This window comes from Haemaphysalis longicornis, unplaced genomic scaffold (assembly GCF_048455015.1).
Source record: "Haemaphysalis longicornis isolate Haplotype H1 unplaced genomic scaffold, Haemaphysalis longicornis Haplotype H1 scaffold_6, whole genome shotgun sequence".
Classification (NCBI taxonomy): domain Eukaryota; kingdom Metazoa; phylum Arthropoda; class Arachnida; order Ixodida; family Ixodidae; genus Haemaphysalis; species Haemaphysalis longicornis.
The window spans coordinates 88142808-88203755 of record NW_027526407.1 but is presented as its reverse complement, the minus strand read 5'-3'; the positions used below and the strand labels follow the sequence as shown (position 1 = coordinate 88203755).

At 48.0% G+C, this 60948-nt stretch overlaps 1 protein-coding gene across 1 annotated transcript; it reads right to left on the bottom strand.

Annotated features, from left to right (window-relative positions):
* Positions 1-3078: 3078 nt before the first annotated feature.
* Positions 3079-21052, bottom strand: LOC144143128 (endothelin-converting enzyme 1-like). The gene is made up of 4 exons (XM_077674934.1): positions 20891-21052; positions 14975-15310; positions 9092-10266; positions 3079-3670 (listed from the first exon to the last, which is right to left on the bottom strand). The coding sequence occupies exons 1-4, from the start codon at positions 21050-21052 to the stop codon at positions 3079-3081; spliced, it is 2265 nt and encodes a 754-aa protein (XP_077531060.1).
* Positions 21053-60948: the final 39896 nt, after the last annotated feature.

The window sequence follows — 60948 nt, the reverse complement described above, 5'->3', positions numbered from 1 at the left end:
CTAGCTTCTGCTTGTATACCATCAAAGACATCGACACCGCCGAAAGAGCAGCCATTGGCCCTGCAGCTACCACCGCAAAGAACATGTCACTTTCATTGCATACATCCAAATCGAACCCTTTTCACCCACAGCTGAAAAAAGTCTGTCGAGTCAAACTGATTTACCCGAGATTTTCCTGATATGGACACCTGATCATTCATCCCTGGAAGGGAATGGGGCAGCTCATGCCGCAGCCCGAGCTCACTCACATAGGGCGTCTCCTTCTGGGATATCCACCCGTCATTCCATAAGCCCAACACGAGAAATTTTACGGAAGGTACACCGATATCCTGGCACATTTCCGGTTGGGACAAGGAAGCGTTCCGCGTCCACATATCACCATGCCTTTTGAAGACACTGCCATCTGTACACAGCTCCATGCGACCACATTTAGACATGATACATTGCTACGCCCGATACGTCCGGCACTATATACAGAAACATGTAAATTCTGCATAGCGCAATGCACTCTCTACCACATGGTGTGGAAGTGCTGCCAAACACCATCCCTTGCCCCAAATCCAAAACCCTCATTTGAGCTGTGGGAGGGTCGGTTGACCAGCTCCAACCCTGATCATCGACAAAATCTCGTAGACCGGGCGAAACAGCCTGCCAAGACCCATTCCTTCCTTGACTAACGAGGTCCATCACCTGGCGGTCAACCCAACAACATTCACTGCTCGATTAAATGTTTACTCCTCATCCTGTTCCACGTGTACACCAGTCATAAAAGAAAAGCAAGTGAGTACTGTTCTTCTGAAAAAAAGTTTCACATGCTTTCTTTTCTTTATCAGCAGCATCTAACACTCTGCTTATAAAAATAGAAAAAAATGGTTTTAGAATTTAACAAGGTGCTTACGACTGCAACGGCGTCGATCACTCGGTAGTCTCGTTTTAAACGACAAAACGAACATTATGAAGAGTCTCACCCATCATCTTGACCAATCCGCCAGTGTGGGTAAGCGCCATTGATGTTCCGGCTACGACCGACTGACCGACCAACCAACCAGCGACCACCCTCTCGTAGTTTGATTGGGTAAACGTTTACATCGTTGTGTTCGGTGGTGATAAAAGATATCTAGTGGAAAGCTATCACCAATTACGCTGGCCAGGCCATTGACATGTGTGTCGTGCACAAGGCTGCACAACGTAACATTGAGCGGTATACTATGAAGATGCCTTATACAGGCAGGGTTGCTAAAGTAAGCTGGCGTTAATGAAACGCCTAGTAAGCTCGCGTACTCTGATTCAATACCCGAAACGACTTCGAATTGTCAAAATTACGTAATATGTCTGATCAAGTCGTGAATTTGATGAGGCAGGTCACTAACCATCATCGAGGAGTGAGAGAAAAGGAAATAATCAGACTAGTTCAAGCTTTTGCCATATCTCGCCTCACCTATGTCGCCCCACACATGGCCCTAACCGAATCTGACATTTAAACATTTAACAGGATCATTCCTGAAGCATTTTAACAAGCCCTGGGGCTCCCCATTAGTACATCGACCACCACGCTTCCTCAAATGGATCTTCACAATACCATAGAAGAACTCATTGAAATTAATCTCGGAAGCCAGAGCCCCCGTCTGACACACACTCAAGGAGGTCGCTTTGTTCTGCAAGGCATCAAGTGGCTCGGCGCAGAACAAGCCCATCTGGTCCCTTTGTCAGATGAGTGGCCTAAACATATTTCGGTATGCCCTTACCGAGGAATATGAAGCCGGACCTCCATCATGAATTTCAGGACCCACCGTAGCAATGCCTAGGACGCCTACATGGCAATTGTTCTGACGTGTTCTACACTGATGCCGTGAGCGACACTGGCAACAAATCATGGTTGCAGTGACAACATCCAAAAACTATTTATTGCATGCGCATAGATCCGGACGACCTCCCCTCGAGACGCCGAATAACTCCCCATTGCCTTAGCTCTCATCCAATGCTCCAGCAGAGTCATCATCACTGACTTGCAAGCAGCCTGCTGCAGTTTCCTTTCAGTGAGGGTGGCACCAACAACCCTACGGGCACTTCAGCACTACCGTCCCTCTCACCAAGTGGCGATCATTTGGGAACCTGTCCTTGCCTTTGCAACGGGCAGCAACTTCGCCCATCAGCAGGCTCGCGAACTGGTTCACTGAGCCTCGGAGGGGAACGCAGCTCCGAGGCCACTTCTCACCTATCACGAAATTACTCAATTTTACCGGACCACCAGGCAAAAATTCACCGCCGCTAGCGCCATCTCGTGGTTCGCTTTGGGCAAACATCTATTTCATTGTGACACCTCCAGACGGGTTGCTGGTTTCGGCCTTAGTGGCCAAGGGGAAGAGATGTGGGTTAGGGGAACGTCCAGGATTCCAGAGCCACTGGCTCTAATTTTATTTGTAACACCGGCACTTTCTTTCACTTCAACGTGTTCTCTAAGGCCAAGTACACAAATTTTTGTGGGAAATAAAAATAGTTATGTATTTCTTCGGTCTAGACTACTCGCACGTGTATTAGTTCTTCGATTTTTATGCCAATTTTATTTCTCCCCGAAGTCAAGTTTTCAGCAAAGTTTCGTGTTTCCGTTTCGGGAGTAAACCCTACAGTTTCCCTACCCAACGCACCGTTAGCTATCTCGCCCGTTCATTAGATCACGTTTAACTGGATTAGTAATAATATACAATGCTTGCATAGTCAAACTAATTCCTTCACCAAATTCTCTTTACCGCAACGAAAGAACATTAGCATAACGAGCAACAGGCTATGCTACACGATTAAAACTCCCAATAAACAAAAGAACGGATTCCAGTCTATTAATTCTTGGACATTTTATTATTAGTTGAATGGCAAACGTCACACTATTGTCAGAAACTTCATATCCGAAGTGCCATTAAAGCTACCTTTGGAAAAGCAGCTTGTGTTGTGTATCTATCTGTCACACCGCTACACTGCATAGTGTTGAGAACCATTTAAAATTTTTCAGGGATGTGTTTAAACACGAAAACTTTGTCGGGTCGGCGTACACAATAATTTAAATGCGTAAAAAGTTTTGCGCTCTCAGTCGAAATAAGAGCACGGCTTCGTTGGCTTCATAGGCGCACCGTCAGGGCAGCCAAAAGCTTCCGCAAAAGGCGCGTAGTTCCTGGCCGCCTTGTTACAATCGCCGCCAAAGAAGCTTCCAGATGGGTTTGGAATCGCGCATAGAGTGAAGCAAGCCGTAATGAAGAAGACCTGTTCCTCGGTGTACTCTATAGTCACACGGTGCGAGAGCTTCGAATCCTTTTCGATTGCACGTCTAAACGCAGAGTGGGCGATTTCGATGGCTGGGATCTCCCGGAAGGGCGTGTTGAAGTCGGGCTTGAGGCAATCGAGCTTCGCCAGTGAGCCCCGCTTCCATGATGCCGATGCCCACGAGTCGGCAGTGATGCTGCCGTTGGCGTCGACTGCCATACCGCCGTCGTCAAATGCCCTGACCAGTTGGGAAGCGTAGGAGAAACCCAAGCCACCGTACGTCATTGAGGCCGTGCCGTTGGCGTCGTATAGCGGTCGGGTCAGCGCAGCCGCAGACACGAGTACGGAGTTGGAGACGTAGTCATAGCGGAAGTACGGGAGCACAAAGTTCAGAGGCATCCTCAATGCAGCAGCATACCTGCGAAGCGATTGAGAATGCAATATTATGATCAGGCAGTTACTGATACTGGATCTCGCGCAGGCAAGAGTGCCGAGGCTCTAAAAGGTCCAGGTTTACTTTGGCTAGCATTGAAGCGATGAGAAAATTATGTGTTCCTTCGTTTCCATCTTTGAGCAGTACAGAAACAAACGGTAATGGAGCGCGTTTTACTAGATGCTGTGTACAGCTGGTGTAAAAGGAAAGCGTGTATAGTAGGAAAGGCGTTTTAAACGAACCGAAGGAGGAAGCTGCAGGATGACATTGGTAGGCTGGATAGAATGGTTGTGGTATAGCTGATACCGGGCTCGTATCGCGGTTAAAAAATTTGGAAAGTTGCGTGCTTATAATCTCGATACAGCAAAGCACGGGGTTACGCATGTGATTTGGAAATACAGGGCAGCTACCTGCGTGCCACAACAGATAGATTTCAAGAACGGTACCCCACCACCATCATTGTCATTCATATGCCAGTGGCGTTCGCTGCAGGATGATTTTCCCACCACACAGATCGCCAAGCCCTTGTGTCACGGTCTTTAGAGTCCGTTTTATGCACCGAAATATTCCTATTTCTTCCCTGCAACGGGCGATCGGTGTTTCTGGAATGCATTTACCGTGTCTCCGCGTACACTCTGTTGAACATATGGTCCAGTGAAGTTCTGTAATTTGCATCACATGACCTAGACAATACATTATTTTATCATTATTTTGAACTAAATGGTCTTCGAATCATAAAGCTGTTTTATTTTGCAGAGGATTCATGCCCAGCATTGTTGTTTTGAGTTGGGCGCCCGAGTTTTCTTCCAGGAATAAATTTTTAAGGACTGCCAGGATTCTGTTACTTACGTGATAGCGGAAAGCACACATTGATTCTATACAAATGTTTTATGGAAAGGGCTGGCCTACTGCTCATGACTTCTATGTAACTCCCATATATGGCGAAACCCACAGAAAATGTGCACATAATTTTCTTGTATTTTCTCAAATAAGCAATGACACCTGGCCTGAGATAATATTCCTTTACTTATGAAAAAATCTGCTTCTGCTATTTCTTTCTATTGGCTTGGTTAGCAGTCATATCTTGCTTGAGATAATGATATTTCTTAACTTCTCAGGAATTTCGCTGCTCTCTTAGAGGTGTCATTTTGATTGGTTAATTAAAGTGATTATATTGCTGTAAATGGTGTATTCTTGCAGGGAAATTTGAAATTATTTTTATTTCCGTATGTTTATTTTTAATACTGTGGCAGAGCTTTATAAGTAAAGTTTATTGAGCATTTACCGTGGTCACTACCTCGACCAATTCAAACAGAAAATGTCGACTGAAAGGGATTAAAGTATTTTCCGTTAATTTATACGCCTGCTTTTTCCCATTGCGTTTCAAAACACAACTTTCAGAGAGCTTGTGAGTAGGTTTAAACAAAGTGTGTACCTGTCTGTTACCTCGTTCAATACGATACTCGCTACATCTCTTATGAAGAATGATCGTGGCCATGCAGTTCCTGTTGACGTCATCAAACAGCACTCTCTATGGCTTAGAGTTTCTCAATATCCCTAGAGTGTAAATTGTCGCTGCGACCGCATGCTGCCATAGGAATTGTGGGTACTCGGATAATCGGATTGGTAGCAAGTAGCTAGTGCAAAGTGCTATGGATAAGACTCGTCGGCTCTGAAGTGTTTGTTAGTTCCATTTCTGGCATGTCACATTGTGGCATTCATTGGCTATCACAGATATGTTTAAATGACAGCGGGGTTAGCACTTAACGCAGGCGCTCGCGTTAGCGGAGAGTTTTTTCAGAGGATGGGGTGACCACATGCAGCGACGGCGACAAGCGACGCTGAAAATTTAACTACAAAGGCCCAACGAACAGTGTGTTGGACGGCAGCGGCAAGCGAAACAAAAATAAACAGTGCGGCATGTGTCCTCCGTCGTCGTCGCTTGTCGCGACAGTTCACTGTGCCGTCGCTAACGCTTGCTTGTTGGCTGCTTCTGGCCTACACAAATGAGCAGGGGCCCTCCAAGCCAGTGTAGAAATTGTGCAGCCTGCGTACAGTGCCGCTTTCTCCCGCACTACCCACTAAGTTACGACAGCCACATTATCCGTTTTCAGTATCCATTCAGTCACGATATTGTCGTCGCTCGTCACCGTCGCTGCGTGTACTTACGCCTTCGAGCATGCACTGCCTTAGGCCTGCGCAATGAGGGGAATACATAGGCACTTGACACGGCGGTATTCATTTGCCATTGAAAGCTTGCAATTGCTAATGGTTTGTGCGCGTTCTTGAAGACTTAGTTGCGGTAATAGGCTTTGCCTCTAGGATCATTCATACAAAAAAAAATGCAATGCGTCATTCTAGCATCTCTAGCTGTGCATCTGCTTCACCTGCCAAAGCCTGTAGCAGACGACAATAATACTTTATTGAGAGGACGCAAGAACACAGTTTAAGACAAGCTAACTTATTTATTGTGAGCTAAGCATTACAAAAAAGCTAAGAAAATACCATCCAGTTTTGACTATGAAATAATTTAAAATATATCCCGGATGGCTCGCAGTATCAGTGGCGGAAGCCAAATGCAGGACTCCTGCTATTTTTCTAACCCCCAAATTAATTTTTCAATCTAAGCACTCTGACAACGTAAAAATAGTTAACAGCGGCACTTTTTGTAGCATTTTTTCTACCAAAAAATCAATTTGCGTAGCCACAAAGTCGTTGCCGGCCATGCCACACTAGCTTCCGGCCGAACTACCGGATACGGCCAAAGAGAGTGATACATATGTAAACTAGAGCGAAATCCATCGCTGCAGGCGCGGGCTGCGGTGGGAGGCGCCATTGCCACTAGGGGTGTTTCTCACCTACTTGGCTTAGCTAGCCATTAGGCATATTTATTCTCTCGAATCCCAAATCAACCAAAAAGGGTAACATTTTTTGTCCTAATCATCGTACATGCAGCTTTCAAATAATTACTGAGCGCGATGAATCCTTCCGGAGATTTAAATTTTTGATCTCATGAACCTTCTACAGTAATATTGTTGCTTTTTTGCAGCCAGAGCCAACTTTTGAGCCTGTTCCTGAGCCATACCAAGGTCAAGTGAAACGCGCCTCCCCGCTACATGAGAGAACGATCGCTGAAGCGCGGCTCCACTAGAAAGTGGCGCCAGATGTTTCTCTACTATATATTAGTATGAAACTCTATGGGTGTGGCGGCCACCATAACGACACGAAATTCTTTCGCAGAATCACGTAGATACTTGCGCAAGATCGCATTCTAGGTAAGCTAGTGGGAAATACTATGCTCGGAGGATTTGATAAATCTCCATTTTGTGATATTTCAGGTATTTACGTTCAGCGACCGTTGCAAATGAGGCAAGAGGTTTTCGCTATTTATAAATGCCAAATACTGAAATGGGGTGATCCCATAGATTTCGATTGATTGATAGATTGGTTGATTCTTTAAGACGTTTAACGCGTCGACACTTCACAGCCGTTGTGGCGCGCCGTAGTGAAGTCCTCAGAAATAATTCCTCCTAGGGTTCTTTAGCGTGGGCCGAAATCTCGAACGCACGCGCGTTTGTGCTTCTCGCCTCGATAGGAAAAGCGGCCGCCGCAGCCGGGAATCAAATCCGCGTCCTGAAGATTTCCTATTACCTTTCCGAGCGTACGAATAGGCCTCCTTGTTTAAAAGCGCCTCCGAAGCGCACCCTGTTCTCCTTGCGGTTGGAAGTAGAATGTTACAGCAAATGCCTGGGTATTACTGCAGTGAATAGCTTATCTACAACAGATAGCAGCCTAATGGCCCTGGAAACATTCTCCTCATTGATACAACCATATTTGCCTATTGGAATTGCGCTCGCTCTTTTGTATTCCAGGGGCGCCTTTGAAGTATTTAGACATTGCGAGAATACTTTGGCGAGCTATCTTGCAACGAATGAGTATGATACCATGAATTAGCTGTTATTCCATCACCCCGTACTAGAGGTGTGCTCGGGCTCGCGCTTACCCAGCAGGCCAGGCCCGGCACGGCCTGCGGGACGGGCTCGCCGCGGGCCACCCAACTATCTTTTCACCTGGGCCCGGGCCGGACTCGGGCCGAAATGTAAATGCTTAGGACGGACCGGGCCGTCCTGAAGGCCCGAGCTGGCCCGGCACAGTGAAGCAATACTAAGGTTTTCTATGGTATCACAGAAACTACATGTTGCGGACGCGGTAAAAGCACGGATCAGGACTCGTTATGTTTATTGGGTTGTTTTACCCCTTTAATGTTGTTTTTGCCTGTTATCATTTCCCTTACGATGCATTTTACCGCCTTGAGGTAGTTTTCGCTTCCAAACGTGCCCCAATTAGCCGCGGGCCCCTACGGTATTTGGATTGGAAACACGCAGCCGGGCCACCGGGCCAAGACGGGGCCATAAGGTTAAGGTCTCGGGCCGGTCCGGGCCGGCCCGTCGGCCTTCTTCGTCGGGTCGGGCCGGACCTGCTGCGATAAGCACCGGGCCTGGGCTGGGCTCGGGCCCTAATTTGTGGCCCGTGCACAGCTTTATCCCGCACCACTTTAACTTTTTTTTGACCGCTCTGCTCCTCGGCAACGTCGCCTATCGTTATTCTGGAAACCTGTTCTACAAGGCAGTCTGTTAAAAACGGTTTTGCCGAAATTTCAGACGTGAACACGTTGGCATGGAATTATACCGAGTCTATGCATTTATCGTCTGTAATGCCTCTGGCTTCACAGCCAATGGCGAATCTCTTTTCGGTTGATGTAAATTTTATACGTGTTTTGGTGCTTCAGAAACCAGCGGCATGCTGTACACTCCGATTTCAGCAGGCGTGGTCTCGTAACTTTAGAATAACTCTTTAAATTCCACTCGTTCCTTTGCCGTATTGGGTGCCATATGTCTGCATCTCGCAATTAGGGCCTTTGCTTTCTGGGATAATTTACGTATTTCTGCTACACGTTTTCCCTACTCCACAGCCAGCGCTGACTGAGTTATGATCGTCGTTATTTGGTCTTTCGATATATCAGTGCTATCTGCAAGCACAACTTACATCTGGCTATCTTTCTTCTTGCAGATTATGGCTATTTGTTTTGGTTAGTTTCCCCATTTTGTTTTACAGATCCGGCGCTATTGCTTCCCTCAGCATTCAGTGATGGCTGCTGCTCAATATTTATTCACCACGGCAACATTGAATATAGGCCATCGAATGGCACTAAGAAAGAACCCAGTGTTTTCTTGCAGAGCTGCATTTCAACTTTCGTTCTAAGGCGACCGTGTGTGCGAGACTTTATAACCCGTAGCCAACCACCCGGACGTCTCATGACCAGTTACAGCTACGGCACAAGAAGTATTTAGAACTTGTGCTAATCTAGCGAATGCAAAAGATACATATGCTCAAAGAAAAGCCCACCTGGGATCAGCAAGCAGACGCCGCTCGGCGTACTTGATGTTAAACCAGTGGTCGACGAAAGAGGTCACGTTTTTAGGAAAGTCGCGGTACATGGCCAACAGATCGGTTTCGTTCAGGAGGTCAGCAGGCGGCCACAGGAACATTCTTAAATTGCTGACCTCGGACGCTACCAGCTCTCTCGAACTGTTGTCCGCCCACGTCGGATGACCAGAGGCAATTTTTTCCAGCAACGCTTCCTTTACGGATTCCAGTTGGAAAGCAATCATGTCTCGAGTCTTGATCGAGAAGCGTGGCATGGTGTAGAGTGACACGACCAGAAACCGGTACGCTGTCTCGACTTCCGTCGCGCAGAATTCTCTCTTGTGGGCGTCGGCAACAGCATTGTTGCCGTACTTGCTCACCAAGAACCTGCGGTCTGCGAGCGCAGCAAATGCTTGGACGAAGAACGAGGCAATATGCTCGACGATCTGTTCTTTGGTGTACTTGGCGTAAATAGTGTTGATCACGCCAATCAGGGCTACGTCACTCACAGTAATACTGTTGGGCAAGTCCTGCCATGCTGACATACCTTCGTCTGTAACAATGTTCTTCTCGATTTCGTGATTCCAGACTCTGGCCGATATGTTTGGAGTGTAACGCTCAATGTCGCGGATCGCGAATTGAGCTGGCTTTTTTGTGGTCGATCGGGTGACTTTAAAGAGCGCCGATAATATTTCAGTCTCCCTCGTGGCTATTTCGTCGACGTTCGTCTGTCCGGTTTGGGCAGTAGGGGAGCCATCAGCGAAGGCATCTCGCAGAGAGTTCCAGTATGTGGTGTATGCACCCCCACGGACAACGTCCTGGTTCTGGACGGCCCAAGTTCCGACAAACACACCAGGTTCGATCAGCAGAGACCAAGGGTGTCTGCCCTCTGTATCTGCGGCTGATGCGAGAGGTGAAGCATCGAACCAGAGGCCGATACGCCAGTTGTATGCGAGATTCAACAGGACACCCAGAGGCTCGAGTCCTGCATGAGGAGGCCCTGGCCAAGGTATCTGTAGGGCCCTCATGAAGACCTTCAATTCCCCGATTTGCATTTTTCCACTGGCTTCGTCGATATCGGACATGCAGTGCTCGAATACTTGCAGGGCGCGTGCACCAGCCGGAATCAGCTTTGTCCCTTCTTTGAGATACCCCTGCGCACAGACCACAGCAACAACACCCATGTAAAGTTAACCCCCGCAAAGTCGCTCCCCAGCTATGCCAGTGATTGTTAATTTCTCCTATCGGGGAGATTCTAACAAGTACTGTGAATGCGGGTTTTGTTTTTTATGATATGATACAATAATATATTCTCTGGTACATAATATGATGGAAAGATATTGATGTGATATTGATGAAAAAATCTCACAAATCATTGAGGCCGGGACGTACGGTAACTGCGATTTGTATTCAAATGCGGTAAGTCATTCTGGGCCTTTCTCCTAATCTATTTTGTAACTATCCCGATGACCCTGTAATTTTCTCATTTGCACCGGCCCATCTCACTATGGCGCCGTCGTAATCTATAGCGTCGGGAGCATAGGCGGCTTTGACTTGGCCGAACCGATTTCCTAGCTGCGAAATTGCCTGCGGCCAAGTAAGCATTAGCAATGTTAATGCGACTCAACACAACCTCGCAGTGCTGCTGCGAGCCATTGCACCAAGACTAGCAATCTTTGACGTAAACAATAGAGGTATTTGGCAAGGAGTGAGTTTAGGGATATAACGGCACGTGTAACTGTAGTGCTTGCACCATAGTATGGCATCAGGTTTAATGCAGAAGCGTAGTTACTCTGTGTGTAACATCAACAATCGTAAAGCGAAAGGCACAGTTCTGAGAGAGGGAAACCAGCCATCGCGTGGCCCAGATCGGCTCGCGACTGAGGCGTTATGGCTCATTAAAACATTCTTTTCTCGGTTCATGACCAGAAGAAACGGGAGGAAAGACCAACCACCACGCATCCTGCAGTCTAACTGCCACTCCCTGTCCCGCTGTAATGCTGATCCCAGGGAGACTTGGGGTAGGATCCTTTCACAGGAGAGGGCAAATTAAGTGCACGTGTGTGGGGACAGTTCCAGGCTTCCGGGGTGCAAGTGCCGCCTCGGTGCGCCTACGTGAAGCCTCACGGGACCTTAGAGCATGCTTTGTAGATACCAGCCACACCCGCAAAAGGCAAAGCCAGCCGTGTACGTGATGACTGCTTCCATACTACGATGGTTGTCTTGAGTCTTGACAGATACGCACTCCGATGCGTACTCCATGCTGATGGGTTCGTGGAGCGCGCATCTGTCAAACGCACATGAGGTCTGCCGACACCAGGGTGGTGAGGTGTACATCCATGGGAAATGTGCGTTGAACGTCACCAAACTGCAATAGCTGTGAAAAAATCTTGGCCTGACGTCGTTTGTTGGGGAACTCCATGCTCAGAATAGACTGGCATAGTCTTCAATACACACGCAAGGGGTGAGTGCTGCTTGTCGGCACCACATCCGGTCTGCTTTTGGACAGCAACGGGAGCCCCATGTATGCCCGTCTTCGTCCTAAAGGCATGGTGTAGTCAAGCAACATGGACTTCAGCATGGTGACGCAGGGATTCCCCTACCCATGGGAAACAACCACCAGCACAAGTAGCCGTTTACTATTCCGCCCTGGTCACGCTCGTAGAACACCAAAGGCAAGTGGACGCCATGGCATAAGAAGTGACAAGCAAGACCAACTTTAGGCGACATGCGTGGGGGTCCGAAAATGCGACCTCCGGCGAAGTGTCGTCTGAAGCGTTTTCAAAGATAAGGTAAAGAGGAGGTGCCGCTGCACTCCACTGCTGCATGTGAAGCTGCTCACGCTGCTGCACGATACAACCAACTGTTTTGCTGAGTTTATGAAGCACACTATTCGAGGAATAGGCAGCACAAAGCCGGGAGATGCTCTTTATGGCCATACAGCCAGGCGGCGGCGAGCTCCAATCTTGGAGTTATTTTAGTCTGGAATACACTTGCGAAAGTGTCCTCCGAAGATATGGCGTGTCTTTAAGGCAGTTCTGTAAAATGCACTGACGAGGAGACGTCTGGTGCTGGCGGTCACCATTTCGCACGGCGGCCCTGACAGGGCACTGCCGAGGTGTTAGTCGAAAACTTAGAGCGGGAAATGTAAGCCCCACCAACGGCCATCTTTCCTTTTCCAGACATGTTGCTTCTTGCCCGTTTTGATGAGCGGGGGACACCCAGTGCACAAGTGACATGACGTTTCGAAAACAGCAGGGCACTCTCAATCGTTCTCCCAAATGGTGCAGTGGCCTGGGTGCGGACGGAGTGAAGTAATGAATGGTGGGCAATTAGCACGTCACTAAACTACCACCGCTTCTGAGGCTCTTTACCTGGTTCTTATGTTCTGAAAATGGGAAGCATATCTGATCTGCCTCATGCAGCTGGACGTGGGATCAATTTTGGACGTGGGATTAATCACGGACCATCAGAGTAGCAAGGGGTTCAGGCGCCACCACAGTCCGGTTATTCCGTCGGTGCCATCGTGTCCATGCTCGACCAATCCCGCCATAAGGAAGATGTCGCCTTCCTTGTATTGCTGATGACATGCTCGGCCTTTGATTCCGTTGGTCACCGTGTCACCCTAGTAACCATTGACGCCAGGGAGGTCACAGAGAATCGGACTCTCGAGGTCAAGGTCGGCCAATTCCCCAGGCCTCCCCCATATGTTCGATTCTGCTGGAGGTTCCGCTCGCTGACTTAATTTGTGCTGGGCTATCTTATGAGGGGGGCTTCTGGTGTATGCCGTAAATGTGGCTCTGTGAGCGAAGATGGGTATGCTGGTATCCATTTTTGAAGAACGCACAGGTGCCTGAATAACCACTCCTACAGCCGCCCCGAGCAGACAAGAAATAAGCCCTTCGCAGCAAACAGAGCACCCCACCTGAATATTTACGACACGGATTAGCTTCCCTGTTTCAGGACGACGTGGATGGCTTCCAGCAGGTCTTTATCCATGGCGCGGGGCTCTTCACTGTTAGAGGCTACAGCTTCCTTCCTATTGACAGCCCTAGGTATCAAATGGGGCTACTGTCTGCCTTTTCACATTTCTATCACTTTTACCGAATTGAAGGACTGTACCTGGCTGCTAACTATATCCGTGAACGGGGCACCGGTATCTTGACGGACTCGAAATCTGCCCTCCTGTGACTGCATGGGATACACCAGCTGTCCGCCCAGCGGTCCCTCGCGGCGAAGATGCACACAGTGGGTTTCAGAAATTAGGGCGTCCGGCTGCACTAGTTGCACGCCCCCTCCGGCACACGGGCAATGCGGCAGTAGATGCTTTTGCGAGTGGCACCAACTAAGGGGCTCATCTATCTCTCAGAACTTGACTGCATTCGATGAAGCACGCACCGCGCTGGTTTGGCAGGTAGGGACCAAGCATATAACCAAAGGGTCGTCAAAGGCCAATCACCCCAGACACTGCCCACCCGATTTAGGTGATAAGCCTGCTCAGTCCTCTCTGGCCGTGGCGAAACTGCTGTGACACAGTAGTTTCGTTGGGCATGATGCAAGAGTAAGGCGCCCGCGACGACTACTATAATTGGAGACGGTTGAAGACCTTCTATGCTCCTTCCCGCACCACGCTTCCTAAGAAGCGCTGTACATATTGCCTAACTGAACATCGGGCTCCCAAACAAAACCATGCATGCATTCCTGTTCCCCATGGACCACGATGTCATCTGCCGACAAGCGATTTGCCACTTTTTCGTTTTGCTAGATAAAGAACATCTATACCGGCGGCTGGGCTGTGGTATACAAGAAATGGTGGAGCGGAAAGCTGCGAAATTTTCAGCAACCCGTCCTACGATTTCGGTAGTGCAGTTTCTGTCCCAGGAGGTCTGTCCTTCGGCGTGTGAGCTATGCTATCCCACCTTGAAGTGATGACTCCCCCTGCTGCAGCCCGACAGTCTTTTTACCTCCCCTGTGCGCTATTTCATTTACCTACTCTATTTCCTCCGTCCTATATTCCCTAACCCCACACTGCGTTGTATGCAGGTGTATCCTGAAACTGGGTACTATAATATCCGTAGTGGATCTTTCCCTTCTCCATTCGGTTTCCACCACAAACAGTGAAAACCACATACGCGCGGGGTAGGAGCTTAACAAAGGCGGTAGAAGGCTTGGTGTGCACTAGAAGTTTGTCCGCACCCCTCATTCACGAATTGAGGCATTGCACCAGTACATTCGCATGTTCACCTCCGTAGCTTTTAGTGCGCAGCACTTTGGCTTCTGTCTCTGGCCTAAGCAGTGTCGTTGTCATAAAAGAGTGAACGATGGCAAGACCGAATAGTGAGAGATAGCAACGGAGGAAAGTTTCGCGAAACTGTGAGGGGAGGGCAGTTCGTCACTGCGGCGCGATCGCTCTGCGAAAGTGTGTAATTGGGGAGATGGGCAGTATGCTGTGCCCGCACGAGACGCTCGTCGGCGCTACGCTGGCGAAAACGTGAGGGGGGCGTGCGCGTGTCGATTGTATTCGTTCCCTGTCTAAGACGCGGGTCGCGGCCCCTCCTGAGATACACTTCGCGTCGCCGACGCAGAGGCTCATCATCGCTGCCGTGGAGACAACCCACGAGTTAGTGTTGCCTCAGCGCACTGCTGCTGCAATCAGATATCGCCCTAGGGAGTATAATAATCGCGAGCCATTTTTTTTCGGACTCTTTGGTGTTGCACAATATTGTTCTATACTAAAATGGTATGCTGAGCTTAAGCAGCACCGACATCGGCAGTGTTACTTGCCATGACCTGTTATTAGCTGAAACAATTTACGAAAGCATGCGTGGTTGTTATGACTAGAACTTCAGAAAAGAACATCACCTTGAAGCCATTAAACCAGGCGGTCATGTGGCGCCGCATAAGCGCCGTGCCATAACTGTTGGCATCTCCTACGGCCGTCCACTTGGAGCAAGCGAAGGCCTTGAAATCATGGCACGGGTCTACGCTTCGGTTGACGTGTCTCTCAATCAGCTCCGCATGGTAGAGGCACGCCTGACTTCTGCAGAGGGGTGCCTCATGGATTCTGTGAGGGCTGAGGATCTGCAGCAGTAGCACCACAGCCAGGCACACACCGAGCACGCTCGCCAGGACCAGCTGAAGCCACGTGATTTCCGGCTTCTGTAGTCGCTGTTTGCTCCGAGACAGAGTATCGCTGCACTGCAGATGAGGACATCAAGGTTAGCGTTCTGTTGGGAACCTCTTCCAAGGACCGTAATTCAGGTTTCGCATCAAGACCAATTTCCCGCAGCATGAAGTAATGCCCTTGTAAACCGTAGCTGTTTACATGTTTTCCGTGTATTTACACATGCCCAGCATGCATTTCGGCGGGAAGAACCGAGCCAGGTGACGGTTTAAGGTAATCGTAAATTGGCGACAGGGTGCACCGAGAAGCCTTTATAGCACGAGGTGTGCCTTGGCCGGAGCTTCCAGTCCTTAGTAAGGAAAGGGGGCCGTCCCCACCAGTACATCGCTGATAAAGGGCGCAGCAGAACGCTCTTTATCTCATCTTAATCTCGCTCTTTATCACGCCCTCTAAAGGTCTTTTTTCCACGCACAATTAGGGATTGGAATAAGCTTCCGGGAAAGTTTTGTTTACGTATAGGGTCTGTTGCATCTTAACAACCGTAGGCCAATCTCGCTCACATCATGCCTCGGGAAGCATATCGAGCGCATGAACCTTAACACATTCAACAAGCACATGGAGTCAAACGGCCTTTAAACAGACACAATGACTGGCTTTAGAGCAAACCTCTCGACTCCGGATAGACTCCTAAAACGAAAACAAGCAATGATAGACGGAGAAGGTACATCTATCTTGGTCACGAGAGCCCTTTTAGTACTCGACATCACCAAAGCATTCGACAGGGTCAGGCACGAGGCGATACTAAATTCCATCGATATACTCGGAGTCGGAGAACAGGCCTTCAACTACGTAGAAAATTTCCTCTAGAACAGTACTACAAAGATAAACATTGGAGAAATCGATTTGAAGGAATTCTACATGAATGATAGAGGAACACCGCGAGGCTCGGTGTTATCACCTTCTCTTTTCAACATGGCGGTGATAGTCCTCCCTGAGAAACTTCATAGAATTGAGAACCTCAACCACACCTTATATGCGGATAACCTCACAGTATGGGTAGTAGGAGGCAGCGATGGGAACATACAGAGCACATTACAAGAAGCCATAAACAAGGTTGTGACTTCTTATCTTCGAGATCCTGGAATGCTCTCCCGAGAAATAAGAACTACTGGTTAAGAAGTACCAAAAATCAACCAAGGAAACGCCAAGAGAACATGAAATGATCACGCTCACCCTACAGAACAAACCCATACCCAAGGTAAACGCTATCAAAATATTAGGCCTCAGAATACAAGGGAACAGTTGAAACATGGGCGCAGTCGACGCCCTGGAGAGAAACGTGCCCCAGACCTTCAGGCAGGTATCAAGGGTAACGAATCGACACCACGGCATCAAAGAATGCAATATAATAAAACTCATCGAAGCATATACAATATCAAGAAATGCGTACATGACTCCTTTCCTCAAACTGAAAGCAGAAGAAAAGAGCAAGGTACACAACCTGATTAAAAGAGCGTTCAAAAGGGCCATAGGAATACCGATCAGCACCTCAAATGAGATGCCGGAGGCCCTTGGACTACACAACACGCTGGATGAGATAATCGAAGCACCACAACTAGCAGAGCGGGAGAGACTCGCAAGGAGAACACAAGGAAGATACACTCTAGACAAACTAAACATCAGAACCAGAACACAGCAGGAGGGACCCAAACAAGAAATGGACACAAGAATCAGAAAAACGTTCATCATAGCCCGCATTCCAAGGAACAGGCACCCAACTTACAACCAAGAAAGAAGACAGGAGAGAGCGAAGCCTATCCACATGAAATACGGTGAACTAGAAGTCACCCGATACACAGATATGACCCTACAACAAACCTAAAAGAAAATCTATGATGTGTGTAGTCGTGGACGATATGGGATCTATTGTGATAGCCTGCCTGGTTGCGTCCAAATACCAACAGATCGGAGAGGAGGCGGCAATAGCCCTCGCCATGGCCACCGGAAAGGCAAACAGAATAATTAGCGATTTGAAAACAGCAATCCGAAACTTCTCACGAGGCTACATCTCGACAATCGCGTACAATATTATTAGGGACGTAAAACGAGACCTCGAAACGAAAACCGCATAAAATGGACTCCAGTGCACTCCGTAATGTCTGAAAATAAAGTCGCACGTGAGGCTGCTCGAGATCTGGTCTACCGAGCCGTCTAACCCCCTGCACACACACTGCCAGCTAAAACAGCGGATGACAGAGACCCACTCATAACGTGTAGAGAAATCTTGTACCACTATAGATGGAGCAGGAAGATGTATCCAGAAGCACGCGACAATTTGAATAGATCCCAGGCCATCGCTTGGCGACAAATACAGACAGGAAATTTCCCTAACCCACTTCTGTATATCTACTACTACCATTGGACAGTCAGCGATATTTGCAAAGCATGCAATGGGTTGCTTAGACTTAGGCCGAATAATTTCGGTAGCTCGCATGTCTCACGTTAGCTGCTGAAGAGCCTCGGTGTTTGTCATACAGGTTTTCGTTACAGCTGTATGAGAAAACATTCTCTCTCTAGCTAATCGTGATCTACGTTAAAGGGACACAGAGCATAACGTTAAAGGGACACTGAAGCGATATGTAAACATTGCGGGATTCACCGTCATCATCGTAATCATCTGCCTGTCTATACCCACGGCAGGGCAAAGCCCTCTTCTATAGATATCCATTTATGTCGCTCCTGTGCTAACTGTGACAAATTTAGCCTCGCAAACTTCTTTGTGTCATTTGCCCACGTAATTTTAGCTGCCCCCGGCCCTGCTTGTCTTCTCTAGGGATCCACTGTCTTTCCTTTATTGACAAACGGTTATCTTGCCTTCGCATTACAAGCACTGCCCACGCCAATGTCATCTTTTTAAGTTCTACTACTATGTCCTCAACGCCCGTTTTTTTCCTGACACACTCCGCTTTATTCTCGTCCCTTAACGTTACACCTATCATCTTCCGTTCCATTGCTCGCAGAGTCATGATAACGATATGTTGAACCCTTTCAGTGAGTTTCCAAGTTTGAGCCCCGTAGGGGAGTATCGGTGTGATGCAGCTGTTATACAGTTTCCTCTAAGGACAATGGTAGGCTGCCAGTCATTACTGCCATTGACTGCTGGATTTCTAAGACAAATTGTGGTCTGGAGGCTCTAGGCCATGTTTCGAACACTCTGGCTGCGTTTACGGGACTTTATGCAGTATAAAAATCAATTCAGAACTGCTGTCCACTCCTTATTTGGCATCCTCCTGTGCGATTTCCTACGATGTTTCGTATGATGCCTGAACGGGATGGTTTGGCGTGGCTGCGCTACTGCATGGCTCGTCGTGACCCTCCCGCAGAATCTGTTGGCCGAGCATTTATTTGGCCAGCGGCCGGCGGGTCGTTGCAGTTTGTTTGCTCAGTTAAACTAAACCACGTTCCGTTTGTGCCTGGAAGAATGCATATTTATATTGTTAGTTTGTAGACCGTATCAAGCTCCGAGTCCAAGTAACTCAATAAGCGGTCATGTGAAACTTCGCTGGCTGGTACGCTAGCACAAGAAATAGACGCCCAATGCAGGCGGGAGAAGTGTTAGCGAAGTTACAACGGGCACGAAGGTAATAATATCACAAGGAAACTAATTTAAACGAGTGGGAAGCACTTACGCTGGGTAAACTAGCACAGATGGGAGCAGCACGACCACACCTTCGCTACCTCTTTTCTGATAACCAATGCAGTTACAAAGGGTGAAATATTCGGGGGGATTTGAGGGACGCTTACTGCCTAAGCGTTATTCAGGAAATGGTTATTAAAGCTGCTTGGAAGACTAGAGCAAAATAAAAATGTAAACAGGCCTTGCGATATATGCTTTATATTTCTACTCCTCACAGCGCCGGCTTATAGCCGAGTGATCTGGAACATTTCGTCTGCTGTCTGGCAATTCTCAATTTCTCTAATCCGCGATAGCCCATGCTTTTGTTTCAAGTTTATCTGTTTTTTTCTTGGGCAATGTCTCCTATGCCTAATTCAAGATTTTTTTTTGCTGCAAAGTTCGCTGCTCCACAAGCCAGTTCACCGAACGCGCGCAGACTGACACGCATGCGCTGGCGATTGCACGTTGGCGTGGGGTTCCATAACCACGAACTGCTTGCGGGCACAGCCCGAATCAGCCGTCCCTTTGCGTGGCGTGAACACGCCTCTTGCAATACATACATGAAACAGGCAAGCTTATCTGACAGATTTTGCAGCCGAGAATGTGCACAAGCGCGGTATGCTGATTACTGAAATATTGAGAATGTCCAGCCAACTATAACGTACGATGCCAAGCGCGTTTCACAGAACATAAACTGAAACAAGATTGAATTGTGATCTTGAACGTCGTCGGATCACAGTAGGGCCTGGCAGGGACGTCACAGCTTTAGTTGTTGCGGCCTCCGCAGACCGCGCTCTGTACTTTTTATTCTTTCTGGCTTTATAAGATAAATATCACTTTATCCACCTGGTAAACCCTGAAAACTGTGTTTATGTGAACCAGCCTCTTAAATTCAGGCCAAAATAAAAGGCTGAATAAGTGGCTTCAGTGTGCCATTAAGGTAATTTCGGAACGAAAAAGAGATTTTTTTGTTCCAAATTAATGAAAAGTTTCACCACCTTAGCTTTGAGGTTTTCTTGGTACATTGTGGAAGTCGGGCGTGCAATAAAAGGACAGATAACCGATTTTTTCGGAGTGCATGTCCTCTAGCTCATAAAAGCCAGCATTGTTTTAGTGTGGTTACCGCAAGAAATTTCAAAAAAAAAGAGGGAAATAACTTTAATTAGGCCCTACCCTTTCTGCTATCTGAAAGGAGGCCTCCTCTAGCGTAGAAACGCTAGACTACCATACGTGTCCAAAAAATTCCGTCACTGGAATGCGATTCAAAAACGGCGACAAGGAACACTAACTAGTGCACATTTTTATTTTTTTAGCCGGGGTGAAGGTATCAATTACCTTTTTTAATCTTGTGTAAAATTGAAAGTATGTTGCCACTGGGCTCAGTGCACGGCTCCCAGCATTCCTTTTTGTAGAACAAGTATGGTCTGCCGATTTATGAATTCAGATTTGTGAAGTTCTAGGGCGCTAGCAGCAAAACCGTTTCGGTTTGATGTGGTTTATGCGGGGACCTTTAATTTGGCGTAAAGAAAATATACTGTACAAAAATTCGCTGCCTGTTTTTTTAAATCTTTAAAGCTGGGCTTCTCTACAGCGGGACGGAGGGTGCAGACAACGTGGTAGAGTTAGAGCCTTCGCGACTTCAGCGTGATTGGCCGTGCGAATATCAAGTAATGTTGGCCGTGAGGAAGTCTATGATGGGGAGCTTGGAAAAGCGTGCATAACGTGACCTCCCTTTATATGAATTGGAGACAATGCGGCTTATTTAAGGCATCATTTCTAGTTTTCTGCATTAGTGTATCGTCTGTACTAGTTTGAAGTACAATCAATTTTATGCATTTTTTAGTAGTGTCGGCTGCAAAACTATCACGACTATTTCTTACTGCATTCAGAGTTCGCAATTCGGCTTGTCACCGTCCCTTGCAGAAGCAAACAAAATTTTGCAGTTCGATGAAGCCGGAAGCCAGAAGCCAGAACTCACCAATTGTCTCAGAAGGGTTTCCATCGGGAGCATCGATGTGTCCTTCAAAGAACTGTCGTGACTGTGCTTCTTGGCGTTGGCAGTGACCGGGGCGTCAGACTTCGATTGCTCTGAGGTCGGGTCGGATGTTTGGATGATCGCGAGCTCTACCGGGGCCAACATGTTTTTCAGGTCTCGAAAACTTGTGCCTGAAGTTGAAGCAGATGGGAAGATTCATAATAAAAAAACGTTGGCTCCACGCATATGTGGAAACGGAGTGAAGGTGAAACATTTAGTGATTTTGACATCGTCCTTAAGGACAGTGTTCAGAACTGCACAAAGAAGGGTTAGATTAGCACCGTTTAAATCGATTGCACAAACTTCGTGGCAAAGACAATGGCAAATACTCTACCGCTCCGCGCTAACAGTGTACCTCCTTGACAGCGAGCGATATGCGCACCATCACACCATCAGGTGGTTCTATCGGAAACCCAGGCCACGCCTTGTCTCCATCGGTGGTGCGGGTGATTATGAGCCGCCGGCAACCCAGCACCGAATTCAGCCCCACCCCCCTAAAACACTGTCGCGAGACAGGCAAATACAACTTTTCGTTATAAGAGGAGGCAGCGGCTCAATATTAATGCAGGTGAGAATAAATCTTAGCGTGCGACATTCCAAATTACACGCAACCATTAACTGGAAACGCTTTTAGCTAGGGAGCGTAAATAGGTACCTTTAGGAGGTCCAAAATGTCCCGGATTAGATAAACTGCCCCGTATTCATGTTGGTAGAGAAAAAAAATCTTGTGCTCACCGATGGACTCCACGTATGAGGATTGGCGGTTTTGGGAGCCGGATGGAAGATTGCTGTTTGCGTCAGATTGATCTGTCGGCAGGACCTCAGGCGGGTAAACTCCGATTCGTGACCACGGTGCAGACTGCACCGCTGGAGAACTTTGCGAAGCAGGGAGTGACGCCTTAGCAGAGACTTTGGTACGATTGGATGTTACTGACGTTACATCTGGGTCGGGTGCGTTGAGGCCTTTGGCCGATCCTGTTCCGTCGTGTGCCAGAAATTCAATGAGCCGTGCAGAAGCCTTGGACGGGTGCGTTTTTTGACATTCCTTGGAACGGTCCTTGGATGCCTTTTGGTCTTGATGCCGTCGAAAAGCTCGTTCTGAAGTCGGTGCGTTAGGCACTTGTCGGGAACCTTCCAGTGTCTTTTGTCCAAAAGGCTTGGCGAGAGTCTTCTTTTCACCGTGGTGCTTCGTTCGAGACGATTTTGCCATACGTGTAGATGGAGAACGTTGCCGTCGGGGCATGCTCGGCGCTCGCTTTTGTTCCGACGGCACTTCTGAGCTTCCGCCGGGCGTTGATTTGTTTGCAGCAGCATTGGCCTGTAATGGCTGCGCGGGTGACGGAGACTGTTGTGCAAGCTGCGTCTTCGAAGACGAGCGCTGATGGCGTTGGGGGGCCATTGGCTTTCCGTTTGGCGATGGGCTGTGCTTTGTGCACCTTTTGCGCTTTTAGATGGCGGGAGCTCGAATCTGCAGGGCGTGCGCTCGGGCGTTCACGAAGCACGAGCGTGCATTTAGTTCGACCATGATGATGGTGGGGGGGCGGAGGATGTGGTCGTGCCGTAGAAGCGATAATCTGTTCTGGGGTGAGTACACGCCAGGCACTTCCCTTGCTTTGCTGAACGTTAGCTAAACGTGCCTATGTGCCACGCTCTACCCCTTAACCAAACTAAGTCATACTAAATCACTTTTATTTACAAAAAATTACAACTTGAGGTAATGAAACATTCATCATAAAAAATTCTGGCTGCTACACAAAAGTTGTGCTAGGGTTTCAATCAATACTATTTTATTTAAAACCCGCGTTTCCATTTCAAGGCTATTCATTTTTTTGTGTTGTATAGATTTGACAATACACAAAATATTACAGGTCAACAGCGTAACCGATCACACAAGAACCTGGTGAAGCTTCCCAGCCGAGGGCTAGCGTTGTTATTAAAATGTCCTCAATGCTTTGAGTTCCTCCATTTTTTGTAGAAACGCGGGAAATATCTACTGAGATTAAGAAGCTTCAACAAAAGCACTCACGCTATCCCTTTAATACTTCGTTGAACAAGTGGCATCAACATCACTATAGAGCCATGAGGCTACTGTTGCCACACAGCGGAGTAGGTGTGGCAGTGAAAAGCGTGTTTCACTCGAACCGGTAGATGGGGCTTTGTTCGTACAGAAAATGCCGGGCTTGTGCTTATCAGGGAACAGAATGTGGCCTGAAAGCATGTGTTGCTTTCCTTAATTAGGGTGCTTACCTCACCAATCCCCCTGAGTTGGTATAATACATTTTTCGGGCACACATGCCAACATTTGAGATGATAACCATATAAGAAATCTTCCTGGCCTATTTTTTTGTTTAGGCGTTGACTGGAGGATCGCTACAATTTCCAAGTTGAAGATACATTTTTCTTTTCGTTCTGGCACCCGCCTATGGTACCAAAGCCCAAGACAGATTTCATGTAGCAGCGAGCTTTTTTGAATGAAAACGTAATGGGCACTATATTTTTTGTGAAAGAACCCTTGTTAACCAATTGAAGGCGCGCCAGTCGTACATAACTGAAATGCAAATATAATGATTATAAATGCGGATAAGCGGCCCTTTGGTCTTCCCTTGAATGCGTCCATGGAGAGGCTGCTTAGGATGGGGCCCCAAAACATGGTGGAAGAGCTGATAGAGGGCAATCTTTTAAACCAGAAGCTCCGATTGAGGAGAACTGCACTGGGTCGCCGCATCCTTCACCAGATTGGCTGGGCAGCACTCCGCTTGATGCACTCCCGGACTTTTGGCGACAAGAACTAAAGATGCTGTCTTTGCCGACAAGCATGGGCTCAAGCGCTCAACAATACCCTCGGTGGTGATCATGCAGCTGTTTACACAGACGCCTCCTAATATCGAGGTCAGGAATACGCAATCATCGTGGCTACATCCAAAACCAACCTCCTTGCTTGTGCCTCACTCAAGCCCGAAGACATGACGGCAGCAGAAGAGGCAGCCATCGCCTCGGCTCTCAATTAGCCAGGGTTTAGGAGGGTTGTCACCGATTTCCAAGAACCCTACCGGAATTGCAGGTAGCGGTGAGTGTCCTGAGCTGCACTGCGTGTGCGGAGTTGCACTCCCCAACCTGTTCCATTCAGCTGATCTGGACGCCTCGTCACGCTTCCATGGTGCGCAAAGAATACGCCCACCGACAGGCCTGCGCTTTTAATCCCTCCATGCTAAGGTGCTGCACGAGGACAGTCACCCGCTTGTGACGTTAAGGGACATCATACAAAAGTATCGCCTTCAGATTAAGACCATACCCTCACCGCACCCTGAGCTTTTCACGGATCAACGACCGTGCGGCCCATACCACCCGACGCGTCTTCACTCAACGCACCCGAATCGCTACGACACTGAATGTAAATTTAGCTCAGAAGTAGAAACACTTCGCCACTTAATCGGGGTGTGCGACTTTAGCCCTGAGCACCCTCCCCTCTTCCCGTCAACTACACAACAAGAGCAATTTGAGATTCTGATGTCCAGCTCTCCCTGCCTTCCCAGCTTCATATGGTTAGGAATGCATATGGGCTCCAGTGAAGAAGGAACCACTCCCCCGGCCCGCCCTCTGGGCCGTTCAGAAATCTGAATAAAACTATTTTCTCCTTTACTTTCTCCTTCTCTCGCCAATTTCGTTTCCTCTGTCGATGGTGGCAGGGACGGAGAAGTGAGATCGTCTAACACCGGGATTTAGCTTCCTTTATTTCATACAAAAGAGTTCCCACTCATGTGCTTCCCCAATAGAACTCAAGCAAACACCATTCTATAATGATGCATTTATTAACCCTTAGCATAGGATATCTCTGAAGTATAAAAGGGTGTGGTTAAGTGAATTTCACTTGTCTCAGGTTTCATTCTTTCTAGAGCCACGTGAGTGAATTTAAGCGACCTCGTATGGGTAATCGTTGAGGGTGCAACTTGCAGCTTTAATTTTCAAGCACATTCACCGGGTGGATTGGCGCGCATTTTTTAATTCTCCCGGAAGTCAAATTTTGCTGAAAGGTTTCGTAGTTCTGCCCCAAGCGCTAGCACTACTATTTCCCTACCAAACGTAATACCATACGCCATGCTGCCCGTCAAAACGTTGCGCCTAACTGGATTGGTAATACTATTCATTGCTTGTGTGACCAAACAACCCTTCATCGAATTCAATTTACCCCCACGAAGGAAGTTTGCAATAACGAGCAACAGTTCATACAAAATGAATATAGTGCTTAATAAAATCAAGAACTAATTCCAGTTCATTTCAGTCGGGTTTAGATTGCTATTTGTTGAATGGAAAACGTATGAAGCCATTCTTAGAAACTTGATAACTGAGTAGCATTTCAGCTACGTTTGTAAAAGCAGCTTGTGTTGTGTACAATATACTTGGAACAGTGACAATGCATTGCGTTCAGAATAATTCGTAAATTTCAGGGACGTTATATACTAAAAATGGTCAGGTCTTTATACAAAACACTGAAAAGATGAATGAACGTTGTTCACGATCAGTCGAAATAAGAGCACGGCTTCTTTGGCTTCATAGGTGCACCGTCACGGCAGCCAAACGCTTCCGCAAAAGGCGCGTAGTTCCTGGCCGCCTTGTTGCAGTCGCCCCCAAAGAAGCTTCCGGATGGGTTTGGAGTTGTGCACAGAGTGAAACAAGCTGTTATGAAGAACTCCTGTTCTTCGGTGTAATCTAAGGTCACACGCTGCGATTGCTTAGAATCGTTTTCGATTGCGCGCCTAAACGCAGAGTGGGCGATTTCAATTGCCGGAATCTCCCGGAAGGGCGTGTTGAAGTCGGGCTTGAGGCAGTCGAGCTTCGCCTGGGAGCCCCGCTTCCATGATGACGATGCCCACGAGTCGGCAGTGATGCTGCCGTTGGCGTCGACCGCCATACCGCCGTCGTCAAAGGCCCTGACCAGTTGGGAAGCGTAGGAAAAGCCCAAGCCACCGTAGGTCATTGAGGCTGTGCCGTTGGCGTCGTATAGTGGTCGGGTCAATGCAGCCGCAGACACGAGTACGGAGTTGGAAACGTAGTCATAGCGGAAATACGGGAGAACAAAGTTCAGAGGCATCTTCATTGCCGGAGCGTACCTGCGAAATGATTAGAATGGAATAACATGAATAGACACTTTCTGAAACTAGATATCACGAAGGCCAAACTGATGATCATTTAAAAGCTTCCAGGTTTACTTTGGATGGCATGCAAGGGATGAGGAAAGGATGTGACTTCTTGTTTCCATTTTTGAGCAGTACGGACACAACCGGTAATCCATTGCGTCTTACTAGATGCGGCGTACAGCCGGAGAAAAGGAAAGCGTGCATATTAGGAGATGTGTTCAAAACGAACCGGAGGAGAGAGGTGAAGGAAGACATGGGTAGGCCGTATAGAGTGATCGTGGAAGCTGATACCGGGCTCGTGTCGCGAATAAGAAACTTCGAAAGTTGCATGCTGATAATCTCGAGGCGACAAAACACGGGGTTATGCATGTCATTTGGAAATACAGGGCAGCTACTTTTGTAGCAAAGCAGATAAATTTCAGTCACGATTCAGTCACCCATTCAGTCACGATTTTCGCGCCACGCGTCGCTGTCGCTGCGGTTACTTACGCCTTGGAGCATGCACTGTGTTAGGCATGCGACATGAGTTGAATACATAGGCACTTGACAAGCCGGTATTTATTTGCCATTGAAAGCATGCAGTTGCTTTATGGTTTGCGTGCGTTCTTGAAGAGTTAGTTGCGGTAATTTGCTTAACCTCTAGGTTCATTCATACAAAATAAAAAATACAATGCAATGGCATCATTCTAGCATCTCTAGCTGTGCACCTTCTTCGCCTGCCAAATCCTGTAGCAGGCGACAATAATACTGTAGCGGCCACTTCATCATCGACAGCAAGCGCCCACCATCATCATCATCGGCCGCTGCCTCCACCGTCAGCAGCGCGTGGCCTCGACACACGACGAGCCACGCGCCACAGAACATCATGGCCTCCGCGCTGCTCGGCCGCACTCCACGGGCTGCTCCCTGATTCTCGGCCCATGTTGTCGTCCCCACGGAACTCTAAATAAATGTGGGCTAGGCCTCACCACTTCATTCGGCCGCCTACAGTACTATATTGAGAGGAGGCAAGAACGCAGGTTAAGACAATCTAAATAATTTATTGTCAGCTAAAACTTACAAAAAAAATTCCCCCGCATTTCCCCGAAGGGGAGTATGAGGAAGTGCGAAGCACGGGGTGATGCTATGAGGGGGAGTTTGTTGAAGTTTGGTGGCATTTTGCCCGTTAGTTACATTAACACCCCCTCGTGATCACGTTCGGCTTAACACGCCTCGTTTGTCCCTCTGCGGAAATCTTGGGGAATTAACGTGTATGTTCGAGAGATGTTCGAGAGGGAATGTAATCACGCACACACACACACACACGCAAAGTAAAGTGAAACGACAGTATTTATTTCAGCACTTGTTTGTGTCGTCGTTGTATGCGACGGTCATTACGACCGCCTTGTGGTCGCTAAAGTGGACCGTTAAGGGTTGTTGCAGCCGCTATAACGCCGCTGAGTCGCCAACGCACGCCGCTGACGACGTAGTTTGAATGCGTTAAAGATATAAGGCGCGTTACTAACACTGATATCAGCGTCGCGTCCGTGGCTTAGTGAGAACCTTGAGTGAGAACCTTGAGTGAATACTCAAGTGAGAACCTTGAGGACTGAAGTGGAGAAGGGTTCCATGTGAACAGCAGTTGAACATGGGTCAGTCGGTCCTTAGGGAAAGGAGAAATCCTTTCAGAAGCGGGCGCGTTTGTGCAGCTCAGTCTGTGAATCGGAGACGCCCCGCTGCAACCAAAAGGGAATCGGGTTAACAGTCCCGAACCCGGCTACGGAGATCGGTCCTTCGGGACCCAGTGCGGCAACGCAAACCAGCTCGGAGACGCCGATGGGAGCCGCGGGAAGAGTTTTCTTTTCTCTGTAAGGAGATCGAGTCCCTAGAATGGGTTCACCCCGAGATAGGGACGGTGGCTCCGTAGAGCAGTGCGGCTCTTGCGCTGTCCGCAGCGCTCCTGTCGGACCTTGAAAATCCGAGTGAGGGAGTGTGATTTTCGTGCCGGACCATACCCACATCCGCAGCAGGTCTCCAAGGTGAACAGCCTCTAGTCGATAGACCAATGTAGGTAAGGGAAGTCGGCAAAACGGATCCGTAACCTTGGGAAAAGGATTGGATCTGAGGGCTGAGCCGGTCGGGCTGGGGTCCAGAAGCAGGAATGGCACTGCACCGGGACTGGGCGAGGCTCCCGCCGTAAAAAGCGGTGCGGCCGAGCCCGGACCAGCGTCGGGACCTTCCTGTGGAAAGTCACAGCTGTGCTTGTTTCCATGGGCTTCGTGCCTGGAGGTTCTTGCTTCGGCCGGCAGAATACAGCCAACTCAGAACTGGCACGGACCGGGGGAATCCGACTGTCTAATTAAAATAAAGCATTGCGAGGGCCGCTGGTCGGTGCTGACTGGTCGGTGCTGACGAAAGAGGCGCCTGCCGTTTTTGAAAGGGTGAAGTCGTTGAAAACTCCGTCAAAGTATTTGGGGATTCCGTTGGATAGGTATCGTGAAAACACGGCGTACTGGAGCGAAAGAGTGCAAGAAATGCGTGCGCAGACAGAAACATGGGGAGGTAAAAAACTGTCAATCTTTGCGAGAGCAACTGTATGCAACGTGTTCCTTGCGGCCAAAGTGTGGTACGTCATGCAGGTGCTGGCGTGTTCCAGGATGCATGTGCAAAAGTTTCACCGGTTGTTTGCTGTTTTTGTTTGGCAGTCGTCCTTCGAACGAACAAGCCGTAGCAATTTGTTTCGGAGACTAAAGGATGGGGGTCTGGTGTTACCGCATCTTTTTTTAAAGCAGGTTGTCTCAAGATTTTTCTTTTTGAGGGACCAGATAGACCCATTTGTGCGTACCTGCTTGCAGTTGACTCTAGCGACGGTACTGCCCAATTTCATTGTTTCCTCCGTTGATTACTTAAGGCCCAGTGGCAGCGGTTTTCTGCGAGTAGTAGTCTCGTCTTTACATTTTCTAAGAGCACGTTTTTCAATGGAATACCTATCCAATGTTACACGAAAGTGCTTAACTACAGACTTAATACAATCTTGTTTTCTGGAACCAATGTACCGTTTAAGATATCGTGGCAGTGCGGGATGCGATGTTTTAAAACGTGTGAAGAAAATGTCTGTACAAGGAGCAGTAAAAACGTTTTTCTTTAAGCTCCACACGGACACCCTGCCAGTAAGGACATGGGAAGAGCAAAGGGGCTTTTTTCTGCCATGGGGGTCAGACTGTTTTTGTGCAAGAAGCCAGAAACTGTGGAGCAAGTTTTCCTAGATTGCTGGGACGCTGTCTTTTTTTGGGATGTACTTCAAAGGACTATCAAAAAAGACTTGCCGTTGACAGCTGAAGGAATTCGATATCTTTCTGTGCTATCTGAGGGTATTCCATATGACCTGCTTTTTCTTTACAGTTTACACTCCATCTGGCGTAGCAGAATGGACGTCCGTCACAATGATGCTGACGCTCGTTCTGTAAATAGTTATTTTGTTGAACATGTTTGCAGTCTTCGTGAAGTGCTGAACAACGATGATTGTGACGACGAGTTTCTGAATTTGTTAAATGAGTTGAGGGCATTGAAAGTGCATAAACATGTACATGCCAACTAAAGTTTGGTTAACGTTCTTGTTGTTCTCAATCTGAAAGGTTGATTTTGTAATTAGTGTTGTGAATTTATGTATTAAAGAAAAAAAAAATCGCGTCCGTGGCTTAGTCGGTAGAGCATCGCACTGCGGCCGCAAAGTCATCGGATCGAAACCTGGCGCCGGATGCTGTTTTTTTTTATATAGTGTAGTGGCCTGGCTGGCGCGCCGAGAGAGGGTGTTGCGAGCTGGAGAGTAGTAAAGGGGCTTTAGGAGAGTAGGCGAGGGGGGAGAGGAGGCGCTATGCGAGCGCCCTCACGCGTCGGAAATCCGGCGCCGTTGCTAGGCACGGTAGCTAGCTCCGTTGCTAGGCTGCGGACGGAGGACGGCGGTGGAAGCAGGAGTAGGCCCGACTACGAAGTGCTTCGCACTTAAAAGCAAAGAAAATACCATCCAGTTTGGAGTATGAAATAATTTAAAAATATAACCGGGATGGCTCGCAGTATCTAGTGGCGGGAGCCAAATGCAGGACACCTCCTTATTTTCTAACCCCCAAATTAATTTTTCAGTCTAAGCACTCTAACATAATATTTTGTACAACGTAAAAAATGTTAGCAGCGGCACTTTTGGTAGTATTTTTTTACTAAAAAATCAAATTGCTTAGCCACAAAGTCGTTGCCGGCCATGTAACTTCCGGCCGAAAGTAACTTCCGGCCGAACTACCGATATAGCCACAGAGATTAATTCCAGTCGGAGTCTGCGTTTGGCGGCGCCATTGCCGATGGCGATGTTTCTCGCCTACTTGGGGTAGCTAGCGATATAGCTTATTTTTTTCTCTCGAAGCCCAAACCTACCAAAAAAGTAGAATTTTTTGTCCTGTTCATCGTACATGCAGCTTCTAAATAATTACTGAGAATCAATCCTTTGGAGATTCAATTTTATAATAAAACATGAACCTTCATGAACCTTCTACAGTAATATTGTTTTTTTGCAGCCAGATCCAACTTTTCAGCCTGTTCATGAGCCATGCCAAGGTCAAGTGGAACGTGCCTCCCTGATACACCAGGGAACGATCCGCTGAAGCGCGGCTCCACTAGAAAGTGGGGCCGGATTTTTCTCTAGTATGTACATATGTGTATAAAACTCTATGGGTATGGCGGCCGCCGTTAAGACACGGAATGTTTTCGCAGAATCAGGTAGACACTAGCGCCAAATCCCATTCTAGGTAAGCTAGTGGAGAACTTCATTCTCTAAGAATTGTAGCATTGTGTATTTGGTGATCTTTCAAGTATTACTGTCCAGTGGCCGTCGCAAATAAGGCAAGAGGTTCTTGCTGTTTATAAATGCCAGTTACTGAAATATGTGGATCCCGCAGAGTTGGAGTGATTGATTGCTTGATTATGACGTTTAACGCGTCGACACTTCACAGGCATTATGGCGCGCCGTAGTGGAGTCCTGAGGAATAATTCCTCCTGAGGCGCTTTAGCGTGGGCCGAAATCTCGAACACACACGCGTTTGTGTTTTTCGCATCGATCGGAAAAGCAGCCGCCTAATCCGGGAATCGAATCAACATCCTGCAGATTTCCTATTACATTTTTGATCGTTCGAATAGGCCTCATTGTTTAAAAGCGCATTCCAAATGCAGCCTGTTCTTGCGGTTCGAAGTAGAATGTTACAGCAAGGCGCCCAAATATTACTGCAGTGAATATCTTATCCATAACAGAGAGTAGCCCTATGGGCCTGTAAACTTTCACGTTATTGATATAACCGTTATTTCCTATTGGAATTGCGTTCGCGGTTTTGTATTCCAGGGGCGCCTTTGAAGTATTCAGACATTGTGAGAATTCTTTGGAGAGCATTCTAGGAACCAATGCGTATGAAAAAAGGAATTAGCTGTTATTTCATCACACCGTACCACTTTAATTCTTTTTTACTCCTCAGCTCCTCGGAAACCTCGCCTATCGTTATGTTGGAAACCTGTTCTACAAGGCAGTCTGTTCAAAATGGTTTGCAGAAATTTCAGACGTGAACACGTTGGCATGGAATTATACCGAGTCTAAGCATTTATCGTCTGTAATGCCTGTGGCTTCACTGCCAACAGCGAATCTCTTTTCGGTTGATGTAAATTTCATAAGCGTTTTGGTGCTTCAGAAACAAGCGGCATGCTGTACACTCCGATGTCACCAGTCGTGGTCTCCTAACTATAGAATAACTCTTTAAATTCCACTCGTTCCTTTTCAGTCTTGGGTGCCATATGTCTGCCTCTTGCAATCAGGGCCTTTGATTTCTTTGATAATTTAGGAATTTCTGCTATACGTTTTCCCTACTCCACAGCCAGCGCTGACTGAGTTATGATCGTCATTATGTGGTCTTTAGGTATATCAGTGCTATCAGCAAACACAATTTAAATCTTGCTATCTTTCGTACTGCAAGTTGTGGCTCTTTGTTTTGGTTAGTTGTTCCTTTTAATTTTACGGGTCCAGCGCTATTGCTCCCCTCAGGATTCAGTGATGGCTGCTGTTTAATATTTGTTCACCAAGGCAACATTGCGTTTAGTCCATGGAATGGAACTAAGAAAGAACCCAGTGTGTTTTGCAGAGCTGCATTTCAACATTCGTTCTAAGGCGACCGCATGGACGAGACTATGACCCGTAGGCAACCACCCGGTCGCCTTATGGCCCTGTTACAGCTACGGCACAAAAACTATTTAGAACATGTGCTAATGCAGCGAGCGCGAAAAAGACATATGGTGAAAGAAAAGCTTACCTGGGATTAGCGAGCAGACTCCGCTCGGCGTACTTGATGTTAAACCAGTGGTCGACGAATGAGGTCACGTTCTTAGGAAAGTCGCGGTACATGGCCAACAGATCGGTTTCGTTCAGGAGGTCAGCGGGAGGCCATAGTGACGTTCTTAAATTGCTGACCTTGGACGCTACCCGCTCTCTCGAACTGTTGTCCGCCCACGTCGGATGACCAGAGGCAATTTTTTCCAGCAACGCTTTCTTTACGGACTGCAGTTGGAAAGCAATTGTGTCTCGAAACTTGATCGAGAAGCGTGGCATAGTGTAGAGTGACACGACCAGAAACCTGTACGCTGTCTCCACTTCCGTCGCGCAGTATTCTCTCCTGTGGGCGTCGGCAATTGCCTTGTTGCCGTACTTGCTCACCAAGTATTTGCGGTCCGCGAGCGCAACAAATGCTTGGACGAAGAACCAGGCAATATGCTCAAGGATCTGTTCTTTGGTGTACTTAGCGTAAAGAGTGTTGATCACGCCAATAAGGGTCACGTCACTAACAGTAATACTGTTGGGCAGGTCCTGCCATGCTGACATACCTTCTTCTGGAACAATGTTCTTCTCGATTTCGTGATTCCAGACCCTGGCCGATATATTTGGAGTGTAACGCTCAATTTCGCGGATCGCGAATCGAGATGGCTTTTTTGTGCTCGATCGGGTGACTTTAAAGAGCGCCGATAATATTTCAGTCTCCCTCGCGGCTATTTCCTCGACGTTTGTCTGTCCGGTTTGGGCAGTAGGGGAGCCATCAGCGAAGGCATCTCGCAGAGAGTTCCAGTATGTGGTGTATGCACCCCCCCGGACAACGTCCTGGTTCTGGACGGCCCAGGTTCCGACAAACACACCAGGTTCGATCAGCAGAGACCAAGGGTGTCTGCCCTCTGTATCTGCGGCTGTTGCGAGAGGTGAAGCATCGAACCAGAGGCCGATACGCCAGTTGTATGCGAGATTCAACAGGACACCCAGAGGCTCGAGTCCTGCATGAGGAGGCCCTGGCCAAGGTATCTGTAGGGCCCTCATGAAGACCTTCAATTCCCCTATTTCCATTTTTCCGCTGGCTTCGTCGATATCGGACATGCAGTGCTCGAATACTTGCAGGGCGCGTGCACCAGCCGGAATCAGCTTTGTTCCTTCTTTGAGATACCCCTGCGCACAGACCACAGCAACAACACCCATGTAAAGTTAACCCCCGCAAAGTCGCTCCCCAGCTATGGCAGTGATTGTTAATTTATCCTATCGTGGGGATTCTAGCAAGTACTGTGAATGCGAGTTTCGTTTTTTATGATATGATACAATAATATATTCTCTGGTACATGATATGATGGAAAGATATTGATGTGATATTGATCTATGATGAAAAAAGCCCACAAATCATTGAGGCCGGGACGTACGGTAACTGCGATTTGTATTCAAATGCGGTAAGTCATTCTGGGCCTTTCTCCTCATCTATTTTGTAACTATCCCGATGGCCCTGTAAGTTGCTCATTTGCACCAGCCCGTCTCACTATGGCGCCGTGGTAATCTATAGCGTCGGGAACATAGGCGGCTTTGACTTGGCCGAACCGATTTCCTAGCTGCCAAGTTGCCTGCGGCCAGGTAAGCATTAGCAACGTTAATGCGACTCAACACAACCTCGCAGTGCTGCTGCGAGCCATTGCACCAATACTAGCAATCTTTGACATACAATAGAGTTATTTGGCAAGGAGGGAGTTTAGGGAGATAACGGCACGTGTAACTGTAGTGCTTGCACCATAGTATGGCATCAGGCTTAATGCAGAAGCGTAGATACTCTGTGTGTAACATCAACAACCGTAAAGCGAAAGGCACAGTTCTGAGAGAGGGAAACCTGCCCTCACGAGGCCCAGCTCGGCTCGCGACTGAGGTGTTATGGCTCATTAAAACATTCCTGCCTCGGTTCATGACCAGAAGAAACGGGAGGAAAGACCAACCACCACGCATCCTGCAGTTTAACTGCCACTCCCTGGCCAGCCGCAGTGCTGAACCCAGGGAGCACTTGGGGTAGGACCCCCTTGACATGAGAGGGCAAATTGGGTGCACGTGTGTGGGGACAGTTCCAGGATGCCGGGGTGCAAGTGCCGCCTCGGTGCGTCCGCGTTAAGCCTCACGGGACCTTAGAGCATGCTTTGTAAATACCAGCCACACCCGGAAAAGGCAAAGCCAGCCCTGTACGTGATGACTGCTTCCACACTACGATGGTTGTCTTGAGTCTTGACAGATACGCACTCCGATGCGCACTCCATGCTGATGGGTACATGGAGTGCGCATCTGTCAAATGCACATGGGGTCTACCGACACCAGGGAGGTGCGCGTGTACATCCATGGGAAATGTTGTTGGACGTCACCAAACTGCGATAGCGATGAAAAAAGACTTGCCCTGGCGTCGTTTTCGCGGGAACTTCATGCTCAGAGCAGACTGGCGGAGTCTTCGATACACACGCAAGGGGTGAGTGCTGCTTGTCGGCACCACATCTGGTCTGCTTTTGTACAGCAACGGCAGCGCCATGTATACCCGTCTTCGTCCTAAAGGCATGGTGTAGTCAAGCCGCATGGACTTGAGCATGGGGACGGAGGGATTCGCCTACCCATGGGAAACAACCACCACCACATGTTGCCGTTTATTATTCCGTCCTGGTCACGCTCGTAGAACACCAAAGGCAAGTGGACGCCATGGCATAAGAAGTGACTAGCTAGACCAACTTTAGGCGACATGCGTGGTGGTCCCAGAATGCGACCTCCGGCGTAGCGTCGTACGAAGCGTTTTTAAAGATAGGGTAAATGGGATGTGCCACGCAGAACTCCACGGCCGCATGTGAAACTGCTCACGCTTCTGCACGATACAACCAACTGTTTTGCTGAGTTTATGAAGCAGAAGATTCAAGGAATAGACAGCACAAAGCCGGGAGATGCTCTTTATGGCCATAGAGCCAGGCGGTGGCGAGCTCCAATCTTGGAGTAATTTGAGTCTAGAATACACTTGCGAAAGTGTCCTCCCAGGATATGGCGCGTCTTTAAGGCAGTTCTGTAAAATGCACTGACGAGCAGACGTCTGGTGCTGGCTGTCACCATTTCGCTCGTTGTCCCTGACAGGGCGCTCGCCGAGGTGTTAGTCAAAAACTTCGAGCGGGAAATGTAAGCCCCACCAACGGCCGTCTTGCCTTTTGTAGACATGTCACTTCTGGCCCATTTCGATGAGCCCCGCCCACAAGTGACCTTACGTTTCGAAAACTCGAGGGCCCTCTCAATAGCTCTCTCAAACGGTGCAGTCGCCTGGGTGCCGACGGAGTGAAGTAATGGGTGGTGGGCAATCAGCACGTCACTAAACTGCCGCCGCTTCTGAGGCTCTTTACCTTGATTTTATGTTCTGAAAATGGGAAGCATATCTTATCTGCCTCATGCAGCCAATTTCGGACGTGGGATTAATCACGGACCATCAGAGCAGCAAGTGGTTTAGGCGCCACCGCAGTCCGGTTGATTCCGTCGGTGACATCATGACCATGCTCGACCCATCCCGCCACAAGGAGGATGTCGCCTTTCTTGTATTGCTGAAGACATGCTCGGCTTTTGATTCCGTTGGTCCCTGTGTCTCCCTAGTAACCAGTGACGCCAGATAGGTCACAGAGAATCGGACTCTCGAGGTCAAGATCGGCCAATTTCCCAGGCCTCCCCGATATGTTCGATTCTACTGGAGGTTCCGCTCGCTGACTGCATTTGCGCTGGGCTATCTTACGAGGGGGGCTTCTGGTGTATGCCGTAAATGTGGCTCTGTGAGCGGAGATGGGTATGCTGGTATCCATTTTCGAGGAACGTACAGGTGCCTGAATAACCACTCCTACAGCCGCCCCGAGCAGACAAGAAATAAGCCCTTCGCAGCAAACAGAGCGCACCACCTGAAGATTTACGACACGGATTCGCTTCCCTGTTTCAGGACGAGGTGGATGGCTTCCAGCTGCTCTTCATCCATGGCGCGGGGCTCTTCACTGTTAGCGAGGCTACAGCTTCCTGCCTAGCGACAGCCCTAGATATCAAATGGGGCTACTGTCTGCCTTTTCACGTTTCTATCGCTTTTACCAAATTGAAGGACCGTACCTGGCTGCTCACTATATCCGTGAAAGGGGCAGCGGTATCTTGATGGACTCGAGATCTGCCCTCCTGTGACTGCACGGGATCAACCAGCTGTCCGCCCAGCGGTCCCTCGCGGTGAAAATGCACACAGTGAGTTCCAGAAGTTAGGGCGTCCGGCTGCACTAGTCGCACGCCCCCTCCGGCACACGGGCAATGCGGCAGTAGATGCTTTTGCGAGTGGCACCAACTAAGGGGCTCATCTAACTCCCAGAACTTGACTGCATTCGATGAAGCACGCACCGTGCTGGTTTGGCAGGTAGGGACCAAGCATCGTCGTCAGAGGCTAATCACCCCAGACGTCAGAGGCTAATCACCCCAGACACTGCCCACCCGACTTAGGTGATAAGGGTAGTCAGAGGCTAATCACCCCAGACACTGCCCACCCGACTTAGGTGATAAGCCTGCTCAGTCCTCTCTGGCCGTGGCGAAACTGCTGTGACACAGTAGTTTCCTTGGGCACGATGCAAGAGTAAGGCGCCCGCGACGACTACCTTAATTGGAGACGCTTGAAGACCTTCTATGCTCCTTCCCGCACCACGCTTCGTAAGAAGCGCTGTACATATTTCCTACCTGAACATCGGGCTCCCAAACAAAAACCGTACATGAATTCCTGTTCCCCTTGGACCACGATGTCATCTGCCGAGAAGCGATTTGCCACTTTCTCGTTTTGCTAGATAAAGAACGTCTAGTCCGGCGGCGGAGCTGCGGTATACAAGAAATGGTGGAGCGGAAAGCTGCGAAATTTTCAGCAACCCGTCCTACGATTTGGGTAGTGCAGTTTCTGTCCCAGGAGGTCTGTGCTTCGGCGTGTGAGCTATGCTATCCCACCTTGAAGTGATGACTCCCCCTGCGGCAGCCCGACAGTCTTTTTACCTGCCCCTGTGCTATTTTCATTACCTACCCTATCCTCTCCGTCCTATATTCCCTAATCTCCCACTGCGTTGTATGCAGGTGTATCCTGTAACTGGCTACTATAATATCCGTAGTGGACCTTTCCCTTCTCCATTCGGTTTCCACCACAAACAGTGAAAACCACATACGCGTGGGGTAGGAGCTTAACAAAGGCGGTAGAAGGCTTGGTGTGCACTAGAAGTTTGTCCGCACCCCTCGTTCACGAATTGAGGCATTGCACCAGTACATTCGCATGTCCACCTCCGTAGTTTCTAGTGCCGAGCACTTTGGCTTCCGTCTCTGGCCTAAGCAGTGTCGCCGTCGTAAAGGAGTGAACGATGGCAAGACCGAACAGTGAGAGATAGCAACGGAGGAAAGTTTCGCGAAACTGTGAGGGGAGGGCAGTTCGTCACTGCGGCGCGATCGCTCTGCGAAAGTGTGTAATTGGGGAGATGGGCAGTATGCTGTGCCCGCACGGGACGCTCGTCGGCGCGACGCTGGCGAAAACGTGAGGGGGGCGTGCGCGTGACGATTGTGTCTGTTCCCTGTATAAGACGCGGGTCGCGGCCTCTCCTCAGGTGCACTTCGCGTCGCCGACGCAGAGGCTCACCATCGCTGCCGTGGAGAGAACCCACGAGTGAGTGTTGCCTCAGCGCACTGCAGCTGCACCCAGATATCGCACTAGGGAGTGTAATAATCGCGAGCCATTTTTCTGAATCTTTGGTGTTGCACAATATTGTTCTACACTAAAATGGTATGCTGAGCTTGGGCAGCAGCGACATCGGCGGTGTTACTTGCCATGACCTGTTATTAGCTGAAACAATTTACGAAAGCATGCGTAGTGGTTATGACTAAAACTGCAGAAAAGAACATCACCTTGAAGCCATTAAACCAGGCGTTCATGTGGCGGCGCATAAGCGCCGTGCCATAACTGTTGGAATCTCCAACGGCCGTCCACTTGGAGCAAGCGAAGGCCTTGAAATCATGGCATGGGTCTACGCTTCGGTTGACGTGTCTCTCAATCAGCTCCGCATGATAGAGGCACGCCTGACTTCGGCAGAGGGGTGCCTCATGGATTCTGTGAGGGCTGAGGATCTGCAGCAGTAGCACCACAGCCAGGCACACACCGAGCACGCTCGCCAGGACCAGCTGAGGCCACGTGATTGCCGGCTTCTGTAGTCGCTGTTTGCTCCGAGACAGAGTATCGCTGCACTGTAGATCAGGACATCACGGTTAGCATTGTGTTGGGAACCTCTTCCAAGGACAGTAATTCAGATTTCGCATCAAGACGAATTTCCCGCAGCATAAAGCAATGCCCTTGTAAACCGTAGCCGTTTACATGTTTTCCGTGTATGAACACTTGCCCAGCATGCATTTTGGCGGGAAGAACCGAGCCAGGTGACGGTTTATGTTAATCGTAGATTGGATACAGGGTGCACCGAGAAGCCTTTATAGCACGAGGTGCGCCTTGGCCGGAGGTTCCAGTCCTTAGCAAAGAAAGGGGGTCGTTCCCACCAGTACAGAGCTGATAAAGGGCGCAGCAGAACGCTCTTTATCTTATCTTAATCTCGCTCTTTATCACGCCCTCTAAAGGTCTTTTTTCCACGCACAATTAGGGATTGGATTAAGCTTTCGGGAAAGTTTTGTTTACGTATAGGGTGTGTTACATCTTAACAAGCTTAGGCCAATCTCGCTCACATTATGCCTCGGGAAGCTACTCGAGCACATAAACATTAAAGGAGTACCGAGACGAAATTTCAAAGCTGAGATAACTATGTAAAACGCTTCCTTTTAATCAGGAGATATCTCCCAGAAATTTTCAACAGCAACCGTTCATCGAAACATATCTAAATCTATTTTAATATTCGCCCGCACGAGAAAGCCCAGGGCGGACCGACATGACATGATCTGCTACTTGCCCCAAACTGCCGATGCCGGGGCTACCGTGACGAAGCCGACGCGCTGGCTATGGTTGGCGAGCGCTCCTCGGGCGGGTGTACACGTCATGGATTTGCACTGATGTGAGGCTGCCCGGGCCTGTGGGGACGGCGAAGACCCCGGCCGTTCTGGGCACGCGCGTGCACTCGCTCGCGCGCGCTTCCAGAGCGGCAGCGATACGGCAAGAATGGTGACGTCACGTGATACCTCCTGCCATTCATTATTGCTACTGTATTGCTTCCCATTGCAATGTATGATGGCTGGTGTTACTGGTTTTATAAGATTGTCCATTTTTATTCCACCTTTCGCCTTGTTTTTCTTTTTCCCGTTTTTTCTTTTCTTTCGTCTTCGGCTCCGGCTTGGTGTTGTACAATGCTCGTGGCGGCAGTTTTTTTGTTTTAATAAAGCCGTTCCCCTCAATTTGAAAACTGCCGGAAGTGCAGAAGAGTGATTTGCCATAATGGATGGTGGCACCGTTATCAGCTCCCTTCTAACACCCATCACGCTCATTGACGCCCTTGCTTACTCATCTCCTGAAGAATATGTAATTAAAATTTCTCTCCTTCCCAGTTCTAGCACCCCCCCTCCCGCTTCCCCCTCTCTCTCTGAAACCGCGCCATCGGAAGTTCTGTTCTTTTAAAGCAAAGCTTTTTACCTCTACCCGGAAGGGTTCTTTCGCGACCGTTGGTGTCATCAGAAAACTCCCGCAAACAAATAAAAGAATTTACTGCACCGCCAGGAATCGAACCTGGAACTAACAGAGTAACAAAGCAAGAGCCCGTAGTCTTAACAATTTAGCTACGAGCCCACGCGGAGACGGGGAAGACAAGTGGTTTAACTTCTGCGTTCTCGCTAAATGCCACGCGATAGCGATTAAATGAAGCTCACACCAACCCATGGCATCTCACTTCTAGTACGCCAACGGCCCTGTGGCTTCCCGTGTTCGCTTAAAAAAATCTCAGTTCCTTGTCGTCTGCCCTCACGCCAGACGATACCTCAAGAAACACATTCAAACACTCCTTGATGGCCAGGCCACCACTCCAAGCACCAGCATCAAAATCATGGGCCTACATCTTCAGGCAAACACCAAGAGTAACGTATGCTTGCAGTGCCTCAAACACAACATCAATAAATCATGCACATGATCAGGCGAGTTGCCACCAAAAAGCGAGGCCCCAAGGAATCCGATACCTTTCGATTAGTAAGCTTTCGCCCTCTCCAGAATCACTTTCGTCAACCACCTGTCTTCTTCAGGTGAGAAGGCGGTTGAGCAAGCCATTTGTCTTCATTTGAGTTGCGCCGAGAGAGGCTGCTTAGCACAGGGCTCTAAAAAGCTGAGAGAGGGTCATCTTTCTATCCAGAAGCTCTGAATGAGCAGAACTTCGCCGGGTTGCCGAATCTTTCACCAGATTAGCTGGGCAGCAAAGAATATCACTCCGCTTGATGAACTCCTGGGCTTTTGGCGACTAGAAATAAATATGCTCCCTTTGCTTAGAAATGTGAACCCCTCAGATGACGAGGGACGCCGACAAGCACGGGCTCAAGCGCTCTACACCACCCTCGGTGGGGATCATGCAGATATCTACACAGACGCCTCCAAACATCGGGGGCAGCAGTACGCCATCATCGTGGCTACCTCCAGAATCAACCTCCTTGCTTGTGCCTCCCTCAAGACCTAAGACATGATCGCAGCAGAAGAGGCAGCCATCGCCTTGGCTCTCAAGCAGGGGTTCGTAAAGTAGTCACCAATTCCCAACAAGCCTACCGGAACTACCCGTCGGGTTTGGTGTCCCGACCAGCACTGCGTGTGCTGAAAAGCCACTCCCGAAATGGTTCCATTCAGCTCATCTGGACACCCGCTCACGCTTCCATGGAGAGCAACGAATACGCCCACCAAGCCTGCACTTTCACCCCCGGTGCTAAGGAGCTGCACGAGGACAGTCACCCGCTTGTCTCGTTCAGGGAAATAACCCAGAATTATCGCCTTCTGAGGCAGACTCTACCTTCGCCTTACACTGACCTTCCCATAGAACAACAAACTGCCCTATGGCTCATACAATCCGGCTCCTTCCCACACCGGACGCGTGTTCACTTAATGCACCCGAATCGCTACGACGCTGCACGTAAATTTCGCTCATAAGTATGAACACTCTCCCACATAATCGGGGTGGGCTACTTTAGCCCTGAGCACCCTCCTCTCCTTCTGTCAACTACCTAACAAGAGCAATGGGAGATGCTGCTGTCCAGCCCCTCTCGGCCTACCCAGCTTCAGCTGGTGGACAATGCACAGGCGGTGTGGACTGAATGTGGGCTACAAATAAAAGAAGGAACCACTCCCCTGGGCCGCACTCTGGGCCGTTGAGAAATCTGAATACGTAGAAGTATTTCCTCCTCCTAGCTCCTCCTCCTCCTCCTCCTCCTCCTCCTCCACCGTATCTGCCACCGATATGATCGCCTCCGTCCGGCAGAGACGGAGAAGTGAGATCGTCTGACACCGGGTTTGAGCTTTTATTTTATAAAAAAATGTTTCCACTCATGTGCTACACCAATACAACTCAACCAACCACTGTTCATGCCTTATGCAATAATTTAACCTGAGTAAGAATATCTCTGAATTAATACAGGGTGTGGTTAAGTACATTTCACTTCTCTCTGGTTTCACGATTTGTTGAGCGGCGTGAGTGAATTTATGTGATGTCGCATGTGTAATCATTGTGGGCGCCGTTTACAGTTTTGCTTTCCAACCACATTCACCGAGTGGATTGGCGCCATTTTTGTTTGCGAAGTGCATGTCCTCTAGCTCATAAAAGCCAGCGTTTTTTTAGTGTGGTTACCGCAAGAAATTTCCAAAAAAAGAGGGAAATAAGCTTAATTAGGCCCTACCGTTTCTGCTGTCCGAAAGGTGGCCCCTCGTAGCGTCAAAACGCTAGACTACCATACGTGTACGAAGAATTCCGTCGCTGGAATGCGTGATTCAAAAACCGCGACAAGGAACACTAACCAGTGCACATTTTTATTTTTTTAACCGGGGTGAAGGTATCAATTACCTTTTTTAATCTTGTGTAAAATTGAAATTATGTTGCCACTGGGCTCAGTGCACGGCTCCCACATTCCTTTTCGTAGAACAAGTATGGTCTGCCGATTTATGAATTCAGACTTCTGAAGTTCTAGGGCGCTAGCAGCAAAACCGTTTCGGTTTGATGCGGTTTATGCGGGGACCTTTAATTTGGCATAGAGAAAATATACTCTACAAAAATTCGCTGTGTGTTCCTTTAAAGCTTTAAAGCTGGGGTTCTCTACAGCGGGACGGAGGGTGCAGACAACGTTGTAGAGTTAGATCCTTCGCGACTTCAGCATGAATGGCCGTGCGAATATCAAGTAATGTTGGCCGTGAGGAAGTCTATGATGGGGAGCTTGGAAAAGTATGTATAACGTGACCTCCCTTTATATGAATTGGAGGCAATTCGGCCTATTTAAGGCATCATTTCTACTTTTCTGCATTAGTGTATCGTCTGTACTAGTTGGAAGTACACTCAATTTTATCCATTTCTTAGCAGTGACGGCTGCAAAACTATCACGACTATTTCTTACTGCATTCAGAGTTCGCAATTCGGCTTGTCACCGTCCCTTGCGGAATCAAACTAAATTTTGCAGTTCGATGAAGCCAGAAGTGTTTATTATTTAACTCACCAATTCTCTCAGAAGGGTTTCCATCGGGAGCATCGATGTGTCCTTCAAAGCACTTTCGTGACTATGCTTCTTGGCGTTGGCAGTGACCGGGGCGTCCGACTTCGATTGCTCTGAGGTCGGGTCGGATGTTTGGATGATAGCGAGCTCTACCGGGGCCAACATATTTTTCAGGTCTCGAAAACTTGTGCCTGAAGTTGAAGGAGATGGAAAGATTCATAATGAAAAAAGTTTGTCCCACGCATATGTGGAAATGGAGTGAAGGTGAAACATTTAGTGATTTTGACATCGTCCTTAAGGACAGTGTTCAGAACTGCACAAAGAGGGGTAAGATTAGCACCGTTTAAATGGATTGCACAAACTTCGTGGCAAAGAAAATGGCAGACTCTACCGCTCCGCGCTAACAGTGTACCTCCTTGACAGCGAGCGATATTCGCACCATCACACCATCAGGTGGTTCTATCGGAAACCCAGGCCACGCCTTGTCTCCATCGGTGGTGCGGGTGATTATGAGCCGCCGGCAACCCAGCACCGAATTCAGCCCCAACCCCCTAAAATACTGTCGCGAGACAGGCAAATACAACTTTTCGTTATAAGAGGAGGCAGCGGCTCAATATTAATGCAGGTGAGACTAAATCTTAGCGTGCGACATTGCAAATTACACGCAACCATTAACTGGAAATGCTTTTAGCTAGGGAGCGTAAATAGGTATCTTTAGGAGGTCCAAAATGTCCCGGATTAGATAAACTGCCCCGTATTCATGTTGGTAGAGAAAAAAAATCTTGTGCTCACCGATGGACTCCACGTATGAGGATTGGCGGTTTTGGGAGCCGGATGGAAGATTGCTGTTTGCGTCAGATTGATCTGTCGGCAGGACCTCAGGCGGGTAAACTCCGATTCGTGACCACGGTGCAGACTGCACCGCTGGAGAACTTTGCGAAGCAGGGAGTGACGCCTTAGCAGAGACTATGGTACGATTGGATGTTACTGACGTTACATCTGGGTCGGGTGCGTTGAGGCCTTTGGCCGATCCTGTTCCGTCGTGTGCCAGAGGTTCAATGAGCCGTGCAGAAGCCTTGGACGGGTGCGTTTTTTGACATTCCTTGGAACGGTCCTTGGATGCCTTACGGTCTTGATGCCGTCGCAAAGCTCGTTCTGAAGTCGGTGCGTTAGGCACTTGTCGGGAACCTTCCAGTGTCTTTCGTCCTAAAGGCTTGGCGAGAGTCTTCTTTTCACCGTGGTGCTTCGTTCGAGACGATTTTGCCATACGTGTAGATGGAGAACGTTGCCGTCGGGGCATGCTCGGCGCTCGCTTTTGTTCCGACGGCACTTCTGAGCTTCCGCCGGGCGTTGATTTGTTTGCAGCAGCATTGGCCTGTAATGGCTGCGCGGGTGACGGAGACTGTTGTGCAAGCTGCGTCTTCGAAGACGAGCGCTGATGGCGTTCGGGGGCCATTGGCTTTCCCTTTGGCGATGGGCTGTGCTTTCTGCACCTTTTGCGCTTTTAGATGGCGGGAGCTCGAATCTGCAGGGCGTGCGCTCGGGCGTTCACGAAGCACGAGCGTGCATTTAGTTCGACCATGATGATGGTGGGGCGGAGGATGTGGTCGTGCCGTAGAAGCGATAATCTGTTCTGGGGTGAGTACACGCCAGGCACTTCCCTTGCTTTGCTGAACGTTAGCTAAACGTGCCTATGTGCCACGCTCTACCCCTTAACCCAACTAAGGCATACTAAATCACTTTTATTTACAAAAAATTACAACTTGAGGTAATGAAACATTCATCATAAAAAATTCTGGCTGCTACACAAAAGTTGTGCTACGGTTTCAATCAATACAATTTTATTTAAAACCCGCGTCTCCATTTCAAGGCTATTCATTTTTTTGTATTGTATAGCTTTGACAATACACAAAATATTACAGGTCAACAGCGTAACCGATCACACAAGAACCTGTTGAAGCTGCCCAGCCGAGGGCTAGCGTTGTTATTAAAATGTCTTCAATGCTTTGAGTTCCTCCATTTTTTGTAGAAACACGGGCAATATATGCTGAGATTAAGAGGCTTCAACAAAAGCACTCATGCTTTTAATACCCTTTAATACTTCGTTGAACAAGCGGCATCAACATCACTATAGAGCCATGAGGCTACTGTTGCCACACAGCGGAGTAGGTGTGTCAGTGAAAGGCGTATTTCACTCGAACCGGCAGATGGGGCTTTGTTCGTACTGGAAATGCCGGGCTTGTGCCTATCTGGGAACAGAATGGGGCCCAAGAGCACGTGTTGTTTCCCTTATTTAGGGTGCTTACCTGACCAATCCCCCTTAGTTGGTATAATACATTTTTCGGTATAATACATTTGAAATCTTCCTCGTGTATTTTTCTTTGTTTTGGCACTGACTGGAGGATCGCTATAATTTCTAAGTTGAAGATCCATTTTTGTTTTCGTTCTGGCACCCGCCTATTGTACCAAAGCCCAAGACAGATTTCATGTTGCAGTGAGCTTTTTTGAAGGAAAACGTAATGGGCACTATATTTTTTGTGAAAGAACCCTTGTTAACGAATGGAAGGCGCGTCAGTTGTGCGTAACTGAAATGTAAATACGCGAGAAACAAGACAACAGGAATAGACTACATGTTACTGTGCCCTTCCTGTCGTCTTGTTTCACGCACTGTTTGTAACTCAGCTCTTGTTTATGTTGCGGTCAACGCATTTTTCAAGTCAGTTAGTGAGAGAGATGACAATCGAATACGCGTTGTGGTGGGCTGGCAACTATAGTGCGAGAATCAATGTGTTGCTGTAGCCGCCTTCCTGCCACATAATTAGAAGGGCCAGGTCCTCCTGCCGGCAGTTCGTCAAGAGTTTTTGTGCAGCTCTGGAAATGAACAAATTGTGAGAGGCTGTAGGGCTGGGTTTTGTGCACATTCCCGGAGTATGTGTTGTAAAATACGTAGTGATGGATAACAATTTCATTGAGCTGTGAACTGTGAGCAGAAAAATAAATGCATTTGCGCTGGGTGTACGAATGATCCTGTTTGTAATTGCGGGGGTGTGATTTATGAAGTATTACTTCGGGTAGGTGAAGGCAGATAAATTTTCTCGGGTGGCCGGGTGAAAACGGAATGCCTTAAAATTTCAGATGTGGGGGGGGGGGGGGGGGGTCCCAGTCATTGTAGGTGTTCGGTAGTTCATTTTGTGAGGCCGTTGATGGGAGAAATGTGTGCCCTTTACACAGAAATGTGGAGGTATTCATATGATGAAAACTCGGCGAGTTGGGTGGTAGTGTTGAAGATGCGGGGTGGTTGTTGGGGCCAGCCTCCCCGACGGGAAACTGCGGTATACTGCTTGAAAATTTGTGGTTTTGAATTCGCTGGAGGATGAGGGTAAGGGGAATGCAATGGCGAGTTGTATAAAACTGGTTCAGCTTCTTCAAAAGCAGAAAATGTTTAATAGCTACTGTGGTTAAACATGTTTCCGCAGCATTCGATGCAGTCTTTCCCAAGAGCTTTGTGAGGCTTCGTAAACCAGATGTACGTGTAGAGTTGACGACCCGTAAAAGCATTCGGTCAAAGAATTGGCCACAGTTTACGTAGCATGGGTTTTATGTAAAACGCTACTTGAAGATCACTATACAAACTTACTTGCCGGATAAGTTGCAGATTATCACTGTGTCTCATTATTGCTGCGTCGTCCCGCACAAAGGAGCACGACGGTGGCGCTGAAATAATTGTACACCGACGAGGCAACCAACGCCTGCCGGAGCATATTCATTGCTTTTGCCGTGGGCTACCCGTCTTCTAGGTCCGTTTTAAATAAAGTTTAATAATCATCGTCGCCACCATCACCGGAAACACCGCCGCCATCATTAAGGTCGTCGTCGTCGTCCTCATCCTTGGCGGCAGGAGTGTAGTCCACTCTACTATCCCCACCGCTACTCCCACCACTAAGCTGTTCGGTTCCGAGACACCTAGAAACCAGGAACTTCAGGCGCAATGCAGAAGGCAAATAAACGTGTCTATACGCCACTCTATGCAAGTACACTGACCTAGAAGATAACAAGATATACACAAAGAGAGAGAGAGAGAGCGACAGAGAGAGAGAGAGAGAGAGAGAGAGAGAGAGAGAGAGAGAGAGAGAGAGAGAGAGAGAGAGAGAGAGAGAGAGAGAGAGAGAGAGAGAACCAGTTTATTGAGTTTGGAAAAGTCCTGAGGGTGGAGCCGGCAGTCCACGGCGCCATTGCAGCAACTGGCATCTTGATCCTTTGGATGAGCTGCTGCCGTATAACTTCTGGATGCCCCTTAGCAGTCCGTGATAATGACTGGTGCTCGTGTTTTGGAGAAGACGGCGATCGTCCTCGAAATCAAGTGAAAGATACCAAAGCCTCCTTAGTTAGAGAATGGATAGGTAGAACTCTGTGAAGAGAACATTTTGCAGTAATAATTAGCGGGCCATGAAAATATCTGCTGACCCGCCGCGGTGGCTCAGTGGCTAAGGCGTTGCGCTGCTGAGCACGAGGTCGCGGGTTCGATTCCCGGCCGCGGCGGCCGCTTTTCTGATGGAGGCGAAAAGCAAAAACGCCCGTGTGTACGAGATTTCGGCGCACGATAAAGATCCCCAGGTGGTCAAAATTAATCCGGAGCCCTCCACTACGGCGCGCCTCATCGCCTGCGTTCCGTCGGCGCGTTAAACCCCACAATCAATCATCAATCAAAATATCTGCAGCAGCAACTCTGGGTCGAAACCCGGTTACGTGCGCCAAACTCCACGCGTTCACCATTAGGCTACAGAGGCCGGACAGTGAGGATGTTTTGGCAGTTGTTCAAAACAATACATGCGGTGTATCAAGAAGCCCATTGCCTTGTAATGTACACGACTATTGGAACCCAACTTGAACATCAGTCAAAGCTTAACATGGGTGTATTGTTCCAGCGTACGTTTGCTCCCGATGCGCAAATGAAGGTGAAGTGGCACCAGTAAGTAGAAATAAGCGGGAATTTTTGTCTCGCGAAATCACGTTTACCTCGAATAATGCCGATAATTGGCCCCGCTGGATACCTCAGAATTTGGCTTCTAGCCGCGTAGTTTTGGCGCCAGGATTTTAATGCAGGTCTGCGTGTTGAGTGCAGGAAGTTCTTTTGTAACCACCCTGTGTAGAGATACAACGTGCTGAAAATGATAATCAATAAAGTAATGACTTCGGTGCATGTTTCCTTTGTATCCATAGCGGCCGCTTTGTCTCACACGCGCATTGCTCGGCCTTGCTCGGCAGGCATTGTTCGAGACCGTTGGCCGGAAATTTCCATTTTGTGGTTGGCTCTGGCGTTCTGCATTATATTAAACAGCACTGCCGCAAAACAAAACTAAACTTATTATTACGGTGCCGGTGGAGCAGGCCGCTTAAATTAGGTATCTTCTCCTTTTTTGTCGTGGATGCTTTTTTGCCAGTGAGCCTTCCTCACGTGCGCTAACGTCTTTTTGTTTCTGTTTCTTGTGTTGATTAAATGAAGCGCAACGTGGTGTATTGGGTATTTACTGTCTGTTAGCAAAGTATAGGCAATAAGAAGGCTCATAAATCCCATCGAGCACGGGGTTTCTTGGACGTAAGTTTTGAGAAATGTTGTATTTGAAAGGTTTCGGGCAGAGAATTGCGGCGATAAACACTTGAGATCAGATGCTTGGTCGCACAGCGTTCCCAAGTGATTTGGTAAGTTCTTGTAGTGTATTTATTTTTTTTATTTAAGCGCATATAACAGGCCAGAGGCCGTACCAGGAGTGGCGCAAAGTGCGAACATCATCCAAGAGATACACTACAGTACACAATACACGTCGAAAAAGTAAGAACAACCAACGAAAAAAAAAACAGCTCGCCAGGCACATTGTTCAAATCGTTTACGGCGGGGAAAAAAAGAAACTTTCAGGAGATTGGTAGAAACGAACAATGGGGTTATACACAGGGAATAGGGAGTATGGGTACGACAAGTATCAAGGGGTATCCGAAAAGGACTCAAGTCTAACGCAAGTTTTCGGTAAAACAGTAGGTGAAGGAATTGAAGGCGTAGAGGCTTTCTCCCGGGCTATAGTGCTTGAATCTCGTTGTTGCGCATAAGCTCAGAAACAAAATCGGTGCGCCGATATTTACAACAAGCCAACGAAACGGATTTTCTTTGAAAATTTTCAAGCAAGTGGATATCTTTTGTTGTTTAGGGGGTCCCAAACAGCGCAAGGACATTCCAAGTTAGGCCTAATTAGCGTTGGGTATTAAAGTGATTTACCATTAGGAGGAACGCTTAGGTGGTTATGCCGAAGGAAACACAATTTACAGAAAGCAGACGAAGAAACTGTAGCAAGATGCGGACTCCAGTTGAGGTTATTAGTTAAGATTGCGTCCAAATTGTTGTTTTCCTGTACTTTGTTTAAGGGATTTTCTGCGAGAGACTAAAGAATTCCGTGTGGATTCCGGTTTTTGGGGATGCAAAGGCACCATGCCCCTTTCATTGCTGAAATAAAGGTCTTAGTGAATGCAGAGTTATGAGCGTCATGAAAAAGACGTTTGACGATGTACTTCACAACTCAGAAGACATGATTACTACGGTGATGTTGATGATTACGAAAGGATGTACAACCTGTTGCAGGGGTCGGGAAAGTTCCGACATGGACGGCCGAGTTACTTGAAGGCGAAACGGTGGAGGGTTGGACGGCAAATCGACTGAGAGATGGCGGGGAGACTTGGAGGAAAAGAGAAAAAAATTCAAAAAATTGCCAGTAATATTTGACAATAGTTGACAATTATCTGGCTATGTGTAACGACGGGAGACAATGCAACTGGAATCGATCAATTCTCTGTTCAATTGTGCGACGTCTAAACCCATTGGGGGGTCGAACCTGGCGTGCCGGCCTTCATAAGGGGGAAGGGTTGGGATTCTGACGACGTGCTGAGGCCGCATAATACAGCCGCGATGAACACATGTGGCCCGTGGCCGGGAGATTTTTGGCCCCTTACCTATTGTATAGGGGTATGGTTGGGGAAACCTTACTGATTTCTTTTATTGTTCACTGCATTTCTTTTCGACAAGAGACAAGGGCTACGACATCTGTTTTACTTGACTCCGTGATTATTTAGGCTTTCAAGTTGAAAAAAAAAACTTGCATAAAGAAGTGCAAGACAGACCCCAACTACGACGGTCGCGTCCTCTTACAATGTCGAAGAAGACTGATGCCTTGAAGTCATGAGCAGTTTGAGACGTGCCATTTCGAATCGAGGGAATGGGAGATTACATTTAAAAGTGTCAATATATTCTGCAACAAGGCATCTCTTCAGTGAAACACGCGAAGACTGCCTTTTCGCACTGCGATATTCTGATGCCGGGGTAATAATATTCACATAAACCACAAACATTCAATCACCTATTGGCATAGTACTTTGGTTCCTCGCCTGGATTTTCCGGGGAAATGCATGGTTATAAGGTTTCTGGCAGATGGCCGACCGTAAAGCCTTTTTTATTGATCTGCACGCATTGTCATTCTGAATGTTGAATTCCTCCCCTTTATTTTACCTCGGGGTAAGGAATCGTCGTGGGAATCTGAGATGAAGGCAGTATGTCATTAATTACATTATACGGCGGTAGCGTGCGCACAACAGGTTTATGTTTTAGCTCTCCCCCATTAAGGAGAGGCTCTATGGTAATTTCACAAAACAACAAACTACTGGAAAATCAACGGCCGCCGCGAACCTCTTATAAGCTTGAATGACTAGAAGAAGGCCGGCCTAGTGCACCGAGAGGCGTTTGTGTAAGTGGTCGGAAGTTTTCGAGTTTGTCGATAGGAAGATTTCTGGTTTTGTCTTAAGCTGATCGCTGAACACATACTGGAGAACAAAAAATATCGTTATAGCCTTTTGGAGGGGTTTCACTGAAGAATCCTCATCAGTGCGAAAGATGAATGTTTTGGTAGTACGGTATCTCAAGCTTTCGAGAAAAATGAACTGTGCACCTTGTCGATGTCCCGGTTCTTGTAATCTCTGAAGGAGCAATTTGTTCCCTGCCTAGCGGAACCTTTGACGCTCTCTATCATGTCTATCTCAGTGGTAATTCGGCAAAAGCGGCCGCCCAGAGAAGTTCAACTCCAAAGCATTGAGGGGAAGCGCACGCTACACTTAATCCACGACCGTAAGACCTAGAAGGCGCCAAATAACGCCGTGCAGGTTAAAGAAACATTGCCTCCTTAGAGAACACATGCAAAGATTGTAAAGTTCCTGGATGAATTCTTTGGCTGTTCCTGGTTGACGCATTTATTAAATGCCGAACGTTTTTTACATTTTGCCGCCGTCATTTGGTTTATTGAAGATAAAAAGGCGTAGTTCGGCAGAACGAAATATAGTTGGGTGGTCTGTAGTGTTCGTAATAAAATTACGTGGTCAGTCTTATTTGAACACATTATTAAAGTAATTTGAATACTGCTGTTTTAAACGGTTATCCCAAAGACATAGTAGCACTCTCTCCCATACAGCATAATTGCAGTCATCTTGCATCTCCCAACATGTCGAAAAAAAATCACGCCATTTCCACGGAATGAATGATGATAAGTGGGGCGAAGCTCGAGAGGGGGAGATCATCGGTAACCGTAACTCTCCCGTGAAAGTTCGCCCATTACATCATTAAGAAAGGCGTAAGACTGTGTGCGTACATTGTACAAATCAACTTTTATTTTCGGAGTCAGTGCTCCCAGGCCCAGACCTGGTGAAAGACCCCGCGCCATCGTGGACTACCCCGCACCTCCACCACAATTTGTCACGTAGGATGGGAAACAACGGTAAAGAAAGAACTTTTATTTAGGGTGAACTTGTGCCCGAACAAGACGAGAGGAAACGAGCAAAGGTCCTTGCGTCTCGTTCGATCTCCGAGAACGACTGCCTGCGTTCGTGGCGTGATCTCTTGCGTGATCTCCCCCTCGCAGTGCACGTGCGCTCGCGCCTCCGTTGGCGAACACAGACAAGCTCGCGCTCCCGGTGCCGAGTTTGCGCTGCCGGTTGCAGCCGGTTCTTGCGCGTGCAACGCGGCCCACTTTGCGACATCTCCGAAAGCATGCGGCGGTCACGTACGACGAGACACAAGGGATGGATAGACCCATGACTTCTTAAGGAGCTTCGCCCCTAAAAATAAAAGAAGTGTGCTGTGAAAAGTGCAGAAAACGAAAATACTACAGGAAGTGAGATGTGCCGCCAAGTGATAGCGGCATTTAGATAGCAGCAACATAATTGCTGCAAGGAATCGTCTCGCCAATTCACTTGGATGAAGCAAAATCCAATGATTTGAAGTGCTGAAAAAAAGATGTTTAAGGATAATGTTTAAAAGAATTGCCGGAATGAACACACGGTGGTCTAGTCACGTATAACGCGCGTAGAAGCGAGCACTTACTCAATCAGGAAGAACGTCTTTTGCGCATGCAGTGAAAATTGCAATTACCAGCATCAAGTCATACTACACAAACAGAAACTAGAAGAATTGAAGCAAGCGTTCGCCGATAATTACCGTTGTCGCTTTTCTTATAGTTGAAGCTCCCTTTATTTGCTTCGGTTGATAGTTCGGCTCTCTTTATTTGTTTCGGTTAAAAATGGCCAGAGCCATTTTTCATTGCACAGAAATCTAGCGGGGTATCGCCCCCGCACTTCCCCCCCCCCCCCCCGCCAATTTTTCACACGGAGCAAAATGGTATACAGTGAAGTTTCGAAAAATATTTAGAAATCGCAAGAAAGACAAATAGACAACAAGAATTAGCGGAACAAAATCGTGTCAGGGTGGTTACGTATGACGTGCCAACTGGAGAGCCCTTTCTCCGTCACGAATGACGCCATTTGCCGCAACCAGTGGACTGCAATTAACACCATGAATTCAAACAAAAGTAACAGAAATCTTAGCAAGCAAAACATTGGTTCTACGAGAACTCCCATCGTTGGTTTTATAATAGTAGCAGTTCCCTTTATTTCTTTCGGGTGACAGTCTTCGTCCATGACAGCCTTCGTTCATGCTCCTGGTCCATGTGTACACGATGTGGGTCACCAAAAGTTAGTTTACGGGTAACGAATTTCTCTTATGAAACAAAAATCAAGGAGCAGTGAAGTGCGAAATAAATGATAATCAAATACACCAAATTTTTAAAGCTTACTAATGACCTCAAAACTGCATAAAAGATAATAAAATTTTACAAATGACAATAAAGCACAACAGATACCATACTAACGAACCAGAAAAATGACAAGACCTGGGCTACGCGGGAGTGCATTGGTTGCATAAAGCAAGCAGTTTACAATTCACGTGTCATTCGGATAATGTGGGCGCCTAGGCGGGGAGAAACGGAATGTGCTGAGTAGCACTAGCCGATGATAAATTCATAACACCATTGCAGCTCGCGTAGTAAACTATATAGCGCGACAGTTATTTGCCGTAATATTCAGGTATACGTTAGAACATGGCATAACTTCAGTGTCTGAATTCCCAACAATGAAAAAAATGGGCTAAAAAGTAGTCCGCGCTCAGTCAAAGTAAGAACACACGTTAGCTGGCTTCATAGGCGCACCGTCGCGGCAGCCGAAGGCCTCCGCAAAAGGCGCGTAGTTTTTGGCCGCCTTGTTGCAGTCGCCACCATAAAAGGTCCCGGTGGAGCTTTCAATCGTGCACAGAGTGAAGCAAGCCGTTATGAAGAACACCTGTTCTTCCGTGTAATCCGGCGTCACTAGCCGCAACAGTTCAGAGTCGTTGGCGAGTGCACGCCTGAACGCGGCGTGCGCGATTTCCAAAGCTGGAATCTCCGGGAACGGCGAGTCGTAGAAGGGCTTCAGGCACTCAAGCTTCGACCGGGAGCCCCATTTCCAAGATGTGGACGACCACGAATCTGCGGTGATGTTACCGTCGGTGTGAACAGCCATACCGCCGTTGTCAAAGGCCCTGACCAGCTGGGCAGCGTATGAGAAGCCCAAGCCGCCGTAGGTCATTGAGGCCGTGCCGTTGGTGTCGTACAGCGGCCTGGCCAACGCAGCCACGGAAACAAGAACGCTGTTAGAAATGTAGTTGTAACGGAAGTACGGCAGCACAAAGTTGAGGGGCATCTTCATTGCCGCAGCGTATCTGCGAAACAGAACGGAATGTAAAGTTTTACTTCGACATCTTCTGACACTAGATGACATGGACCTTTAAAGGTTTTTACATGTTCCAGCTTTTCTTCTGTGAAATGGGCGGACCAAGGAGAGCTTGGGGTGTGTTGAAGTGGATATTTTGGTGTTCAATGCACTGAATATTCAGGGAGCGCTTTGACCACAAAGCGGCACAAATACTAACATGCCTAAAATGCACAATCTGTTGTTTTCAAGCGGACATGAAAGACTCCCTTGGACATCCTTAAGATTGAACAAATAAGCTTTGGCGACATGCGTTAATTACATGCACCATACAGCTGGAGAAAAAGCAAGCGAGCATATTACGGGAGGTTTATCAATAAAAACGAAATTTTGTGTAGCAGGGTAAGTTTCCAAGGCCAATAAGAAGGGGGAAAGTGCCACACAGCGAAGACAAGCTCCAAAGAAAAGGGAAAGAGCTCAGCCCACTCAAAAATTTCAGGTGTAGAGTATGCAAGGTCTAGAAGTACCGAAGAGCGCTGTTGTACGAGGTACATTGCAAACATATGGAAGTTATCTCCGTGGACACACTCGAGCGATCCAACACTGGCACCATGAGCATTATTATCCATCGTTCACTCTTTGCGGGCGCAAAACAAAGGCTTCTCGCTGAAATCATTTGGCACCAATGTCATGGGATTTACGACTCCATACTATGCTCTCGCATTTTCACATTTTGTCCATACGTCGAATGCGTCGACTCTCCCCTAGCGTGTTTGGGATCAGCCGATATCCATTTCGGTAAATGGAAGGCGCATAGGTTCTCCGGAATTGGCATCATGTAACATGCCCCTTAACTTTCTGATGATTAATATTGTAAAAATGGCTTATACCAGAGCTTCCTGCTTAATTCATAACGCAGTTTTGTTACTGAGTAAATGCTAACCAGGCATCCTTTTCGCCATGGGGGGTGGGCCGACCTCTGCTTTTTTACACGATACCAAGTACGATACCAAGTCTGCACCATATGTCATGATCTGAAGTGCACATTGGTTCCAAACCATTTTTTGTGACAAAGGTATCTTGCGGCTAATGATTACTGAATACTTCAGCAATGTAACCAAATGTGTAAATATTGTGGCTTTAATCTTGTTTGCATGATAAGCATTAGTACTGATAACTCGCCGATGATTGCTGTATTGTCAGAAATTGTCGAAAAGTTTGTTTTTATCTTAAAGGTGCATTTTATGCGTGGTTCTTTATCATTATTTCTGGTTTCTGTGTGTTTTGATCCGCAGAGACAGTTACTCGGTTAATGTCATCATGCCACTTTCACCAGAGCTTCCCTTGTCTGCTTCCATATGATGATGCCATCCAGAAATCTTAAGTGGCTCAAATATTGGGAATTCATTCGTCAGCATGCTTTTTTACGAAGTGAATTTCACAATCCAAAAGGGCTGGGAAGGTTTCAGGGGAGACTGCCTCGACTCGATGTGCCCATTCAGACAAAAAATATCATAGTTTTCTTATCGACAAGTATCGCAACCTCACCTGTCTTGAGGATATCATGAATCAGCTTTGAGATTAGGTCCTGAATTACGTAAAGTTTTCGAGATTTCAGCTCAGCCGTCGCGAGTACTGAGTTATTTTTTTCCTCTTTCATAAATACCAGCTACGGAGATTTCTCGTGTTACAAATCCGGCCTCGTATCCTGGATTTTGAAATTCGGAGGTGGTAGGTGGCGACGAGTGTTACACAACAGAATGCTCATTTGCAATCAATACAAGGTTCATGAGTCTGTAATTTTTTAGATATCTGATATTATCGTTTAGGGTGTTAGAAATGTGCCCGTTATTTATCAATTCAGGTGTCGCTTGGGGGTAATTATTTACAGTGAGAATAATTTGTTGACCTTTTCTATAACACCTCTTTCTCCAGTGCAATAGACCAGCTGTTTTTTCTTACCCCTGGAGGTTTCTTCCTGTTTATACCATGAAAGTTGTTGCACTATAATCAGCTGTTACGTTCGGTACCTCATCTAGAGTGCGATACTGATCGAAACAGTTTTCCGGTATGTCAGAAGCCAATCGGTTGGCATAGAATGTTTTCTTTCAGTAATTGATATTTCAGGTTGCTTGTTCATTCGCCATTATCCTGTCTAGTGCGCATAAGGAATCAATACTAATAGTGAGTGTTTCTTTGGTGATTTTAAACTTTCTCCGCTTTTTGTTTTAAATGCGGCGCATTTCTTAGGCTCGCCAACTCCTCCGTCCATAGGCGTCCGCAGCTCATGACGTCACGTCGAGGCGCAGGTGCGCGCCTCTCCCCCGTACCCTCCTCGCTCTCAACAACAGCTGCGGCGGTGCGGCAGGAGCGCGTCTGCGCGCGCATGCGCCGTAGCTGCCCCGTGCGCCTCGTCGCTCTCAACAACAGCTGCGGCGGTGCGGGGGTACGCGTCTGCGCGTGCATGCGGCAACAGCGGCAGGTGTACACGTGATAGCGGCGTGCTAGCGGCGTGACAGCTGCGTGACAACAGCGTGGTGGGGGGCGTGGAAAGGTCGCGCGCTTGTGTACGGAAGTGCGCGCATGCGCGTCTCTCCCCCGTACTCCTCTCTCTCGACAGCGCGCGCAGTGTATATAAGCGGCGGAGCGCGCGTTCGAACTTCAGTCAAGTGCGTCTTTGCTTGCCTTTCGTTTGGCTCCAGATGAAGTATAAGCGATGGAAGCAACAGTACCGTCAACAAGTAGTGTGACACAATGCAACAGCAGCGTCTCTAATGATGACAATACCTTCACCTGTCCATCCTGTGTCCGAAAATCAGGAAACATTAAATAAGAATAATAAAGACGAAAGAAATAATTAAGCATTCCAAACCCTCCCCACATCCAAACGGCAACCACAAACTACCCAATTACGCAACTTTCACGCAATACAACCACCCCTATGCGACGCATTTACTCGAGTTCCCCCCGTGGAAAGATGCGGGCGGGCGGCTTTTTTTTTAGTTGCTCGCTCAAATATCTTCAGAGTTCCTTTTGGAAATTAACGAATTGATAGTATATTCTACTCCTTTCTGCTTCAGTTTCTGTTATATGGTTTTGTGTGTTATGGGCACCTTTATTTCAGGGACTGTTAGCTCATTTTTTGCCCACATATTTTCTCTCCCATAGCAAGCACTGGCTATACGATGATCTTCGCCCGGTGGTCGTTCAGTATACGTAAATATTAGCTCGTTCTTATGCTCTCAGGACAGCAAATCAGCTGTGAGGTGCTATTACAAATACTTTACACTCTGTCTGGTTGGGAGCAAATTGAATTTTTGTTTTGTAGCATGATTGTGCCGCTCACCATTCCGAGATCACTGCACCTGACTATTGCAGCAGATCTTTGAATGCTTCACAAATGGCTAATGTCGTGTACTTTCTGTGACCATGATAATATTCATGTGTGAAGTGAAAAAAATAAACGCTTACTATGGTCGGGATCGAACGCAGGTGTCTCGCGTAATGAAGCCGACCTCTGTTCGATTGCGCAGTTCTGATATCATTAGGGGTGCACGGCGTCCCAAAATCAGACAGGAAAATTACGTGTCCGCACAACAAATGAAGGCGTTGGTTGAACAGGAAGCTTCTTTCCAGCAAAAAAAGACGTAGATGGGTTGAAGGCGAAACCACTGCGAACAAAATATCCAAGCTGCATGTGAATGAAGACAAAGCTCAGAGGGCCAACCTACGAACCGTGTGTGAGTCGAAAGTCCAAAGTGATTCGAAAATCAAGCGACGTTTCACGTGAAAGGCTTCGAATTTAACCGTTGTCTTCGTAAGGAGGAGGGGTGCATGGTTTTCTTAAATTTTGCAGGTAACCTGAAATTCACTCCCAATCCAAACTGCTCAGACAGAGTCGAAATCACGCAAACGAATTGTCTTCGGCTCCATGACACGAACAACACAGGCTCGTTTCAGAGCACGAGAAGCGTTTGTTTTCCTCCACATCACCCACAATCACCATCATTGTCAAAAAGAGTTGACTTTCATGCAGTGCGTTTTTTACGGAAACATATGCGTTTCGTTGAAGCATAGAAGGCTTCACTTTTTTCTTGAAACCACAAGTTGCGTTCAGTACTCTTATTAGCGGTAAAAATGAACGAAGTATATTTTTTCAAGTGTCCATTATACTTTCATTTCAAGGCGCTCGTGTCTACACAACTCTATGATTAATCAGCCGGTCACGAAGACGCGCATTGGAACTGGCACGGGTCTGGGACACGAAGCATTTTGAATAAAAGATCATGCATCCATCCATCTGACGAAAACGACGGTTGAGCGCAAAGCTTTCTCGTGGTGGATTTCTTGGTTTGCGTATCCCACACCGCGAGCGTGTGCTACTGTAGAGGTACGCAGCACGTTTCTATAATACCCACAGTAACTCACGGGTGTGCGCACCGTAGGCCTAACTTTTGGGCTTGTGGTCTATGGCGCGAATCAGTACCTGATGCTTGGTGTTCACTGCGACCATGCCGAAATAGGGCGATTGGATAGACACCGGCTTCATAACGCGAATGTCCCAGGTTAAATTCCGTCCACGGGAAGCGTTTTTGCGCTTCCTTCACGCACAAAGTTACCTCGTCATTGTCACTGAAGTTGACTTTTCTGCAGGGCGTACAGGAGTACAATTGCATCAGTCATGACACTACAGATTCTCTTTTGATATTCTCGAGAAAAAACGTACCTTGGGTCAGTAAGTACGCCCCAGGTGGCGTAGAAGACGTCGGTCCAGTGCTGGCCGAAAGAGCTCTCGTTAGCGGTAGGGGTGCCAAATATGTTAAACAGGTTAGCTTCGTCCAGAAGTTCAAAGGGAGGCCATAGGATCGTCTTTATACTGCCGACCTTAGTCGCCACGAACTCCCGAGACGAGTTGTCCGCCCATGTCGGATGACCGGCGGCAATTTTCTCAAGTGCAGCGTCCTTCACTGATTCCAGTTGAAGGTCAATAGCGGCTCGAACTTCGCTCGAGAAGCGTTGCATCGTGTAAAGCGTCACGACCAGATACCTGTATGCCGCCTCAACTTCCGTCGCACAGTAGTCTTTTCTATGGGCGTTGGCCATAGCCCGGTTGCCATACTTGCTCACCAAAAACTTGCGGTCCGCCAGAGGAGCAAACGCCTGTACGAAGAACCACGAAATATGCTCGAGGATATCGCGACTGGTGTACTTTGCGTACAGTCTGTTGATAGCGCCAATGAGGGCTACGTCACTGACCGTGATAGTGCTGGCCATCCCCTCAAGCATTGGCCTACCACTCACTGAGGCGATCACGTTCGTGATTTCTCGAGTCCACAGAGTTTCAGATATATTTGGAGTGTAACGCTCAATATCACGAATCGAGAATCGAGATGGTTTTTTCATGGTTGACAGGGTAACTTTGTAGAGTGCCGATAATATTTCAGTCTCCCTGGCCGCAATTTTGTCGACGTCCACCTGGTCGCTTTCTGCAGTAGGGGAGCCCTCAGAGAAGGCATCTCGCAGGGAATTCCAGTAAGAGGTGTAGGCACCGCCATGAATAACATCCTCATTCTGCACAGCCCAGGCGCCTACAAACGTGCCAGGTTCGATGAACAGAGACCAAGGGTGTCTGCTCTCTGCATCAAAGGCTGATACGAGAGGTGAAGCGTCAAACCAGAGGCCGATGCGCCAGTTGAAGGCGAGATCTAACAGGACGCCCAGAGGCTCCACATATGAGAACGGAGGATCCGGCCACGTTAAATGTCTCTCCAGCATGAAGGCCTTCAACTCCAGAATTCCTTTGTTGGCACTGGCCTGGTCGCCTTCAGACATACATTGCTCAAACATTCGCAGTGCACGTGCACCTGCAGGTATTAGCTTGGTGCCTTCTTCCAGAATCTCCTGCACACAAAAACACAACGATCTGATAAAAATCAGGTCGCCTAGTCGTCGCCGAACAGCGCTATTAATTGCGTATTTCTGCTACGATGGCGCATGTTACGCTCAGTGCGTATTATAATTACGTCATGGAACCGGCAAAATATTTTATTTTGTATCAGTATGCTTTTATAGCACGATATCACGATATTGATATGATATCGAGTGATGCTGAGAAAAGTAACTCAAAGTAAGGGTTAATCAGCACAAACTCTCATAACTCATATTGCCGGGTTGCCCATAGGGCACTGCCGGGGCTCTAGCGTTCAATGCATACTTCAAATTGCTTGCACTCTAAATATATAATTTGAGTGAGTACATCACATTACGGTGCCTTGTAAAGCTGGGACGCTTGAATTGTGTGGTGTTTACCCTCGACGCAACGCAATTCCTGGACATTGGCGCTACTTGCACGTTGTCCGCATCTACAAGCGTACCGGGCGATGAGCGCAAGCAGTGCAAGGCCAACTGAACAGCAACGCGCAAATCTACTTCCGCCCTTGGTACCAAGATTGCATAGGCAATGCGGAATTTTGCTTGTCCGTGGTCGACACAGCCTACTTATAAGTGAGAATGACATGCATTAGACGTAGGGCTTCGCAGGCACATATGACGTTAGTTTTTACGCCTTATCGTTGTGCTGTCTGCAAAAACGGTGAGAGAGAGAGAGAGAGAGAGAGAGAGAGAGAGAGAGAGAGAGAGAGATCTTTAATGAAGTCTGGCGATGTTAGCTGAGCTAAAATGCCTAACTTGCTACGCCAGTTGATGACATGATGAGGATGATGGCGATGATGTTCAAGAAGTTGATGCGTACATAT

Excerpts from the sequence above, each read along its gene's own strand:
- LOC144143128 (XM_077674934.1), bottom strand. The coding sequence starts at position 21,052 with ATGTTGGCCCCGGTAGAGCTCGCGATCATCCAAACATCCGACCCGACC. Across the intron at positions 10,267-14,974 it reads CCTGGTTTAATGGCTTCAAG|GGGTATCTCAAAGAAGGGAC; the intron begins GTGATGTTCTTT and ends GTCTGTGCGCAG. Across the intron at positions 3,671-9,091 it reads CGTCTGCTTGCTGATCCCAG|GTATGCTGCTGCATTGAGGA; the intron begins GTGGGCTTTTCT and ends ATCGCTTCGCAG.